This window comes from Cryptomeria japonica, chromosome 3 (genome assembly GCF_030272615.1).
Source record: "Cryptomeria japonica chromosome 3, Sugi_1.0, whole genome shotgun sequence".
NCBI classification, from domain to species: Eukaryota; Viridiplantae; Streptophyta; class Pinopsida; order Cupressales; family Cupressaceae; genus Cryptomeria; species Cryptomeria japonica.
Genome location: NC_081407.1, coordinates 790,670,775 through 790,742,863, shown reverse-complemented (window position 1 = coordinate 790,742,863; position 72,089 = coordinate 790,670,775).

Here is a 72,089-nt window from a genome sequence, read left to right as displayed (position 1 = left end):
GGCACACGTCTCAAACAAAATCCATTATTGGGACTTGTAAAGGGGAAAAATTATGGTTTCCACCCAAAGGAGGATGAAAACCACTAATTTTGTGATTGAAGACATTTACATTCAAAAGAGGGTTAGAATCCACTAGTTCCACTCACAAATGAGATAAGGACTGAATACTAAGTGGATTGGGTTGATTTGGTTAATTTGTTTCCCTCTTTTGTGAGTTGAAGTGCTAATTTAGTGTAAAATGTTGATAATTGAAGACAAAACTAAGAAAATAGTGAGCTACGAATATGGGATTTCATCGTGCACCTTGAATTTAGCAGTATAAGCTGATTCAGACCCGCCCTTCGAAAATGCCCCCAAAAAGTAGGGACTGTGACATGACAACATGGTCCTTCGAATATTTCGCACACCAAAAGGGTTGTTGCATCTCTATGTTTGAAGCTTAATTTGAGAAGTACAACTGCCCACCTATTTCCTGCACACAAAAAGAAAGGGAAATAGGTTGGGAATAGGGGTTTTCCTAAGTCAAACCCCGGTTGAGGAATCAACTGTGAAAGAAATATTGCAAATACTAAAATAAATAATGGAAATGTATACCTCAGATCTGCAATGATTGATGATGATGCTTTGTTTCTTGAAAGTGATCACATATGTCGTATCAAATGGCATGAACATAATAAAACCCTAATCACACACACATGCTTGCAAATGAAAGATGCAATGTTGCTCCACAATGGATAGATGAAGAATATGTAGCCTTGAAGACTTCTAGGAATTCTTGATGATGAATGTACCAATGCTTGAATGTTTGATTTCTCGACTATAGTTCTCCTTTCCTTATGATTGTATTCACCCTTATCATCACCTTATGCCTAAATGAGAGGGAAAGACCTCCTTATATACTTGCCAGTCGCTAAACATATTAATTTTCTAACATAGGCCGACATGGAGGAAGTTTTCCCGTCCAAATTTTGGATAGGACCAAGGGTCCAAATTAGGCCCCAATTAGGGAGAACCATGGCATGGTTCCATGGTCCCAGTGAGGACCAAGGCACCACACCTTGGTCCTACCCCAAATTGGGCCAGGGTTAAGGGGTCCTAACAAGTTACAAGATGAAAATATGATATTTATTACATGACATAGGCATAAATAGGTCCACATCAAGCATGAGGATGAAAACAGTAAGGCGAGGGCCCCAAATGCAGTCAAAATTGCTAAGGGTGCAATTTTAGGATGTTATAGGACTCAAATTTGTGTGCCCTTTTTTGATTGATTCATTTCCCTTTATATGCCCATTTTCATAATCCCCCATTGACATCCAATCTAAGATAGTTCATAAGGGTCACCTTATCTAAATGTGCCTTTCATTGTGTGTTCCTCTCTCTTTTCCTTAGTTAATTCCTCAAAACTAAAAAATTAGCGAAGTTTTGGGTTTAAGCCTTCTATATTATAAAATGACCAAATGGGTATCCATGTTTCAAATTTATAGAATTTCAGACTTAAATCAAGAAATTTATTATTAGTGAGAGGTTTTCCTAATTCTAAGATACTCCATTGATGCCAATAGCAATCTCACGAACCTCTAGAACTGTTGACAATTTACTTGTTCCCTCTCTACCATTAATTGTTTATTTCCTCCTTGATATTTGGGGAAGTTTGATTTGTCAAAGCTTTCACATGGTTTTGGTGCTGACAATAGTAATTATGCGTTGTCATTGATGTCAACATTGTGCTCCGGTTGGATATGGTTCTTTCCTGGTTGGTTGTTGTTGTCCCGGTTGGACTTGGTTTTGGCCCGATTTTGATCCAGTATGATCAAATTGGTTGTTTTGGTTTTGGATGGTTATTCAGGATGGTTATATGCTTGTCATATTCAGTTGGTTCATGATTTGGTGCTCTAGAAGCTCTCGCTTATGTTCTGGATTACCAATTGATATTTCTTGGTACCGGCTGGCTTTACTAGTTGGTGATATTCGATGAAATGGTTAAGTGATTTTGATTTGACTTATAGAAATGGTTCCTGATGTGCCAAAGGTGTTCTTGATTTTGTCATAATTGTTTGGTGGCTTCGCATTGGCTGGCGTGATGATTTGGTGATCCTATTTGGATCCGGTTGGTTATTTTGTGTTATTTGTACTGAGGGTTTCTACCGGTTGGTGAAACGTGTTGATATTGGTCTTAGTGGAATTTTTGGTAGATATAATTGTTTAGGAATTTGTATTTGGTCCATGCTATGTAATGTAAATCATAATATTGGTCCAGTGGTATCGTGTGATGTAATTTTTGTAATTATGCTTTATGGATTTAGGGTTTAGTCAGCCTTGTTATCAAGGTTGATGATCTGTATTTATAGGCAACTTATTCATGTAATTTGGTATGGTATGGAAGGTATGGTTATGTATGCATTAGCAGAGAGAGGTAATTGTGTGAACAATGATATATCATTCTATGAAGGGTTGTGAAGGATTTAGAGTTATAGGGCAGACATTTGTGCTTAACCGGAACTGTATCAAGCATTAGGAGATGCTATCTTCACAGTTCATTTTCTCCGGATTGTAGTCCGATGTTTATGTAAGTTAGTGAGACTTCCTTTTGTGATGAGAAGTGAGCTCTAGGCGGTTGGTCTGATTGTAAGTGCAATCCCCATTGTAATTATTTCACATACTACTATAGAAGTATTATCTAACTGTGGCTACGGTTTCCCACCATGGTTTTTCCTTTTACCAGGTTTTCCACATCAAAAATATTGGTGTTGTGTGTTTTTTACTTTCATGCTTTATCTTTCACTATGTTGTTTATATTGTGCTCTGGTAAATGGTTTATAATCTACATTAATTGTTTAACTTGTGGAAAATTGATTCACCCCCCCTCTCAGTTTTCCTCCGGTTCATTATTGGTATCGAATATTATAATAATTGGTATCAGAGAAAGGTCCTCTCTATAGAATCTTAACCGCTTGAGGAGATTTGATGGCATCAACTTCTACATTTAATCCCTACCGGAAGGAGAGTCCCAGATTTGATGGTACAAATTACAATATATGGAAGGAGCGAATGAAGATTCATCTGAGATGTCTTGGAGCTGAAGTTTGGGAGATAAAAGAGAAAGGGTATACACCTCATGATCCTAATTCTGGGACACTGACACCTCTTGATGAGTAGAAGAAAGCTGATAATGATGTCAGAGCGAAAGAAGCATTGTTAATTGCCCTATCGGATGAGAAGTTGTTGAATGTCATAGAGCTGGAAAATGCATAGCAGACCTGATAGAAGCTTGAAACTCTTTATGAAGGTGACCAAGTAGTAAATATTGAAAAACTTGAAGGTTACCATGTAAGATATGAAACTTTGAAGATGGAAGAAGATGAGAAGATAAGTTCTTTCATGGATAGCGTGAATGATGGGTTCACCTAGCTTGCTCACACTTCACCTAGTTGGTGTTGCTCAATTCCGCCAACTCTCTAGGCCTATCTATGATCTAAGACCTCCAAAGACTTCTCAATCTCTTCTAGGGCTTGATTCTTGTCAATTTCAAGGTGTTTTCTTCAAGTGTTTAACCAAGAACCCTACCAATTTACAATGTTTCCCATGTGCTCATTATGGCTGTCTTGTCTTCAACTTGTCAATTTGACCTCCTACTGTTGTGAGTTGAAGCAGAAGTATGGAGGTGGATTCTAACATGAATTGAATACCTTTTGGGTCCATTTGAGGTTTTCATTCATTTTCTTTCTTACCGATTTGAATACCTTTTGGGTCCATTTGAGGTTTTCATTCATTTTCTTTCTTACTGATTTCACCATTTTGCCTAGAAAAGGGCTACAAGGAAATGAGCCCTATTAGGCCTCCAAAATCTGGTTTTCTAGGGCTTGGAAGAAAATGGTCCAAAAGACCCTACAACAAGGCTTGATTTTATTCAATTATACACCTAACCTCAATTTTTTTTAGTGGTTTTGGTTTCCCAACCCACCGTACAATGCCCTAACCCAAAAATGAGGGTTTTGAAGGGTTTCTAGGCCTTCTAATCGACAGTGACTTGCCAAGTTTGTGTTTGGGAATTAAATGGTCTTTTAAAGGCTTCTCCTTGCATTGGAAACTTTGTATGAACTTCATGGACCCCTCCAAAAGGTTAGTTTGTAATCTTGCATCCACCCCTGCACTTTACACTCCAAATTCACCCTGTCTCCTCTAGCCGGGTTGCTCCTGGACTCGCCTAGAACAAGGTGACAGTCATATCAAAATTCATCTCCAGCACTTGTCCCTACATATGTACACTTTACAAGTGGTTTCTTTCCATGTACCAATAGATCATGATGGTAGCACGGAGGGAATTCATGGGGCAACCATTTTACACAAAAGTGCTATTACAAGCCAAAACTGGTTGTTTGCAAACCAAGCAATGAAAACACTAACACAACCTAACTAAAAAGATTGAAATGAAACTAACAACTCTGAAACACACCAAAGAAACTCAATCCATTCCTGGATCAATGGATTCAATCCATTTGTATTCACAATATGAGCAAAATAAGCTAAAATGATGACAAACAATATGAAAATGAGCAGTTTCAGATTGTTGATCTTACAAAAACAAAACTCCAACCTTGGTAACCATGAAAGAGAAGGTTCTAATAGTCTTCCCCATGTTTGGAGGCATTCTATGGCATTGGGCTATCCCTAACTCCATCGCTAAGCATTTTAGGACAAAAGTTGTCATGACAACTTTTTGCAACTTTGCACTTTTTGCACTTTTCAATCTATGAAACCTATTCTAAGTCATTACTCATGAATTTTAAAGCATTTATAAGACTATTTTAACCCTCCCTAATGCTTATACCAAGTTTTGACAATTTTGACCATCAATAAGATTAATCATCTACTTAAACCACTACTTATGCACAAAATGCAAACCTAGGAAGAAACTAACTCTACTAGGCCTACATTTGACTCAAAAAACTCACTTGTGGACCCTCTTGGAGTCCTTATTCAATACCTGACTTGGCTAGGGTCAGTACAAGCCAAAACTGAGAAAAACTAATAGCCTAAGTCTTAGGTGCTCCTACACCATTCCCCTAAATAAAATAAAATTACATCACCTCCTTGGGAATCAGATTCTGATCAATGCCTAGCTTCTTAAACTCCATCTCAAGAACCCACGTAGCTTCAACATCATCCATACCCTACCATTTGATTAGGTGCTCCCAATAGATTTGATGCCTTGTCTTCTTGGTGATCCTTGAACTCAACACCTTCTCGGCCTTTGGATTTGGTCTTGCTGGTAGTTGAAGGTTGTTCACATCATCTGATACCCCTGAGTGACTGCAATCTAAACCTTGAATTGGTCCCTTGTAGGCAACTAAGTATGCTATGCTGAAAATCAGTGACAATCCTATGTCACTAGGTAGGTCCACCTTGTATGCATTTTCTCTATACTTGGCTAGAATGGCACATGTACCCAACCTTCTCATTTGCAACTTGTTAGGTACTCCTTGCTATAGCCTTGCTTTGTTTAGGTGCACCATGACAAGATCTCCCACTTGAAATAGGAGGTTCTTCGTTCTTTCATCAACTTTTTGCTTGATTTTGCTTGTGTTCTCCATCAATGCTTGCTTGACTGATTCATGTACTTCCTTCATTGACTAAGCATGTATATCCACTTCTTGTTGCTGCACTACCCAAGTCTCTCAACTCCAAAATACCCCTTGGGTGAACACCATAGACCACTTCAAAAGGGCTCTTGTCGGTGGTCCTATTTATTGTGTCATTGTATGCATATTCAGCTTATGAAAGCACTTGGTCCCATGTTTGACCATACTCTTTGATAAGGCACCTCAATAATTTCCCTAAGCTCCTATTCACCACTTCAGTCTACCCATCTGTTTGAGGATGGTAGGTGATGCTCTGCGAAATGGGGCAGGGTTAGACTAAAAGCCTGTGGTCGTATAACACACAAAAACACAAGAAACTGTTAGTGTTAATCAACCAAAAACTAATCTAAGCAGGCATATCAAAAAAGACACTAAAAACATGATAAATGATTTAACTATGGAAGTAAATACCACAAGACATCTCCAAATGTCTTTTAACATGCTCTTAGCTCCTTCTCTTTTGTTCCTCTCCTCTCCAAGTTCCAAATTAGTGTAGCTCTCAACAACTTTTTGCACTATGGATGCTTATGGAGGTTCAAGATTGGAATGTTTTAACTATGCTATGCAAGTGTAAAACAAACTTAACTAGACATGGTATGAAAATGAACTAAGATTTATTTTAGTCCAAAATGACAATATATGTGATTTATGCTAAATGCTCTCTAAAATTCACTATAGATTAAATGCATACAAGTTTTTAGGATTATGACTATCAATGCTAAATGCTTGAGGATTTGAAAATGAGAAATGAGAGCTCTATTTATAATGAAAATAGGGCAATGGATGGTTGAGATTGAGTAATCTCAACAAGGGTCAGGATTGAATGATATTCAATCCATGTGATGGCTTTCAACCCGATCCCAGGATGACAAGTGTCAATATGAGATAGGTTGAGAGGAGAGGGAATAAGCATTAAATGTTTGACATGACCTAAGAGTTAACTTAGGAGTTAAGGTCAAGGTTGGGTTGACTGAATAAATTCTTTATTCAAAGCATAAAGCTTTTATCCAATGGATAAACTCTTGTGCAAAGGTAAAAGGGATAACCATGGTCAAAGCAATAAATGCTTGAGGAGACACATGAGTCACATGAGGGTTGAGTTAGGGGTTAACCATAAATGGTCATGTAAGAGCCATTAATGGTTTGGAAGACTTTTAGAGGTTAAATTGTTGAACACACAAAGCATTAAATGTTTTTCAAAGACTTTTTAAGTCTTTGAGAAGTGACTCCAAGTTGCTTAGGAATGCGACAATAATTAGGGGATGGATTAGGTTAATCGATTAGGATTAGATAGGTTCTAGAAGAATTTAGGAAGGGTAAGTGGGAGATGTAGGAAAATGCAAGTGGGGGGAATAAATGATTTAAATAAATGTTTTATTTAATTTATTTAAAAGAGGAAAGAGGATTAAATTGAATAAATATAATTTATTCATTTAATTGATTGTGATTTTGGTTTAATGAATTAATTAAAATAAATTGAATAATTTATTTAATTCATAGGAGAATGATTTGAAGATGAATTAATTAAATATTTAATTTAATTAACTCATGGCTAGTCTTTTTTAATCAAATAAATAGCAAATATTCATTAATTAAACTGGACAGATTTATGTGACTATAGTAGGATGATCCAAAAGAGAGGTTGGTGCCAAGCTTTTGCCAAAGTGTCTTCCAAAAATGACTCATGAACTTTGAGTCCTTATCTGCAACAATGCTCATGGGTAAACCATGTATCCTTACTACTTCTTTGAAGAACAAATGAGCTATTTGGCATGCATCATGAGTAGTCTTGCAAGGCACAAAGTGGGCCATCTTACTAAATCTGTCCATAATTACATAAATACTGTCAAATACCTACTTTGTCCTTGGTAAACCTACTACAAAGCCCATACTAATGCACTCCCAAGGTCTATTTGGTATGGGAAGAGGTTGGTATAAACCGACATTTGAAGAAGTACCCTTGGCCTTTTGGCAAACTATACAAGTCTCCACATACTTTTTCACATCTTGATTCATCCTTGGCCAATAGTAATACCTCTGAACCAACTCTTGAGTCTTATTGACTCCAAAATGACCACTAAGGCTGCCATTATGCTTTTCTTGTATGATATTTTCTCTCATTGACCCTATAGGCACACAAAGTTGTCCACCTCTAAACAATAGTCCATCTTGCAAAGTAAATTCAGAATACTCACTATGGAAATTATTTTGATACTCCTTACACACCTTGTAGGCATTTGAGAAGTCTTCATCCTCTGGGTATAGGTCTCTAAAGTTGTCAACTCCTATGCTCCTCAATTGGATTTCTTGGACTATCAAAAGTCTCCTACTTAATACATCAACAACTCGGTTTAACTGTCCTTTCTTATGCTTGATTGTGAATGTGTAGGCTTGCATGTACTCCACCCATTTCATGTGTTTATGACTGAGTTTGTCTTGTGAGTTGAGAAAGATCAATGCCTGGTTGTCCGTATAGACTAAAAATTCCTTAGGAAGGAGATAGTGTCTCCACTTCCTCAAAGCCTGCACTAAAGCATATAACTCCAAGTCATAAGAGGAGTATTTCCTCTTTGCATCACTTAGATTCTCACTATGAAAATCTACTGGTCTTTCTTCTTGGCTTAGGACAACACCTACTACAACATTGCTTGCATCACATTCCACTATGAAAAGTTTCTCAAAACTAGGCAATACCAACATCGGTTGAGTAGCTATCTTCTCCTTCAAGGTTTCAAAACCTCTATTTGCTTGTTCACTCCACTAAAAGTTTTCCTTCATTCCACCTCTAATGGTGTCTAACATTGGTGCACATATTGCACTGAATTGCCTAATGAACTTCCTATAGTACTGAGCTAGTCCATGGAAGCTTCTCACCTCTATTACTGACTTAGGAGTAGGCTAATTTACTATGGCTTCAACCTTTTTGGGATCCATCTTGAGGTTTCCTTGAAACAACACAAACCCAAGATAAACCAACTCCTTCTTAACAAATTCACACTTGTCCAAATTCATGGTTAGCTTTTCATCATACAATCTTTGTAGTACATCTTGCAAATGATTAATATGATCTGCTCTATCCTTACTGAAAATGAGAATATCATCTAGGTATACCACCACAAATTTACCTATGAAGTCCTTCATCACCTCATTCATGAGTCTCATGAAGGTGCTTGGAGCATTGGATAAGCCAAATGTCATTACAAGCCATTCATAAAGATCCTCTGTAGTCTTAAATGTAGTTTTCCACTCATCACCCTCCTTAATCCTAATTTGTTGGTATCCACTTTTAAGGTCAATCTTGGTAAAGTACTTGGCTTCCCCTAAACAATCCATTAGGTCTTCTATTCTAGGAATTGGAAACCTATATCTGACGGTGATCCTATTTATAGCTCTAGAATCAGTACACAATCTCCAATTACCACCTTTCTTTGGGGCTAACACGGTGGGGACAACACAAGGGCTAATGCTTTTCCTAATTAGGCCTTGGTCTAAGAGCTCTTGGATTCGCTTGGCAATCTCAACATTTTGTTGGGGAGTCATTTTATAAGCTACCTTGTTAGGTAAGGATGCTCTGGGAATGAAATCTATTTGATGGCTTATGGTTCTTTTAGGAGGTAAGGTGGCTGGTTGTCCATCACTCACTATACCTTTGAACTTCTTCAATAGGTCTTGAACCTCTATTGGCAAATCTGGCTACTCTTTCTTGCCTTCCTCTTTAGGTTTCATTACTAATACAAACCCTAAACCTTCACCTTCCTCTAGTGTCTTCAAGAAATGTTTTTTATTCACCAAAATAACATTAGGACGTGCTGCCCTCTTTTCACTTTCCTCAAGGATACACTGAATCTTGAATGTGACTCCATCTTTCTTGAATGAGTATGCATTCTTGGCTCCATCATGAATAGCTTGTCTATCAAATTTCCATGGTCTTCCCAATAGAAGATGGCATGCATTCATGGGTAGGACATCACATAACATCTTGTCCTTATACCTCCCAATGGTAAAATCCACCCATGCTTTCTCATTTACTAGGACATGTTCGCCTTTGTTCAACCAAGTGACTCTATATGGGTTATTGTGAGGTATCCTTTGCAATTTGATCTTACTCACTGCCTCTTCTGACACAATGTTGTTTGTTGACCCTGAATCAATTATCACTTTGCAAACTTTGTCCATAATCTTGCATTTGATCCTAAATAAGGACCTTCTTTGGCTTGGCTCTTCTCTATCCGGTTCTTTGATCAAAGTTCTCCTTATCATCAAGTTGTCACCTACCTCTGATTCTAAGGAAACCTCTGAAATCTTGCTGCTTGAAGACTCTTCTTGAAGATAGTTCACTCTCCTTTCACCACCTTGTGATGACGATCCCTTCTTTGGACACCTATATGTTGGGTGACCAAGTTGGTTGCAATGGTAACACTTCATTGTTGTAAAATATGAGGAACCTCTACCTTGTCCACTAGATCTTCCTCTAAATCCACTGTTTGATCCCCTTCCTCTATTGAATCCTCCTTTATTAGTGCCACTCTCTTGTTTCTCAGTGAGTTTAGACTCTCCTTGTGTCCTTTGTTCATAGCTTCTTCCTCCAAAGCCTCCCCTATGGCCTCTATTGCCTTTTCCTCTACCTCTGCCCCTATTGCTACTTGAGTCATGTCTTCTTTTCAATTTTTCTTCCACTTTAAGGGCAAGTTGATAGGTTTGATGAACTATCTTTGGGGTCATTAGACTAATTTCTTCTTGGATGTTCTACCGTAGACCATTTAGGTATCTAGCAACCTTGAGACTCTCTTCTTCCACCGCATGAGATCTAAGGCTAAGTTTATGAAACTACTCTATATAACTATTGACATCAAGGTATTTTTGTCTTATGTTTTGTCTTTTCCTATGAATTTTCACTTCATGGTCATCAGGGAGATAGACTTCTTTGATTTTGACTAACATCCCTTTCCAAGAAGAGATGGGTGCTTTGCCCATTTTCTTCCTCTCATCTTGCACAAAATTCCACCATGTGAGAGCAGCTCCTCTCATCCTTGACTTGTCTAATTTGACTCTTTGGGCTTCAGTTATGCCTTCACATTCAAAATGGTTCTCCATGCCTTCTATCCATTCTAGGACCACTTCTGCCTCCATCTTACCAATGAACAATGGAAATCCTTCTAGTGATTTACCACTTAAGGCCTTCAATGCCTTGAGGAAAGGTTCTTGTTCTAGGACAGGGTCAAGTTTAGGTAATTTTTCAATCTCTGACACTTCTTTACCCTTCCCTTTTTCTCCTTCAACCTTTACCAACACTTCATCTACCTTGGTTTCAATCTCACCAAGCTTACTCTTCAATTCAAGCAATTTCTCCTTCAGGAGTCTATTTTCTTCCTTCTGATTATCCACTTTCTTTTCCAACTCTGCATTGGTCACCATTCTATTGTATCCTACAGATTCCACTGAGGACATCTACTCACCTAGCCAAAATCTTATAGGCTTTGATACCAATTTGATGGGGTTCACCTAGCTTGCTCACATTTCACCTAGTTGGTGTTGCTCAATTCCACCAACTCTCCAGGCCTAGCTATGCTCTAAGACCTCCAATTCCTTCTCAATCTCTTCTAGGGATTTCTTCTTTTCAATTTCAAGGTGTTTTCTTCAAGTGTTTAACCATGACCCCTACCAATTTACAATGTTTCCCAAGTGCTCATTATGGTTGTCTTGTCTTCAACTTGTCAATTTGACCTCCTACTATTGTGAGTTGATGCAAAGGTATGGAGGTGACTTCTAACATGAATTTAATACCTTTTGGGTCCATTTGACATTTGCAGTCATTTTCTTTCGTACCGATTTCACTGTTTCGCCTAGAAAAGGGCTATAAGGAAATGAACCCTATTAGGCCTCCAAAATCCAGTTTTCTAGGGCTTGGAAGAAAATGGTCCAAAAGACCCTACGACAAGGCTTGATTTTCTTCAATTATACACCTAACCTCAAGTTATTTTAGTGGTTTTGGTTTCCCAACCCACCGTACAATGCCCTAACCCAAAAATGAGGGTTTTGAAGGGTTTCTAGGCCTTCTAACCGACAGTGACTAGTCAAGTTTGTGTTTGGGCATCAAATGGTCTTGTCAAGGATTCTCCTTGCATTGATAACTCTGTATGAACTTGATGGACCCCTCCAAAAGGTTATTTTGTTATCTTGCATCCACCCCTGCACTTTACACTCTAAATTCAACCTGTCTCCTCTAGCCGAGTTGCTCCTGGACTTGCCTAGAACAAGGTGACAGTGATATCAAACTTCATCTCTAGCACTTGTCCCTGCATATGTACACTGTATAAGTGGTTGCCTTACATAACCAATAGGCCATGATGGTAGCATGAAGGGAATTCATGGGGCAACCATTTTACACAAAAGTGCCATTATAAGCCAAAACTAGTTGTTTGCAAACTAAGCAATGAAAACACTAACACAAAGCAAGAGATGATAGTAATCAAGAAAGATTTATGAGGAATTATAAACCTAATCCAGAATATCAGAGCAGACCTAGATTTAGAAGAAATAAGGATAAATAATTTTACTATGTTGGTGATGATGATTTTGGTATTACTGATGATGAACATGTGAGTGGATCCGGTAATGGAAGCTCCGACAAGGTGATGTAGGAGCATCCCCAGTTCATAGAAATCCTTCATCAACCAAAAATTTAATTAATTTATTTTGCTTTCTATTTTCAATTTCAACTTTTCTTTTTGTGTGTCCCAGTTTTGGCTCACCAGATCCTGTGGAGTTGGATTCTACGTGAAGACTTGATCACATTTCTTGTTTCCAGACCGCATCGTATCTGGATCATTTTCCGACAAGATATCACTATCGGTTTCCTTGACAGTTTGTTGTTATCGGTTGATAGTTCTTGTTACCGGTTGCCTGAATCTATTTTGGTGATCTACTGGAACCCCTTCTGAAGCTTGCAGATCCTTGGGCATTGATTTCGATTTACCTTGGTGTGTGGTCGACCTTTTCCCGTTATCTTCGTTTCCTCCTTTGGATTTTTTGGAGGAATCTCTTGGTGGCAGCTGACCTTGTTTATTTTACATGTTAGGTCTTGTTCTTTGGGTTTTGACCCCTTTTTGGGGCCAACTGGATCCTTTGGATCGATATATATAAATGTAATTGCGCATTAGAATGAATCAATAGACAATAAAGTAGCTAGCTTATGCGTAGAAGATAGATCTTAAGATTTAAGGTCTCGATTGTGACCTATTCTGTATGTTCTACCAGGCCCGTGAGCCGGTATGCTGTAATCCAGTTGCTACCGGTTGGATGTAATCAATTTTCATGGAATAAAATAATTTGTTCTGCATTGCCTCCATCATATATTTGTGTTTACTCTTGCTAACCGGTCCAAATTGATCTCTTTGAGGTCCCTCCTCACCGGTGACTACTTCAAGTGGTATCAGAGTGAAGTTTCATTCCAGAGGTTGCGTGTCCTAAAATTTTTGTTGTAGGGTGGCAGATTGCAGAGGATCGACATGAACAATGGCGCAAAGAGGAGCTAGGAATGGTGGAGTGTGTGGGAATGCAGACCTTGCTGTGATGGAGATGTTGTGAGGTATAGAAGCCCAGTTGAAAGTCGTGGAGACAACCCAGATAAGAGGCCGACATATTGAAGATGTGAGTGAAGATGAAGGAGACGAAACCATGTCAGAACAAGCAAACCTACCAGCAGTTGATCCAGATGAGGAAAGTTTTTTGAGGGTTTTGAGTAGGGTGAATACTAAACCTTATTTTACCCCTGCAAAATATGATGGAAAGTTAGATTCAGATGAATTGATGGATTGGATCTTGGAGATGGAGAATGATTTCAATTTTGAAAGCACTGCAGAAGAAAGGAAGGTGAAATATGCCTGTACTCGGTTGAAAGGTCATGCATCTCTTTGGTGGGAGCATTTGCAAGTTGATAGACATAGAAGAGCGAAATAGAAGATTAAGACATGGGATTGGATAATTGCTAAGTTGAAGTCAAAGTTTATGCCAGCTGATTATCAAGTAAATCTATTCCGGAAGTTGTAGAATTTGAGATAGAAGGAATCTAGTGTGAAGGAGTACACCAAAGCATTTTACAAGTTGAATATCAGATCCAGACATGTTGATGAAGAAGTTGAACAAGTTTCAAGATATTTGAATAGATTGCGGATGTCTATACAAGATGAACTTAGTTTGATCAAATTGGAGAGTGTTGAAGAGGCTTACCAATATGCCCTAAAGGCAAAAGAGAAGTTAAATAAAAGACATGAGCAGAGGCAAAGAGGCAGAGGTGGAAGGCTTACTAGAGGAATATTTCAAGGAGGAAGAGGATATACCGGAGGAAGAGGAACCGATACATATCAGAACAAGGACAAGGAAGTGAACAAAGAAGGTAATTCATACCAGAAGGATGATAGAAATTTCTACAGGAGGAGAGAACCAGATGGTTATCAGAATGAGATTTTTGGAAGACAAGACAAGAGAACATTTTGAGGAACTTGCTTTAAGTGTGGAGGAGAAGGGCATTATGCATTCGAGTGTAAGAAGATAGAGAATACTGGAAGAGCAACAATGATGGAAGAAAATGATGGTATGATGAAAGAATAAGTATCCGGCCAACTACTAAGAGTGGGGGTGAATCAGTAGATAGAAAAACTGATAATAAACTTCACTAATCTCAAAAATCAATCTCTCAAAGTAAACTTAGAATAATAATTCTGTCAAGATAAAAACTCATAAGATAAACCGGTTGACTGTTACAACAAAGTAACAGTAAACAACTTCTTCATATCTTAATGCTTCCGATTATTATGACTTATCAAAAATAGTTAAGTAAATCAACTATGAAAACATAACCACAATAATATTCACCACTTGACAAAAATATTTTTGACGTGGAAACAAAAATAGGTAAAAATGACGGTGAGATGAGACTCACAAGATAACTATCTGAACTCTTTTGAAGTTCACCCTGTTAGGAGCCTAGCCTGTTAAAGCTTTACAAAAAGTCCTGTTAAGAACTGATCTTGTTAAGAATCACTCAGTTAAGGGATTGACTATAAATGCCTTGTTAGAAGCAATACCTTGTAAGGAGTAACCTCGGTAGAGGATTTGAAAATCCAATGTAATGGACCACCAGAGGATTTGAATAACACCAAGCTTGTTAGATCTTACCCGGTTAGGGGATTTCAATTCTGTTGTAACTGTTAGAAAACAATAGGAGTTTGTTGATCTGTCCGAATAGCACTACACTTGCTTGATCAGATCCATTTCATGCTCCTATCTGCCTTTACTCAAACTGCAGATACATCATCTAGTTTGACAACCACACACTCAACTGAACTGTGTCTATCTCTTTTGCCAACTCTATAAAATTAAACAAATTCATCAAACTTAAATACAAATCGGTTCAAGTCTAACCATTGGATTACATAGCAATCTCTACACATCAATCAAGAAAACTTTGATCGCTCCTTGATCACCGCTTCATCGAACTTAGCAACTCATCATGCGATTTGCATTAGATGCAATACATTTGCTCATTCCCTAGACAAAAGCTGTTACAACAACTCACCGAAATCTCTTGGAATTGTCTTCATACAATAATCATGCATGTCATAATCATTACCCCTCATCATCAGGTCATAAACCAATATAACAAATTCACCAAACTTAATCGATTAGGGTTTATAAAAAACAACAGGTAGGGTTTACCGGTTACATCAATAGATAAGGTTTACACCATTTACTGGTTCACTCCACAATTTTTTCCTATCGGTTACAGTAACAATATTACAACAATATCAACAATATCATTACTAGTTTAATTAACATCAATGACAACATAACATATCATTAAAGAAATCTTCATGCAAATGCCAACAATCTCCCCCTTTGGCATTGATGGCAATACAAATATCAACACCATTGATTGCTACGTGATTGTGAATAGGAATCTTGGTTTACATTACCAAGTATTCACCATGCTCTCCATGTCTTCAGCTTATTGCTGGTTCTCCTTCCCATAATCACATAATTCTTCTCCCCCTTTGAAAACAATGCCAAATTGAAAGTAAAAAATGTAATGTCAAATTTCACTGTGCATCATCAACATTCAACAACTTGATGCTCCCCCAATGGAATAAATCCACTTCTACACCAATCCTTCTGTAAAATTCTGCAAGTAGCTCCGGGATTGATGTAATCTACATCATACTTAACAGACTTCATGAAGAGGGACAACCTCTAACTAACTTCTAAGATACTCAAAAGTAGTCTTAGGCAAAGGTTTAGTAAAAATATCTACAAGCTCCTCTTTGGTAGAAACATGCTCCAAGATCACATCTTTACTCTGAACTTTTTCCCTTAAGAAATGATACTTCAATTCAATATGCTTGGTTTGTGCGTGCAAAATAGGGTTCTTGGAAATATTTATTGCACTTGTATTATCACATTAAATCTTTATAGGTTCTAAAATCTTCATCTTAAAACCTTCCAAAATGTGCCTCATCCATATAACCTGTGTGCAATTCATGTAAGCTACAACATACTCAACTTTAGTAGTATATTGTGAAGTACAACTTTGCTTCTTACTACTCCATGAAACAAGTCTTCCTCCAAGAAAAAATGCTCCACCGGTTGTTCTTTTCCGGTCATCAACATTTCCTGCCCAATCTGCATCTGTGTACACCTTCAAGACAAAATTTCCTCCATATGGATACCATAACCCATAATCAACAGTACCTTTCAAGTATCTAAAAAATATTTTGGTTGCTATCAAATGTGTTTCCTTGGGATTCTCCTAGAATCTAGCAACTATGCCAACTGCATGAGCTATGTCTGGTTTGCTGTGAACAACATAGTGCAATTTTCCAATCATTGACCTGTGTTCCTTCTCATCAACAGATTTGGATTCATCTTCCTTAGACAACTTACAACTTGTAACCATAGGTGTCCCAACTGGTTTACAGTCACTCATGCCAAATGTCTTTAAGACCTCTTTCACATACTTAGACTGTGTGACAAAAATGCCATTCTTCATTTGCTGTATTTGAAATCCTATGAAATATTTTATTTCTCCCACTAAAGACATTTCAAACTCATTTTTCATTTCATTTGCAAAATTGTTGCTCATGTCATCATTACCTCCAAATATGATATCATCAACAAATACTTCGCTGACTAGTATTTTATCTCCTTCAGATTTGAGATATATGTTACTATCATCATTGGTTCTTAGAAAGCCTATCTTCATCAGATGTGTATGAAGCCTTTTATACCATGCTCTCAGTGCCTGCTTTAATCCATATAAAGCTTTATGCAATCTGCATACCATGTCTTTCTTATCAGTCAGAGCATAACCATCTGGTTGCTCAATCTATACTTCTTCTTCTAGTATCCCATTCAAAAATGCAAACTTAACATCCATCTGATATACCTTGAATTTCTTGTGTGCTACAAATGCAAGTAAAGTTTTGACACCTTCTAGTCTTTCCACTGGTGCAAAAGTCTCACCATAGTCTTCTCCTTCCTCTTGTGCATAACCTTTTCATACCAACCTAGCTTTGTTGCGAACTACAACACCATCTTCATTCAACTTGTTCTTGAAAACCCACTTAGTACCTATCACATTTTTATGTACCGGTTGGGGTACTAGGGTCCATGTGTTGTTCTTCTCAATTTGATCTAATTCCTCCTCCATAGTTTTAACCCAATGATCATCACCAAATGCTTCCTTAGCAGTTATTGGTTCAATAGTGGAGATCATGCAAGAATTCTCTCTGATTCTTCTTCTGGTTAGTACTCCAACATCCTTATCCCTAATAATTTTTTCTGTATTGTGATTCAATCTCACATATCTTGGAATAACATGATCGTTATCTTCAAGTTCAGCTTCTTCATTGTCATCATCTTCTTCTGAATTTATCTGTTTCAGTTGAACTGGTACACCAATATTTCCTTTGTCGGTTTCAAATTTCACAGTTTCTAGTTCCAAAAATAAAATGCAAGGATCTTCATCCTTTTTTCCTGAAATGGTTTCCTCTAAGACTTCAAGATTTTCATCCACTTGAACATCAACACTCTTAATAATTCTCTGTGTCTAGTTGTTAAAATAATTGTAGGCCTTACTCTTGGTGGAATAGCGAAGAAATATACCTTCATCACTTTTAGCCTCAAATTTGCTAATATAATCACCTCTCTTAATAAAAAATTTGCTTCCAAATATTCTGAAATAACTAACATCAGGTGATCTACAATACCAATATTCATAAGGAGTCTTGTCCTTACCTCTCTTTACCATAATCTGGTTCATAGTGTAGACAGCTGTGCTGATAGCTTCTCTCCAAAAATTTTTCGCTACACCTCCTTTTATCAATATCATCCTAGCAGCTTCAACAACTAACTGGTTGTTTCTCTCTGCGATACCATTCTGCTATGGTGTCCTCGATGCAGAAAGCTACCATTTGATACCATTTTCTTCACAATACCTAGTGAATTCCTTAGAAGTAAATTCACCACCCTGATATGTCCTTAGACACTTTATCTTCTTATCACTCTCTTTCTCAGCTAAGGCCTTGAATGCCTTGAACTTACCAAAAGCTTCAGTCTTATCCTTCAAGAATGTGACCCACATCATCCTTGAGCAATCATCAGTGAAGATCATAAAATATATGTCACCTTGAATACTTTTTGTTCTTATTGGTCCACAAAGATATGTATGAACCAAATCTAACAAATGTTTCACTGAAGAAGATTTTCTCTTGAAAGTTAAGGATGCCATCTTTCCCAACTGACATTCTTTGCATAGAGCATTAACTAGTTTGTCTAACAGAGGAAAACCTCTCACTGTCTTGGACTTACTCACTTTAACAATGTTATCAAAGTTTATATGACAAAAAATATCCTATGCCAAAGCCAACTATCATCTATCTTTGCAATCAAACAGTTGCTGACTTTAGGATTAAGGTGAAACAAGTTACCTTTATTTTGCTTCTCGGTTGCAATCAATTCACCTTTATTGTCATAGATTTTGCACATACCATTTTTAAACTCCAATGGGTATCCTCTATCATTGAGTTGTGCCACACTCAAAAGATTATTCTTTAAACCTTCAACCCAGTAGACATCATCTGCACTACTCTTTCCATTAAGAGAAATAGTTCCCTTACCTTTAACCATGCAGGGTGAGTCATTGCCAAATCTGACAACTCCGCCATCAAATTCCTTCAGAGAAAGAAATTTGCTCTGATCGCCGGTCATGTGATGTGATGAAAGATCCCTGATGGATCTTCTTGCTGATCTGCTGTAGTTTTTAAAATAATAAACTATATTTTCTTGTGTTTCCTTTAATGGTTTTAGAGAATAGACAGAAGTTACAGAAGGTTTGTTTATTTTTGTGTTTTTGATAGTTTTTCAGAAAGTAATAATTGAAGAACAAGTACATGAAAAGAGTACTGGAAATAAATGTTCATACACAGCCAAATCAGAATCGTACCAAGCAGATTTCTGATTATTTAAATCAAATAATTATCCAGATAGTGATTCCAAACAATTCCAAGAAGATTACAATAGCAATGATTCCAACCTGGATAAAGAGTGAATACTGCAATCAAGAATGAAGCTACTGCAAATGTCCAACGCTCTTACATAGCTCCATGTGGGAAGAGAAATGGTTGCAAGGTACAACTGTACAGCTGTTAGGTGATGCCAACCTGGAAACCCCAAACTCCACGCTGAACCCTAACTCTGTCCACTGAATCTTCTAGAAATATGTCGTACCAACTCCAAGGCACTGAAACTGAATGCTAGAACCAATAACCATTGTGTTGGGGGCTACGTCCCAGACAAGCAAGACCCTGGGGTTTTCGTCCCAGATGCTGAATCGCTCTCCAGAGCAAATTCTCCAAATCAAAGATGAAAATATGTAAAAGATACCAAGAATTAGGTCTCAACTTCCTTATAACACCTTCCCACTTAGCTCGAACCCTAAAAGTGACTCAATGTGGCGTTTAGGGTTAAAATGTTATATTTCTCATTTTAAGTTGCCAAGTGCATAGAAAAACGACCCTTTTTCAAATATAAAGAAATTCATTCACCGAAAGGATCTGAGTCAAAAGAGAAATATTTAGAAAAGTCCAAGACCTTTCTAACGAGCTATTACACCAAGGGATATGCATCCAGATGAGGCCAAAAACCCCTTATTATACCAAAATGGCTATAAACATAGCCTTATTTAAATAATAAACGCTAACTTAGGAAATATTAAAAATATAACCCAAATAGTTGCAAAATGCTCAAATGACACCACGAACCCGAAAGTCAACCTGCCACCTGTCTGTGACTAAAGTCAGAAATAAAGGATCCACTGGCAATCTCATCCCTAAAATCTAGGGATACTCCTAGAAACTAGGAAACAAACCCAAATCCTCTGAAATTGAACCCAAGGAATAATCTCCAAGAGACCGAACCCTAGGTATGGTCATAACCTTCTAAATAGTAGGGATATCCTCCATAAACGTAGAAACTACCTCCTAAAAATAAGGAACTGCTCCAAATTGATCAACTACTGCCAGGACACCAAGTCCCAAACACTGTATAACCACATTGAGTCTCTATCCATCATTGTCAGCCTACAAGACCCCATAATAAGCTGACTCACATGTCTCTGCTAGACAGAGCTAAAGAGGGGACATGACAGTCCTCCCCTCTCAGAGATGCTTGCCCACAAGCAACTGTAATGCCGGATGTTGTAAAATGGCCTCACCCTCCCAAGTGGCATCCTCTATGGGAAGATCTCTCCAATGTACCAAATACTCACGAATCACCCTATTTCTCAACCGTCGTTCCCTCACCTCAAGAATCTCCTCAGGAACCAAAGTCAATTTACCTTCCTCATCCATGGGAGGCAAATCGAGTGAAACTGTAATATGCTGTCCAAGGGCCTTTTTTAGGCAAGATACATGAAACACATTATGAATTTTACTGTCTGGTGGTAACTCAACCTAATAAGCAACCTCTCCAACTCGCCTGAGTACCCTAAATGGTCCATAAAAATGTGGTTTGAACTTCTCATCTCCCCCCCCTTTAAGGGTGCTTTGCCGGTATGGCTGTAAGCGCAAGAAAACCATGTCATCCACCTCAAATGCTCTCTCAACCCTATGCTGATCAACGTATATCTTTTGCTGATTCTGTGCATGCTGTAAATTCTCCCTGAGAGATCTCATGATATCCTGGTTCTCTTGTAACCAATCCTGAGCGAAAGGAACTCTACTGTCACTTAGAGCTAAATCAATGAAGGATAATGCCTCATAGCCGTAGAGAGCTCTGAAAGGCATCATACCAATGGACATATGGTGCATAGTATTATAACAATACTCGCCCAAATACAACCTGTATATGGTGAAAATGGATAACAATAAACAACAATATTGAAAGACTAAAATGGATTCAACCACCAAACCCTAGCCTAACAATGAACAAAGATCCACCATAACATATGAAGATAACCTAAGACAATGCAAATAACTCAAAATCACAAAGATTATACCATCACATGTCCACTAGGGTTTTGATCTCCATTCTTCCTATCTCCATTGATCTTGTTTGATATGCTTGCTCTCAGATTTTTGTATGCACAAGAGCTCAATAAAGAACGGAATGTGGTTGCAAGTAGAATTGTAGTGTAGCCAAGTCCTCCAAAATCAGTCATTAGGGTTTGTCAATGAAGAAAGCATCTCCTTAAATAGAAGACACAATAAGAAATAGAGGGTTAAGATTGAGAGGTGTAAAAAGAGAGGTCGGCTAGGATTAGAGGGTAGGTAAAAGAAATACCAAAATAATGAAAGAGGTAGGTAGTGTAGGAAATAAGAGATGAATGACATGTGTCATGTGTAGAAAAAGATAATGAATTAATTTAAATAAATAAAGATTTATTTAATTAATAGAAGAAATAGGATAATTAAATAAATAAGATATTTATTTAATTTAGGAAAGGGATAATTTAAATAAATAAATGTATTTATTTAAATGAGAAATAAGGCTAGAAGAAGATAAATGAATTAATTAAATAAATAAAAATTTATTTAATTAATAGAAGAATTAGGCTTAGATAATTAAATAAATAAAATATTTATTTAATTAGACATGACAATTTTGGGTGTCTACATTTTGCCCCTCTTTGAGACAATGCGGCTTGTCGCGTTGTTTCAAAGAAAATAAGATGAACTGATACAAAGTTGCCCCAAGATGGGAATTATATGCCCCCTCGAGAGATTGGATGAAAATGTCAGAAAAGTTTGCAGACAATCTCTCGATAAGAAAGATGGGAGAGAATGGGTGAGCGAATAGAGTGACAGAGTCACGGGATGAAGAATACTGACTCGGGAAAATGCAGGCGAGGGCTAGGGTAGGCTATAAGATAGGCCACGGGAAAAAGACATCCTCATTGTCATCCACACCCTTAGAAGATCACAGTGCAGAGCGAGAAAAGAGCAGCAGCAGTCAGCAGCGATGGCATTCGTTCATAGATTCGACCGTGTCCGCCGATTCTAGCGACCAGCCAATGCAGGAGAGCCGGTAAGTACCCGAAAACCTCCTCGTACTTTCACGCATTTCGAGTTTTGTCATAAATGCATGTTTAGGAGCAATAAATGCGCTAGGAATAGGATAGTTTAAAAGTGCAAAAACGCACAACCGCGTCTGTGTCAGCACCAGGCGCGTCTGTGTCCAACAGGCGCGTCTGTGTCGGGTCCAGGCGCGTCTGTGCCTGGAACCGCGTTTGTGTTGATTGCGGACGCGTTTGTGAAATGTAGCAGCGTCTGTGCTTTTTAGTAGCGTTTATGTCATGTAGGGACGTCTGTGTTCCCTGGTCGCGTTTGTGTCTGGCATAGGCACGTTTGTGTTCAGAAAACGCGTCTGTGTTTCAGAAGCGCGTTTATGCAGTCTATAAGCGCGTTTGCGTTGTAAAAGTGCGTTTGTGTGTTTAAATGCATGGTTTTAGTCTTATAGGTCAAATCGGCAGTTCTGTGATGAACATACGCTGTCGATTGGATAAGCTGCTGAGAGGATACACTCAAGCAGGTCCTCTAGGAAGATTAGGATAGATTAAGGCACTTTGTGATGAACAGGGAGCACCAGGATAGGCAACACTTTGTGATGAACAGGGAGCACCAGGATAGGCAACACTTTGTGATGAACAGGGAGTGCGAATGTGAGTGACACTTTGTGATGAACAGGGAATGTCACACACGTAGTACTTTGTGATGAACAGGGAGCACTACTAGGATAGATAGCAACACTTTGTGATGAACAGTGAGTGTCACTAGGGTAGATAGCCATATGCATTTAGGTAGCGAGTAGCATTTTGTGATAAACAGTGAATGCCACGATAACTGACATGATTGAGTTGCTTGACTGCAGGAGTATTTGCCGATGTTGGAGTCACGGGATAGATTCCTATCGACTCAGAGACTGCGACCAGAGTTGTCGATTCAGGACATGATTTCCATTGAGGAGATGGGTCTCACACATATGCTCTATGTGCCCGAGTTTCGGGCAAACATGGGGTTGCTGACTGCGTTGGCCGAGAGATGGCACTCAGAGACATGCACGTTTCACCTGCCGATGGGTGAGATGACAGTGACATTAGAGGATGTATATAGGATTCTACATGTTCCTATTGATGGAGAGTTGATCCCCTACGACCGTGACGGTGACAGGGAGGCATTGAGACGGGTTTTTCAGGATCCTGAGTTGGAGATGCGAGCAGGTCATGTAGCCTGGGACACCATGACTGCCACAGGATTAGCATTGCCGGCAGTTGTTGGGGGAGTCATCAGTGGATACTTGTGTCCAGACAGGGCCACACGAGGATTGGCAGTGGGCTGGGGAGGGGCCTTGGAGACGCTGATGGCAGAGCACACTAGGTATGCATGGGGGCCATGTGTCCTAGCACATTTGTATTATGAGCTGCATCAGTTTGTATACCATGGATCAGTGGGTTTGGGCTGCGGTGTGACTCTCTTGCAGGTGTGGGCCTATGAGCACCTTCCCATCACACGGCCGATTCACTTCAGAGGCAGAGGACAGGGACAGAGTTTTGTGCACCTGTATGCCATGATTACATCCCAGCCTCGGATTGGGAGATTGGAGCACTGGAGGAGAGTTATTGATGACATTGACATGGTGATCTGGAGGCCGTACCTGGGGTGCGAGGAGTGGGAGGATGACGCATTGGAGCTGCCATACACCTTCCGGAGCAGGTACCTGATTGGGCGGATGCCCTATATATTAGAGAGACAGCTGGTGGACAGGGTATGCAGGCAGTATGGCAGGATTCAGAGGATGCCACGAGGCTCGGGCATGTATGCCCGTACGGTCAGAGATCAGGTGCAGTTTGGCCCACTGCTATCATATGATCAGGCAGTTATGCAGCTAGCGGAGATGATGCCGATGCCATGGGACATGTGGCCAGAGGTAGATGATGCAGGGATGGACGCAGAGTACTCTGCGTACTGGGTAGAGCATCCATTTCCTAGATTGACAGATCCAGCAGAGCCAGTGGATGGAGAGGGTGGAGGAGAGGATGATGATGGAGGAGGGGATGGAGGTAGGGGCCGGTGGAGGTGGAGGGGAGTGGTGGGAGAGAGACGGGTAGCACCTCGGAGGGAGGGAGGACAGGAGAGAGCAGCTCCAGTGGTGAGAGGACGGGGTGGACTGCCCCTACAGGTGCCAACAGCACAGGGTCCCAGAGAGGGACAGAGACAGGTGCAGCCAGAGGGACAGAGACAGGTACAGCCACAGATACCTATACAGGCACAGGGACAGGTGCAGGCAGAGGCACAGGGACAGGCACCTGTAGAGGAGGAGCCACAGGCAGGGACGGAGAGCGGAGACTCTGAGGAGGATGAGGTGGTGAGACTGCGGGAGATCTGCCAGGGCCAGGCAGATGAGATTGAGTTTTTGGTTTGAGAGAGGAACCACCTCAGGATCAGGGTCCGAGACACAGAGCGGGAGAGGGATCAGGCCATCCAGAGATACACAGAGGTCGAGACAGCTCTGAGGGCAGGTAGGCGGGCAGCAGAGGATGCAGGGGCAGGCTACGCATATGTTTTGCGAGCCGGAGAGGAGATCGCCTACTGGAGGGATCTATACTATGCAGCCGTGCCAGCAGATCAGCGGGCTAGGAGCTTCCACAGATCGTCGCGCACAGCGACGGCTACGGGAGGGAGCCGCAGGAGACAGGCATCCAGCGGTGGGGTTATGGGGCCTCCACCACCACCAGAGAGACAGGGGGATCCAGGGGCGGGTCCATCTATAGCTCAGACTCCGTCGAGGCGAGGCGGCTCCGAGGGAGGGAGTTCCTCATAGCTATAGTGGGCTCCCATTGTATCAGTAGATGTACCATTGTTGTATTGTAGACACCTGTGGGTGATTCTTTTGTAGCCATATGATTCTTTTGACATCATTGTATTATGACACATTTGATTATATATGAGATGATTCATTTTTGCGGCAGCCATATGCATGTGTACCTTATGTGATGAGATGTTCTTATGTGATACCTGTTTTATGATATAGATGCTTATATGATGCAATGCAATATATCTTTGTTCTTTTATGTTGTATATGTGATGCATGATGCAAATGTGAATGTATGTAATGCAAATGAATATGATAATGCAAATGTAAATTGTGCTAACATGTGTTGTATGCAAGATGTGATGCAATTGTGATATCTATATGTATGTATGAAATGCTTATATGTGGTGATGCAGGTGCAACTACGTGAAATGCAAATGTTTTTTGGTGTGTCATTATACTCAGTCATGTGATAGCGGGCTACGCGGACTCGAGAAGGACAATGGAAGTCAATCAAGAAAGGGGGATGGAAGATAGAAGATATGAACATGAAAGAGCTTCTTGTGTGTTATCATCATTGAGCTTTATTATGGCAGAATACGTTATGACAATCGAGGCATTTGTTCGGCCCAGAAAGTCATTGTACCTGTTTACATGGAGATAAGACAGTCACAAACAAGGAATGCCCCAGTTCATACTAGACTCACAGTGTCCTCATATCCTTGGACAAGTCATAGCATTACTAAAAGACAATCCACAGACAGCAAATGCAAATAGGTGACGATACCCCATCCTCGCCTTTCTAGTCAAAGACATCCTGGAGATAGAATCTCTAGTCAAAGACATCCTGGAAAAGCTAAAAGACATGTCACCAAAAAGATAAAATCAAAAGAAAACCAAGACTCGACACCAACATCCACTGTAGTCCTCAAGTTTAGTGTCTCTTGTCACTTGTATAAGTCTTATTTTGATTGTGGTCACAATGTTCACTTTCACAAAAAGGATAGATAGCACTGAACCATAATGTTGTCCGAGTCTGTTGAAAGATTTGATTTTGTTGAAGCTCATTGTCGCTGCTGTGTCTCATCTGAAACTGACTGAATCCATGAAACTGATACTTTATTGTGGAGAAGATGGAACTTTATTGCTGACTTGCGATGCAAATGTTGCTTTATTGCGGATTGTGCGCGGATAGACTGAAGAAAGCTGAAAGAAACTGTACTCCTCGAAACATGTGATGTTCTCAGTTCCACACCCATTACTAGACGTAGGAATTGGCCGTAGTCACAGATAGGATCTGATTTAGTATGGATGGAAAAGGGAGTGAAAGGGGAGGGTTATGGATGGCTAACCAATCTTAGTTAGATCAATAACAAGCCATGATGGGAATGGGCAAGTTTATTGTGAGCGAATAAGTTGTGAGTGTGTGCAAAGTGAAAGGATGAAAGTGAATCCTGAAGGAGGGAGGAGCAAAGTCCCTACGCATGGCGCTAGGAACCCAGTTTTCACCATGGTACTTGCCTAGGGCGCCACCGAAGTGGTTTTCACCGTTGGACGAAATTATTTCTCTTTACTTTTCTCGATTTTTCAATTTTTTTGTTGTCACAAGGCGCCTGTTTGCCAGGTTTTCACCAAGTAACGATTTTTTTGTTTTATATAATTTTTTTGTGTTTTTGAAATTTTTGATTTTTTTTTTTTGTATTTTTGAATTAGGATACTCAAAAAGAGCTTATGTGTAGAACCTGCGAAGGTGCATGCTGTTAATAGGATCCTCTAAGGGTTCACCTTCTGTAGTTGAGAGCTGATATGCCCCAGATCCATATACTGCTGTGATAATGTAAGGACCAAGCCAGTTGGGTTCAAATTTGCCCTTCTTTTCTCTATCTTGCTGATTCTTGGGGTTCTCTCTGAGGACTAAGTCACCTACCTCAAATGTGCGAGGCTTGACCTTGTGATTGTAACTGCGACTCATTCATTGTTGGTAAGCCTTGAGATGATTAAAAGTAGTGTGTCGTCGTTCCTCCAACAGTTCTAGTTCTTGTAAGCGAGAGACCCTGTAGTCTTCATCGTTGATTATGTTTCTCAAGGAGACCCGTAAAGAAGGTAACTCGACCTCAATAGGCAAGATGGCTTCAGCACCGTAGACAAGTGAGTAGGGTGTAGCTCCTGTAGGTGTGCGGACACTGGTACGATAGGCCCAAAGTGCGGGATTGAGTTGGACATGCCAGTTACGGCCAGCGTCGTCGACTGTCTTTTTAAGTATTTTGAGAATTGTTTTGTTAGACGCCTCAGCTTGGCCATTACCTTGGGGGTAATATGGTGTGGAGAAACGATGAGAGATATGGAAGCGCTCACAGAGTTCATGAACATCCTGGTTCTTGAAAGGACGCCCGTTATCGGTGATAATGGAAGTAGGAATCCCGTATCGGCAAATGATGTAGTTCAGGATGAAAGTAGCGATTTGTTTCCCAGTAACTTGTGTGAGAGGCACGGCTTCAATCCACTTTGTGAAATACTCTGTGGCTGTGATAATGAATTTATGTCCGTTGGAAGAAGGAGGGTGAATCTTGCCTATGAGATCGAGTCCCCACTGACAAAAGGGCCAAGGAGATGCAAGTGGCTGTAGTTCCTGCGCTGGTGCATGTATGAGGTCTCCATGAATTTGACACTGCTTACACTTCTTGACAAACTGATATGCATCTTTTTCCATAGTAGGCGAGTAGTATCCAGTCCTGATGAGTTTCTTGGCCAAGGTAGGACCACTAGTATGCGGACCACATATCCCTTCGTGCACTTCTCGTAACGCAATCTGAGCTTCGTCACTCTCTAAACATCTAAGGAGGGTGCCATCTAGACCTCGTCGGTATAGGATATCAGCTAGGATAACGTATCGGGAGGATTGGTGGATGAAAGTGCGGCGTTGGTTGTTCGATAAATTGGGAGGTAAGATGTTGTCGTGAAGGTATGTGAATATGGAACCATATAACTGGGATTCAGGACCAACAACACATATCATTTCCGTAGGAGTGATCTCATATGACGGAATCAGCAGGTTGTCAACCAGGAACTCATAGCGAGTCTCATTTTGCGGTAGATCAATGAGCGAAGCAATTGTAGCCATGGCATCAGCAGCACGATTCTGTTCTCTTGGTATCTGCTCAAACTCTATCTTTGCAAAGTGCTGTTTCAGATTATCTACCAGTTGTTTGTAAGGCATTAGCTTTTCATCTTTTGTTTGATAATCATCAGTTGCTTGATGGATGACAAGTTGAGAATCCCCAAAAACACGAAGTTCTTGGATCTTCCACTGAACTGCAATTCTTAACCCAGTTGTTAATGCCTCGTATTCCGCTATATTGTTGGTACAAGGAAATGATAAGCGGTATGACTTTGGTATAGAATCGCCTTGGGGAGTTATAAAGAGTATACCCGCTCCTGCCCCATGCTGTGTGTATGAGCCATCAAAGTATAGTTGCCATGGCTTTGCAGGTGATATTGTTAGAATGGACTCATCTGGAAATTCTGACTGTAGAGGAACATCATCTATCATGGGAGCATCTGCCAATTGATCTGCAATGGCTTGTCCTTTTATGGCTTTTCTGTCCACGTATTCAATGTCGAATTCACTCAAAATCATTACCCACTTGGCCAGTCGCCCAGTAAGTGTAGCTTTGTTGAGAAGATATTTTAGTGGATCAATTCTGGCAATCAACTTGGTCTTGTGAGTGAGCATATAATGTCATAATTTTTGTGAAGCGAAGACCACAGCGAGACATGCACGCTCAATTGGTGTGTAGTTTAGCTCATATCCCACCAATGTGCGACTGATATAGTAGACTGCTTTTTCCTTGCCATCAGGTATTTGTTGTGCTAGGAGTGCCCCCAGTGCTGTTGGAGTAGCTGATATGTAAAGTAGCAATGGTTGATCTTGAATTGGTGGCATCAAAACTGGTGGGTTCAAAAGATAGTCTTTAAGTGCCTGAAAAGCCTGTTGACAGTTCTCATCCCATTTGAACTTAATGTTTTTGTGTAGCAGGTGCTGGAAAGGATTGCACTTATCTGCAAGTTGTGCTATGAATCTTCGTATAGACTGGAGTCTCCCTTGTAAAGACCGAAGTTGACTGATATTCTTGGGTGGCGGCATGTCCAAGATAGCCTTGACTTTTGCTGGATCCGCTTCTATTCCTCTTTTAGACACAATGAATCCTAGGAGCTTCCCGGAGGTTACTCCAAAGACACATTTCTTTGGATTTAATCTTACCTTGTATTTTTCCAGCCTATCAAAAGTAACTGAAAGTATATCCAAGTGTGTATTTCTGTCTATTGATTTAACCAAAAGGTCGTCAACATAATCTTCCACCGTTACATGCATGAGATCATGGAAGATAGTAGTCATGGCTCGTTGATACGTGGCACCTGCATTTTTTAGCCCAAAGGGCATGACATTCCAGCAGAAGGTTCCCCATGGACAAGTAAATGATGTTTTATGTTGATCTTCAGGTGCAATCCTGATCTGATTATATCCAGAAAATCCGTCCATTAAAGATAACATCTCATGGCCTGCTGTGAGATCAACAATTAAATCAATGTTTGGTAATGGGAAATCGTCCTTCGGACAAGCCTTGTTGATATCCCTAAAGTCTGTACATATTCGGATGCTGCGATCTGGTTTGCTGACAGGTACTAAATTGGAAATCCATTCAGGATAATCAATTGGGCGGATGAATCCGACATCTAATAATTTCTCCAGCTCTGCCTTGACTAGCAATGCCACCTGTGGATGCATTTTCCTTAATTTCTGCTTTACTGGTTTTGCCCCCGGTTTGACTGTTAAATGATGCATTACTAAGTCGGGGTCTAGTCCAGGCATATCAGCATAAGACCATGCGAAGTTGACTTGTCGTTCCTTAAAGAAGCTTATGAACCTTGCTTTCTCGGCCTCTGTCAATGATTGAGCCAAAAATATGTTGTGTGGAACCTCTGCTGTACCAATGTTTGTCTTTATAGTCTCCTCTACCAACATGGATGATTTTTCCTCGTATGATGCTGGGAGAATGTCAAGCCTTCCATCTTCGGGCACCTCAGAGAGGTTTTCACCTTCAGATACGTCCTTTCTTTTTACTTTTTTAGAGTCAGAGAGCGCCACAGTGTGGTTTTCGCCATAAGACCCTTGTTTTGTTTTTATTTTCACATTTTTGCGACTAGAAGGCCCGACACCCTCACCAAAGTATGCCATGTTATTTAGCTCTATGGTGTATCCTGCTTTATGGTCTCCAAGAGGAAGATCTTCGCGAATGCCAAGATAATCAACAATAGCTTCGTCATTTTGAAATGTATCAAACTGTGGTGGTCCATCCTGATCCTAGTCAATGAGTTGGGGGTGAACGAAGGGAAGGTCTTTAGTGTTTTTAGAGTCCGCAAGGCTAATAGTGAAGATGTGGTTATATTCAGGTATGTCAAGGTAGTCATCGAGGTCGTCAATGGCACTCTCCTCATCAGTGTCGATCGTGAGTGAGTCCAAATTATCATCACTAGTATCACCCTCAGGGACAGGTGTCCTCATCCTATGTGATCCTGACCTAGGGCCTTGAAACGAAGCTTGTGCGGGATCCTTATGGGTCGGTTCTTGACCAACTCTGAATTTCTTGTAAAACTCCTCCTCCTCTGTAGGTTCATCTGGCTCTCTAAATGTCTCATTGAGTTCATAGTCGCTGGAGGATTTGTCTGAACCCCATTCCCACTCATTGGAGTCTGTGGAATAATTATCCTCTTGTTGAACTTCAGCCACTTTGACTCGCCATATCTGTTTTGTTCTCTTGTTTTGAATCTTGGGATTTAGAAAACCAAGCCCCTTAGAGCGTTCCCTTCTTGTAGTTAGCTCAGGTTGTAGAGGCTCCATGACACCTTCTTTGCGTAGTCCGAGAGGGCTTTTTCCATCATACCCGAATCTTTGCAGAATTTTGAAACCTTTATCATAGTTTTCACAGGGTATTATAATTTGATCATGTGTATCATCTTCAGCGTCCTTATATAGCATTTTATATAAATTTTCTTCCTCTAGTTAGCCCCATTTTTGAAAGACGGTAGGATCCCATTTGAGTAGCATGATGGAGATTTGCTTATTAGGATGTGGCCTCCCATATTCCTTGGGGGAGTTCATGACTTGTCGTAAGAACATTGTTTGATTCAGAGTGTATTCTCCCATGCCTTTGTCTTGAAACTTGGCTCTAAGTTCACCTTGTTTGGATGTCGAGGGCTTTAATGACTCAGGATCAATATATGCTGAAGAAGGAGTAGCCTCACGATTGCTAGGAATGATAGTCTCAGTATGTGATCTCAAGTTATTGCAATATATGAATGGATTTGGATCACCATTGACCGTTACCTCGACTCCATTATGAGGAAATTTTATGCACTGATGGTACGTTGATGGGACTGCCCTCATTTCATGAATCCATGGACGTCCTAGCAATATGTTATACGTGAGGTCTAGATCCAGGACTTGACAAATCACGTCCTTTGTGACTGGCCCTATTCTTAGTGGTAAGATGACCGTGCCCTTGGACGAACGCTCTTCATCATCATAAGCCTTAATAGTGATTTGGTTCATAGAATTCACAGCTTTGTCAGAATATCCCAATTGTCTGATGGTGCTCAATGTACAAATATTAAGACCTGCTCCTCCATCTATCAGGACTCGTTTTATTCGGTGTTTATGTATGAAGGCTTCAATATGTAGAGGTGCATTATGAGGCTGACTTATGGAGGCGTCATCGGCTTCTGTGAATGTGAGGGAGTGTGGAACGGATAGGTATCCCACCATGGCTTGAAACTGATCCACGTTCAGATCAGTAGGGACATCAGTATCTCTCAAGGTTTTATCAAGGATAGCTTTATGTGCAGGAGATATACGTAAGAGCTCAAGAATAGAGATGAGTGCGGGTGTTTTCCCTAATTGCTCTACAAGGTCGTACTCAGGCTTAGTTGACGGAAGATTGGTATTCTTAGTAGAGGTACCTGGCAATGTGATCTTACCTCGACGGGTTGTAACATGACATTCAGAGGTAGATGTGGATGAAGATCCCACACCTTTTAGGACAATTTTGGGTCGCTGAGGAGGATTCTCAGGATTTTTATTTTTGATAGTAATGGTAGAAATATGATTGTCCATTGAGATGTGATTAATAGTGGAATCATAATTGTAAGATGTTCTGGTGTAATTGGCTTGATCATCTGTGACTTTGCCTTTTCCCTTGTCATGTTTTGGGAATGGTTCCTTAAACACCTCATGCTCTTGGTTAGATGAATGTCCCTCAATCTCAATATCTCCTCTGTCAATGAGATCTTGTACAATGTTTTTCAATCGATGGCAATTACTTGTCTTGTGACCCTTGCTCTTATGAAATTCGCAATATTCATCATCATTCCACCAATTCGGTTTTACCTTTGGTTCATATGGAGGAAAATCTGGGACCGTGATCACCTTGTTTGCTACAAGCTTTTTGAATACTGATTCAAGTGGTTCTCCCAATGGAGTGTACTTCCTTCGTGGTTTAGCAGCCGTTTGATTGTTCACTTGATTGTTGGTAGAACTTGATCCAGAAAAGACGAACTTTGGTCTCACTGTGTTGGCATCAACAACACCATCATTAACTGTGTTCTTGTTCTTGTTCCAAAATTTTGGTTTGTCCTTTCCTTTGAAGTCCTCTTTGTTTTCTTTGAATAATTTGATAACTCCTTGTTCAATTAAGACCTTTTCTGTTGCTAGGCCCTTTTCAATGACATCCTTAAATGTAGACAAACAAGCTTTTCTGAGATCATAGCCAATAGCCTTGTTAACATTTTGTGTGAACATCTCCACCATTTGTTTCTGCGGGATTTCACAAGAGCATCTGCTAGCTAAGTTTCTCCATCTTTGTAAAAATGACGCAAAAGATTCTCCTTCTTTTTGTTTCGTATTACACAAGGTAGTAACTGAGACATCTGTTTCAATGTTGTAAGAAAAATGCTGAATGAATGCTTCTGCTAAGTCGCCCCATGACTTAATACCAGGAGGTAATTGAGAAAACCATTCCATCGCTTGATCTCCTAAGCTCTGTGGGAACAACCTCATTAAGTATGTTTCTTCTGCGGCTACCTCAATGCAAGCTGTGAAGAATTGTCTTATATGTGCCTTGGGGTCTCCTCTCCCTCTATATTTGTCAAATTTCGGCGTTGCAAAGTGCGGAGGAAACGGAGGCATTGGAATGCTCTTATCAAAGGGATAAGGGCATATATCTCTCATAGTATATGTGGGTTTTGATGTGCCCATGTCTTCCACTTTCTTTTGTAGATCTCTAATTTGTTGCTCCAAATTATTTTTGGGAGGAGATGGATTTCTTGTAGCATGTCCCATGTTTGAAACACCCATTTGAGGAGGAGCTTGTTGCATTTATGGATGATACTGATCGTAGACATGTCCATATGGAGGTCTATATTGTTGCGACATATATGGAGCACTTGGCATAATTTCTTGTTGGGGAACCCCATATCTGTTTTGTGTATATAAACCATATTCAATGGGCCTTTCATTTTCCATTGTGTTGCCCCCAATTTTGGCATGAGGTCTCCTTGTGTCAAAATTTTGAGGAAGTCCTTGAGTATCCATTTGTCTTGGTTGACCCATATCTTGAGCATGTGTTTGAACATAAGGCCTCCATGATGGTCTTTGAGTGTAAGTATCATGCATTTGAGCTTGTGCATGTGGGATTGCTGGTTTCTGAAGCAAAACTGATGGTGACCCCGGCATCATATTATTTGGTCCTCCACTATTAGGTTGAGTTTGTTGTGAAGGTCTACTTTCCATAAGTTGAGATAAGTCAAAATCATGTGGTATTTTAGCTCCACTTTGTGCCATCATGTTTAGGAAATATTGACGATCTCTCCTCATTATCTCTTCAACCAATCTATTGAATTGAGGATCCATTATAGATTCTTGTATGTCTGCTGATAGTATTGAAGAATTGTCCACATTATCATTGTGTGTAGCGTTGTGTATAGCGTTTGCGCTTTCCACATTTGGATTGTGTCTATAAACATTCATGTCTGGTAATGTAGTGTGCTCAGGATTGTAGAAGACATCATTGTCATACTCATAAGAACTCATGTTTACGGACCCTTGAGCTTCTTTAGCTTTTCTCCTAGATTTTTGAAGACGGGTTTCAACCATGAACTAGGTGTTTAGCAATATGTGAGAGACTAGACGAAAATGACAAGAGTATGTAAGACCAAGAGTTGTATGGAATGTAAATGAATCTGAAGTTTACTTGCAATGTCCAAAGTGTAAGACCAAGTATGTATGTAGTAGAGTAGGTGTGACTTCCAAAGAGAGGATAGTTTCTCTTGATGAGGTAAGCTGACCTTGACTCTAAGTAAGACCAAATGAGACCCAAAGGTAAGAAACCTTGATGAGGGACCACTTAGCAAAGTGTTGTAGTATGTAGTGTGTTGACAAAGTATAGTGAGGACAAGCAAGTGACCTTTTGACTCAAGTTTAGACAAGTATGAATGTAAAATGAGGTATGAAGCAATGATGGACTGTGTAAGACCTTAGAACAGGCTGAATGCTAGATGAAATCTGAAGAGACAACCTAGGAAGCTCAAGTATGCCGAAACTGATTTCTTTGTTTGCTTGACTGTTAAACTTTTCAAATCCTGACACAGACGCCTCTGTATATTTCACAGACGCGGTTTTAAGACACAGACGCTATTCTGTTTGACGCAGACGTGATTTTGAGATTTTCCTGTTGATGTTTGCTGGGACTGTAACAGTTTTTTGCAATTGTGGACACAGACGCGCCTGTATACTTCACAGACACGATTTCCAGACACAGACATGTCTCTGTTCGACACAAACGCTGATAAAAATACAGATGCTATTCTGTACTTCACAGACGCGTTTATCAGACACAGACGCGGTTTTAACAGACACAGACGCATTTCTGTAACCTTAGTGCAATCTTTCCTATCTGTGAATTTGTTTTGCTGTGACCAAATCTGATTTTTCGACTGTTTTTCGTGACAAGAGGACACAGTGTTGATGACCCAATGTTTGCAGACTGTTTAGACTCCAAAAAGTGTGTTGTTTGATGTAAAAAGTTTTTGCATACACTTGAAGACACAAAAGACACAATGTTTTGCTGTTTTGTCTTGATTGTTTGAATGTTTATCATAAGTCAAGCACAATTCTTATGGCTGGCCAGGACAATAATTGTTGATCCCACATGGGGTTTTACCCCCGAGGCTACGCTATTCAGAGCGGATACTTAGATGCTTGACCTCACTGGCTCCACCCTCGGCACTCACTTCTCGGGTCAGCCAAGCATCAGTCCCCATGAAAACTCCCCATGGCAAACTTTGTATCTCTACTAAGAACCGTATGTGTGTGGGCCGCTACCAGAGGTCCGACCTCCTGCCTCAACAACTAGAAGGATTTGGGCATCTAAAACAATGAGGTGCTAGTAAGGGCATCCGCTCGTGTGGCCATACATGCGGCACTTTTAGCTCTGTAAATACAGAAGGCTCCCAGCCGGTAGGGGTTACGCCCTACAAATGATCAAATAAATTTGATCAAACGGGTTTATGGGGAGACATAGTGTCGGTATGAACTAATCAGCACACGTTATTCATAGTTTTCACCATGAATACATTTGATTATAGTGGTTTGGATGAGGTGGGTTTTCCTCGCTACCACTTGGGTCGTTCTCTTCTCACTAGTAGTCCTAATGACCACACGGGAAGACAGGCCCTCTAAAGAGTAAACAAAAAGAGCCTATTGCTCAAGACACAAAAGACAATGATTCAATTTTAGTGCACCAATTGAAGTGTTTGCTAAGCTATGAAACAAGGCACACAATAAAAATTACAAAACCCTAGCCAAGGCCCTGCAACAAAATTGTTAGTTGTTTGGGTTGTTTCAAATGATAACCCCTTCCTGCAAGCACACAAGTTAGGTAAATTTTAGAAAACCAAAAAAAAAAAGACTTTGTGAAAAGGGGCCTTCAACAAAAACGTATTTGCCTCCAAAGGAAGCTGCACAAATCAGGTTAGCTAGATCTGCAAAGGTTAGCCAAAAATAAACCAGATCTGAAACCCTAAGTACAAAATCCGAAAACCCGAATCGAAAAACTTGAAAAATTTGCAAAACAGAATGCACAGACGCTGTTATACCAGACACAGACGCGTCTGTCGGACACAGACGCGGTTCTGTGATTCGCAGACGCGATCTAAGAACACAGACGCCTCTTTCTTCTACAGACGCGATCAGATGGTGCACAGACGCGATTCGGGATCACATACGCGACTTTCGGAAACCTGCAAAAATAGAAATGACAGAAACACAGACGCGATCCAAGATATCACAGACGCCTCTGAAATACAAAAACGCGATCCGAACACTCGCAGACGCGGAAAAAAAACCTAAAATGTCGTCGAAATCGTCCGATCTGCAACTTCAAAAATGCAAAATCTGTAACAAAATGTTAAATGCAAAGGGACAAGAGTCCCACCGGGCGTGCCAAAATGTATATGGTGAAAATGGATAACAATAAACAACAATATTGAAAGACTAAAATGGATTCAACCACCAAACCCTAGCCTAACAATGAACAAAGATCCACCATAACATATGAAGATAACCTAAGACAATGCAAATAACTCAAAATCACAAAGATTATACCATCACATGTCCACTAGGGTTTTGATCTCCATTCTTCCTATCTCCATTGATCTTGTTTGATATGCTTGCTCTCAGATTTTTGTATGCACAAGAGCTCAATAAAGAATGGAATGTGGTTGCAAGTAGAATTGTAGTGTAGCCAAGTCCTCCAAAATCAGTCATTAGGGTTTGTCAATGAAGAAAGCATCTCCTTAAATAGAAGACACAATAAGAAATGGAGGGTTAAGATTGAGAGGTGTAAAAAGAGAGGTCGGCTAGGATTAGAGGGTAGGTAAAAGAAATACCAAAATAATGAAAGAGGTAGGTAGTGTAGGAAATAAGAGATGAATGACATGTGTCATGTGTAGAAAAAGATAATGAATTAATTTAAATAAATAAAGATTTATTTAATTAATAGAAGAAATAGGACAATTAAATAAATAAGATATTTATTTAATTTAGGAAAGGGATAATTTAAATAAATAAATGTATTTATTTTAAATGAGAAATAAGGCTAGAAGAAGATAAATGAATTAATTAAATAAATAAAAATTTATTTAATTAATAGAAGAATTAGGCTTAGATAATTAAATAAATAAAATATTTATTTAATTAGACATGACAATTTTGGGTGTCTACACAACCAATGTACCCATTCCTTCTGCTGCCCTAACACATAATTATGCAAATATCCCTCAACCCACTTATTGACTATTTCAGTCTGCCCATCTATTTGAGGGTGGTAACTAGTACTAGGTGTCAACTCAGTGTTTGCTAGCCTGAAAAGTTCTTGCCAAAAGGAACTCATGAATCTGCTATCCCTGTCACTCACTATGGTCTTGGGAAGACCATGGAGTCTAAACACCTCTGTCAAAAATAGCTCAGCCACTTGAGATGCTATAAAATCAACTGCAATGGGAAAGAAGTGGGCATATTTTGTTAGCCTATCCACGACCACATAGATACAATCCTTCCCTTGCACCCGAGGAAGACCTGTAATGAAGTCCATAGAAATCCCAATCCACTTTTGTTCCGGTATAGGCAAGGACTGTAACAACCCAACAGGATAAGTATGCTCCGACTTGTTCTGCTGACAAGTCATATACTCACGGACATGCCGCACAACATCATCTTTGAGACCCTTCCAAGAGAATCTCTCTCGAACCGCTTTGTAAGTCTTCACATACCCTGGATGTCCTGCCGTAGGAGTATCATGGAAAGCATGCAAAATTTGTTCCTTCAACTGTGAAATCAGAACAAGATAAACCCTACCCTTGTAATAGATAATATCATCTACCACACCATATCTGTCATCCACTATCAAACCATCCATGACCTCACAAGCATGCTGATTTTTGGAATACTCAACCAAAAGTTGAGCCTTCCAATCTGCTGAAATCTCGCTCAATGAACATAGGGAAGCAAGTGAGGGTTTCCTAGAGAGTGCATCAGCCACAGTATTATTCTTCCCCTTTATGAATTCGATATCGAAATCATAAGCCTGAATCTTGCTCACCCATTTTCGTTGTCGATCATTGAGCTCTGTCTGATCTAGGAAATATTTCAAACTGTTGTGGTTGGTTCTTACCACAAATTTGCTACCAACAAGATACTATTTGAATTTGGCTAAAGCATGCATAATAGCCAACATTTCCTTATCATAGGTAGAGTACAACCTCTCATTATCTCACAGCTTTCAACTCTCATAGGCAATGGGATGTCTGTTCTGCATCAACACAGGTCCTATGCCCAGACCTAAAGCATCACACTCTAGGACAAATGGTTGCGAGAAATCAGGTAATGCCAAAACTGGACAAGTGCTCATAACCTCCTTGAGTCTATCAAAGACTCCATGTGCCTGTTCTATCCATCTGAACACCCCTTTCTTTGTGAGGTCTATCAAAGGTGCTGCCAACTAAGAGAAACCTCTCACAAATCTTCTGTAATAAGCACATAAACCAAGGAACCCACGTAACTCAGTAATGTTCTAAGGGCGGGGCCAATCCCGAATCACCTGAATCTTCTCCTCATGCACCTTCACCCCATCAACACTGATCACATGGCCCAAATATAAAACTTCCCTAAGTCCAAACTCACATTTGGATAACTTAGCAAATAGAGACTGGCTCTCCATAATGCTAAGCACCTCCTCAACATGTCTGAGATGGTCCTCCCAAGTATGACTGTAAATCAATACGTCGTTAAAGAACACTAGAACCGACTTCCTCAACTACTTGTTGAAGATATGATTCATACAGGACTGGAAAGTGGCCGGTGCATTGGTAAGGCCAAAAGGCATTACCAGAAACTCATAGTGCCCATAGTGACAATGGAAGGCAGTCTTGTGTACATCCTCTGCTCGTACACGTATCTGATGGTAACCTGAATGAAGATCAATCTTAGAGAAGTAGATAGCTCCATGAAGCTCACCCAACAACTCATCAATGCATAGAATAGGGTATCTATTCTTGATTGTCTTCTTGTTCAAGGCTCTGTAATCTATACACATTCGTAGAGTCCCATCCTTCTTCTTAACAAGCACTACAGAAGAAGAAAAGGGGCTAGAACTAGGCCGAATGAAACCCATATCCAACAACTCATGAATAGTCTTCTCAATTTCATCCTTATAGGCTCTAGGATGATGATATGGGGTGGTAATCACTGGCTTCGCTCCATCCTCCATCTCTATACCATGCTCAAAACCTCTATCTGGAGGCACTCCAGAAGGTATGTCACCAAATACTCTCCGATGACGGTCCATCACTGATTGAATATCAACATGAAATACTCTGCCATCCTGAGGTGTAGGTGTTTTGGACTTCACCAAACAGTGTGTAGCCCAAATCACATCATTATGTCTAATAATAGTCTCCATCCCGTGAGAAGACACCTCCTTAGGTCCACCATTTGAAGCTGCCCTCAAGATAGTCTTCTTCCCTCCAGAAAGGAACTCTAATTGCATAGGGTAGTGATCAATAATGTAATGCCCAATACCTTGTAACCACTGCATGCCCAAGACCACATCATAATCCTCTAATGGAAGCACATAAAAATCATTGGTCAGAGTATAATCCCCCATCTGAATACTAAGCTAAGGAATCCGTTTAGTACAACCCAAAACTGCACCATCTGCCACCTTCACTCCAAAACCACCAAACTCCTCATACTATAATCCATGCCTCTCCACTAACTTCTAATCAATAAAGTTATGAGTGGCACCTGTGTCTACCAAGCTCATGACCCACTTGCCCTTTAGTGTACCTTTCAACCGAAAGGCATGAAATTTAGGATAACTGGAGAGGGTAGCCATAGTTACTTTAGCTGTCACCAAGGGCTCAGGGGTATCTAACTCCAACTGTGTCTGCACTTGCTCAACATCTTCCATGCTATCCTCAGTGTCAGTGTCGGGTACCTCCTCATCCCCTAACTCAGATGTCCCCTCAATCAAATGAACCTTCCCTTTACCCATACAATGGTGTCCTGGTTCCCAAGGTTCCTTGCAGGAAAAGCATAATTTTTTTCTTCTCAATTCGTTCCTTATCTCCTGATTCATCCAAGGGGGTCTAGATGATGACCCTCCTTTATTCTATGAAGTATTGGCCTTCTGTGCAAGCCGAGAGTCCCTAACTGGCTTCTTATCTGCCTGATAAGAAGTGGGAACGGTATCCAGTCTCAATATCACATCAATGGCCTCCTTAAGAGTGGTCGGCTGGAAAGCACGTACCAATCCCTTAAGTCTATCCTGCAATCCCTCAATAAATAACATCACACTCCACCTCTGGGGCATATCAGGTACCATAACCGCAATACACTGGAACTCATTAATATAAGCTTCTGCATGCCCAATCTATCTAAGATGTGCCAACTCTCTATAGTAGAGCTCTGTATCCTTACGATCAAACCGTGTAATGAGTTGTTCAGTGAACTCGACATAGGAACGTACCAAGGCATGATCTTGGGTGACCAATCCATGGTGCCACCAATCATAGGCAATCCCGTCTAAATGCAACTCAACAAACTAAATAGCCTCATGCTCAGGCATGGGCCTCAAGGATAGATATATGTCTAGCTTGTGCACCCAAGCTCATGCACTCATATCACTAGAGCCATCACATGTAGCCAATGTGATCTTCCCAGTAGCTCTATTGAGGTCATATTTCTGCTGTTGTGGTGGTCTATAACCACGATCTCCTCTGAACCTAGCTGTATCTCTACGCTGTGCACAATATTGGGGAAGAGGGAAAACATCCCTAACCTTGGGGGTAGGGCTCTCCACTTAGGTGTGGCTGCCAAAACTGACTCCTGGAACCCAACCTTTGGTGGATCTACCTATGCTGGTTGTTCACCTAGTACAAACTGAGGAAGCAAAGGTCTATCCATAGCAGGTGTACGATGGTGTTCCTACCTAGAGGAATGAAGGGAGCTCCCAACTGATGAATGGGACTGATGGCTATGCTAACTGCCTGCCACTAAAACTGATCTGCTCCGCCCATGTCTGCCCCTATGTCTATCCAACTCCATTCGTGCCAAGGTTTCCTGTAATATGTCAAGTGTCTGGACTATCCTGGGCTGTGTAGTGATGAGAGTTCTCATCATATCCCGTTCTTCATCCTCAGTCCGGTTCTATCTAGCACCCCCTTGTTCATCCGCCATACAGGGTACCTGTTCAATTCCACTCTCACGCTCCTGTTGAGCTACCCTGCGTGAATAATACCTGTGTATCTCCTCTCTACCCAAATGCATAGAATAAAATGTAACCCTAGTGTGAAAATTCCACACAAACCCCATAGGCTGGCAGGATGATAGCTCTGATACCACTGAAAGATCCCTGATGGATCTTCTTGCTGATATGATGTAGTTTTTAAAATAATAAACTATATTTTCATGTGTTTCCTTTAATGGTTTTAGAGAATAGACAAAAGTTGCAGAAGGTTTGTTTATTTTTGTGTTTTTGATAGTTTTTCAGCAAGTAATAATTGAAGAACAAGTACATGAAAAGAGTATTGGAAATAAATGTTCATACACAGCCAAATCAGAATCGTACCAAGCAGATTTCTGATTATTTAAATCAAATAATTATCCAGATAGTGATTCCAAATAATTCCAAGAAGATTACAATAACAATGATTCCAACCTAGATAAAGAGTGAATACTACAATCAAGAATGAAGCTGCTGCAAATGTCCAATGCTCTTACATAGCTCCACATGGGAAGAGAAATGGTTGCAAGGTACAGCCGTACGACTGTTAGGTGATGCCAAGCTGGAAACCCCAACCTCCACGCTGAACCCTTACTCTGTCCACTGAATCCTCCAGAAATATGTCATACCAACTCCAAGGCACTAAAATGAATGCTAGAACCAATAACCACTGTGCTGGGGGCTACGTCCCAGATAGGCAAAACCTTGAGGTTTTCATCCCAGATGTTGAATCGCTCTCCAGAGAAAATTCTCCAAATCAAAGATGAAAATGTGTAAAAGATACCAAGAATTAGGTCTCAACTTCCTTATAACACCTTCCCACTTAGCTCGAACCCTAAAAGTGACTCAATGTGGCGTTTATGGTTAAAATGTTATATTTCTCATTTTAAGTTGCCGAGTGCATAGAAAAATGACCCTTTTTCAAATATAAAAAAATCCGTTCACCGAAAGGATCTGAGTCAAAAGAGAAATATTTAGAAAAGTCCAAGACCTTTCCAACGAGCTATTACACCAAGGGATACACATCCAGATGAGGCCAAAAACCCCTTATTATACCAAAATGGCTATAAACATGGCCTTATTTAAATAATAAACGCGAACTTAGGAAATATTAAAAATATAACCCAAATAGCTGCAAAATGCTCAAATGACACCACAAACCTAAAAGTCAACCTGCCACTTGTCTGTGACTGAAGTCGGAAATCAAAGATCCACTGGCAATCTCATCCCTAAAATCTAGGGATGCTCCTAGAAACTAGGAAACAAACCCAAATCCTCTGAAACTAAACCCAAGGAATAATCTCCAGGAGACCCAACCCTGGGTATGGTCATAACCTCCTAAATAGTAGGGATATCCTCCATAAACATAGGAACTGCCTCCTAAAAATAAGGAACTACTCCAAATTGATCAACTACTGCCAGAACACCAAGTCCTAAACACTGTATAACCACACTGAGTCTCTATCCATCACTATCAGCCTACAAGACCCCATAATAAGCTGACTCAGATGTCTCTGCTAGACAGAGCTAAAGAGGGGACATGACATGTGAACAACCACTATCAATGATCCAATCATTAGAGTTATCCATCCTGGATACTAATGCCTTCTAGTCTGACATCTCTTCTTTAATGGCTACAAACACAATGTCTTCATTAGCATCACCATCAAATTCCTCATCAGTGATAGCACCATTAACAACAATAAGACAATATCTTTTGCCTTTACCCTTGTACTTCTTGAATTTCTCTCGTTTGTGCTCATTATCACCATTAGGACAGTTAGTAGCAATGTGTCCAATCTTGTTGCATGCAAAACATTTCAAAAGTAATTTACCTCTATATTTACCTATACCTCTAGGCAACCGCTTGGCCAACAATGCTTCAAGCTCAACTAAACTTTCTTCATCATCAACTTCTCTGCTAGATCTGGATTCATAATTGTGACTGGCATCTCTACTTTTCCTCATAGATGGGTTAGAAACAGAAGCTCTAAATGCAGACTCAGATCTATGTACACTACCATCATAACCATTTAATTCAAAAGCAGTAAGCTTGCCAATGATGGAGTCAAGAGTTACCTTAGTTTTGTCAATGGACTTCAGCTCTTGAATAGCTGCAACTCGGATAGCGTAGACCGGTAGCAGGGTTCTTAGTACCTTACTGATCACTATGGAATCTTCCACTTTACCTCATGCACTCTTAATTTCATCGACTATCTCTTTTATCATTTGACCATACTGTTGGATATTCTCACCTTCAACCATCCACATGTCATCAAATTTTCCTCCTAGACTCTCTTCTTTAGCAATCTTAACATGTTCATCACCGCTATTAATCTCTTCAAGTTTTTTCCATACCTTATATGCAATTTCATGAAGACCATGAACATCTACATACTCTGCATCAAACAAAGAACTGATAATAGCCTCCAATGCTTGATGATTTTCTTTTTTCTCTTTCTTCTGATCATCAGTCAACATCCTAGTAGGTGCAACATACTTAGTATCGACATGTTCCCAATACTGATTACCTAGACTCTTGATATAAATTTTCATTCTATCACTCCATATCCTGTAGTTCTCTCTATTAAACTTTGAACCTTCCTTCTTCATCATGATCAACAGATCTTTACCTCAAGCTGTTAGGCTTAGACCTTAGAGGACCTGATATGCTCTGATACCAATTGATGGTAATATGAGCCCTTGTATAGTACCAACAACATTAACACCTAAGAAGAATGGAGAGTGGAGAATGTGTACCTATTCCAGAGCAATAAACAAGATCACAATGAAATACTGGTTTCCTTTGCCTAGGATGGATGACATAATGGACTGTTTGAATGGAGCAAAATACTTTACAAAGATAGATTTGAAGAGTGGATATCATCAGATCAAGATCAAAGAAGGTGATGAGTGGAAGACAACATTTAAGACAAATGAAGGACTGTATGAATGGTTGGTGATGCCTTTTGGATTGACTAATGCACCAAGTATTTTCATGAGGCTGATGAATGAGGTATTGAAGAAATTCTTGGGTAAGTTTGTTATTGTGTATTTGGATGACATTTTGATTTTCAATAAGATAAAAGAGGAGCATTTGTTGCAGTTAAGACAAGTTTTGCAGAGATTGAGAGAAGCGGGGTTGCTGATCAACATTAAGAAGTGTACTTTCATGAAGGATGAGTTAGTCTATTTGGGATTTTTGATATCTGAGGATTGTTTGAAGATGGACCCTGAGAAAGTGAAAGCAATTGTTGAGTGGCCTACACTGGAAAGTACTAGAGAGGTAAGATCATTTCATGGATTGGCTAGTTTTTATGAAAAGTTTATCATAAATTTCAGTTTAGTATGTAACCCTATGACTGAGACCATGAGAGGAGATTGCATGGAATTCAAGTGGACCACTGGAGCAAACAAAAGTTTTGAACTGTTGAAGCAGAAAGTGACTGAGCAACCTATGTTGGCTTTACTGGATTTTAATAAAGTATTTCAAGTGGATTGTGATGCAAGTGGAACAACAATAGGAGTAGCCTTGAGTTAGGAAGGGAGAGCAGTAGCTTATTTTAGTGAGAAATTGAATGATGCCTAGAGGAGATATTCAGTGTATGAATAGGAGTTTTATGCCGTAGTTCAAGCCTTGAAGAAGTGGATACATTACTTGTTGCCTAAGGAGTTTGTGTTGTATACAGATCATCAAGCTTTGTAGTATTTGAACAGTCAGAGTAAATTAAATCAGAGACATATGAGATGGGTAGAATTCTTGTAGAGTTACACCTTTGTGTTGGAGCATAGAAGTGGGAAATATAACAAAGTTTCTAGTAGGAGAAATAATTTGCTGAGAGAGATGAGAGTGACAATATTAGGATTTGAAGACCTTGTATGATGATGACCCAGATTTCACAGAACCTTGGAAAGCACGTAGAGAACTGGTTATGGTAGATAGCAGCAAGTTGTTGGATTACTTCATTTAGGATGGGATGCTATTCAGAGGAGTTCAGTTGTGCATACCTAAGAGTTTTGTGAGGGAGAATCTGATAAAGGAGAAACACAGTGAAGGACTAGCTGGACATTTTGGTATTGACAAAATAGTAGCAATGGTGAGTGAACAATACTTTTGGCCCCAGATTCATAAGGATGTTAAGAGATATGTGCAAAGTTGTAGAGTTTGTCAAGTTGCAAAGGGTAGTAGTCTGAATGTGGGATTGTATAAACCTCTAACAGTACCGGTAAGACCTTGGGAGGATATAAGCATGGATTTTGTACTTGGATTGCCTAAGACATCGAGAGGGAATTGTTGACGGGTGTGTGGACACACTCACCAATAGTCAAGTAGTTTATGTGAACACTCGCCACCTCTCCTGAAAAGCAATAAGTTTTGGGAAACTAACTACTTCAAGGTCTCTATAGTCAGGTCTCGACGGTGATGGGTAGCTCAATGGTTGATGCGGTTGTACCTGTCAAGGGGCCTACTGGTTGAAACAAATTTCAATAACTTCCAATAATTTAACTTTTTTTTTGTATTTTATGATTTAGATTCTCTTTCGAAATAAACTACAAAAGATAGTTCAAGGAAACAAGAAAATAACGATGAAACCAATAGAATAATAACTCAATGAACTACGCAATTAGCACCATGCAATAAAAAAATCATCAATATCATTTAAACCAACATTCAATAACGAACCTCCAATAAACATGCAAAGTCATGCAACCTCACAAATTCATGGAAATAATACCACCACAATATCATTCTATCACATTAATTCTCATACACCACTTACATGCGCAATATGATTCATCAAGCAATGAAACATAAGACCAAAATAAGTAGCTGATTTCAAACAATAGACATTACCAAATTGCAAAGAACAAAGCACATATGCATAGATTAGGCAATCTATAAGCTGCTTCTCATATTAACTCCAAAGAATGTATCACAAAACTACTCAAATTCATAACAATAATCGAAAATCTCTAAGTGGGCCTCAAATCATCAATTTGTGGACCCTTACAATGAATCAAAATTTCTAATTTATAGAGTTTCTTTCCCTAATTTCTAGGAAATAAATCTATTTAAATTAAGCACTAAAAATCAAGGAGTCCTAGTTGACACGCAAGTCTCTACCTTGAACTCCAGTTAACTATTACAAAACTGCAACTAGGTGAGCATTACAAAAATAATGTTGCATAAGCCAACACTTCATAATCATGCAAAAATACAAGTCTCTACCTTGAACTCTAGTTAACTACTACAAAATTGCGACTGGGTGAGCATTACGAAAATAGTGTTGCATGAGCCAACACTTCGTAATTATGGAAAAATGCAAGTCTCTGCCTTGAACTCCAGTTAACTACTACAAAACTACGACTAAGTAAGCATTACAAAAACAGTGCTGCATGAGCCAACACTTTGTAATCATGCAAAAATGCAAGTCGCTACCTGTGAAATCCACTTGATTGTTATGAAATTATGATTGGGGTGAGCATTACGAAAACAATGCTGCATGAACCAACACTTCGTAATCATGCAAAAATTGCTCAATAATCAAGGTACGTGCTAGAGCAGCAGTTGAAGTCCTAGTGTAGTGGTGGTGATGGTAATCCAATATGCAAAACTAGCATTACAAAATGATGGGAGACACAATCGACATGCAAGTTGCTACCTGTGAACTCCACTTAACTATTACAAAATTGTGATTGGGTGAGCATTACGAAAACAACGCTGCATGAACCAACAATTCATAATCATGCAAAACTAATGCCCAAAAAGCAAGTGTGACATCTAGTATCAGTTGAAGCTATAGTGGTTGTGATGGTGGCACTTCTCCAACATGCATTTCGCTTTTTCTAACTGCATGTTTGGCCTTCATTCCTCTTGTAGTTCTGGTAGTTGTTGATGAAACATTCTATGGAAGTGGTTGGTGGGTCAGCAATATACTCTATTTTCAATTAAAAAACTCTGAGCACCTCCTCTGTACTCTCTAGTCTTCTTTCAGGATGAGGTGGAAGGTTCCATAAGTCTAATTCATCTGTTACAAAACTAGTGCTCATTGCCCACTTCCATAACGGTACTCCAAAGGTAGGTATTTCATAACATGCAAAACAAGATACATAATCAACTTCATCATATTAGCAAAATCATAAGGGACTCTGAAATTTCAGGATTTTGGGGTTTCAGAGTTCTACTTAACTGTTACGAAACTAGCGCTCACCGCTCACTTCCGTGACAATGCTCCAGAGGCAAGCATTTCGTAATTTTAGGATTCTGGGGTTTTGGGGTTCATTATTGATAATTTTGAGATTTTAGGGTTTCGGGTCCATTATTGAGGATTTCGGGGTTCCGGGGTTCTACTTATCTGTTACAAAACTAGCGCTCACCGCTCACTTCCATGATAATGCTCTAGGGGCATGCATTTCATAATTTAAGGATTCTGGGGTTTCGGGTTCATTTTTGAGGATTTCTGGAATCTGAGAAACAAGGCCAACAAGCTACAGATCGACAAAAGTTGATTTTATTGAACACATGAAATCTAACTCTAAACCCTAAACTATGAAAATAGGAAACACGAAAAAAAAAAGAGAAAACAAGGACAAGGAAATGAAAGATCAACCTGGAAAAGGAAGGACGAAAGAAACACGAACAAGAAATGACAAGACGACAACAACGACCAAGGAGAAGACACACAATGAAGATGAAGATGCACAAGCAACAAGCTCAGAACCTCAAGGATCCAAGTTTCCAAAAAACAGACAGAAAAACAACCCGGGAGTTCAGGAATTTGAACTTTTGTGGTGAAAACCAAAAGATGAACAAACACTTTGGGACTCCAAGAACCCGAAGTTTTGAAGTGATGCTCTGAAATGACAGAAAGAAAACTGGGGAGTTCGGGAACTTGAACTTCCGAAAAAGAAAACATAAACACAACCGAGAACTTCAAAAACCCAAACTTTCGAGGCTACACAAACAAACAAACAAGACAACAATGAACTCGGGAACCCAGGGACCCGGATTCCAGGACAAAGAAACAAAAACAAGCAAACAACCCACCTCAAGAACTTGGGAACCTGGGTTTTGAGGTGAACAAAACAAAAGCTAAAAAGCAAAGGAAAAACTAAAAAAAAAGAAAAAGAGGGGACCTGTATTTTCATAAAAATGAAAATGATGGGACTAGATATGTAGGGAATAACAAGAATGATTATATATTTGTGGTAGTGGATAGATTATAGAAGATGGCTCATTTCATACCTTGTAAGAAGACATCAGATGCATTACATGTAGCATACCTATTTTTTAAGGAAGTGGTGAGATTGCATGGATTACCTACGAGCATAGTTTCAAACATAGACACTAAGTTTGTTGGCTATTTTTGGAGAACACTTTGGAAGAGGATGAAGATGGATTTGAAGTTCAGTTCTACTTTTGATCCACAGACTGATGAACAGATAGAAGTTGTTAACCAGAGTTTGGGAAATTTGTTGAGATGTTTAGTGGGAGATAAAACCGGAAGTTGGGATTTGATCCTTGCACAAGAAGATTTTGCCTACAATAATACAGTAAATGGAAGTATCAGAAGAAAACCTTTTGAGATTGTTACCAGAGTGCATCGTAGAGGTATATTAGAATTGAGAGACAGTAGCAGTGAAGACCAGAGAAGTTCAGAAGCAGAATATTTTGCAGATCACATGGCAGCCTTGCATATTCAGGTTAAACAACATTTGGAAGACATGAACAACAAGTATAAGGATAAGGTAGATGAGAAGAGGAGACATAAGGAATTTAAAGTTGGCAATGAAGTGATGGTATATCTGAGAAAAGAGAAATTCCTCGTTGGAACTTATAACAAGTTGCAGATGAAGAAGTTTGGACCTTATAGGATTTTGAGGAAGTTTAGTTCTCGAAATGCATATGAAGTGGAGTTACTGGATAGTCTGAGTATTTCACCCATGTTGAACTTTGCAGATATTCATGAGTATCATGAACCAGAATTTAGTGAGAATAATATTGTAGACTTGGAGAAATAGTTGCCTCGGAAGGAACCAGATCAGATTGAAGAGATTTTGGACAATAGGATTGGGTGTTAAGGAGTGTCTTGTGAAGTGGAAGGACAAACCAGTTGAAGATTCATCTTGGATTTCTCAAGCAGAGGTACACCACCTTAGTTTTTCTTTGTCTTTGTCAAAGTGAGAGGCTCACTTTTTCAATAACCTCGGATGTCTGATGCAGAAGCATCCTTGGTTCATAGCAATCTTGCATCAACCAAAAACATTTTCTTTCTGTTTTGTTTTCTATTCGTAGTTTCAACTTTTCTTTCTGTGTGTCCTAGTTTTGGCTTACTGGATCTTGTGGAGTTTGATTCTACTTGAAGACTTGATCACCTTTATTGTTTCTAGACTGCATTGCATTTAGATCATTTTCCAGCAAGATATCGCTATCCGTTTCCTTGACAGTTTCCTGTTACCGGTTGATAGTTCTTGTTACCGGTTGCCTGGACCTATTTTGGTGATCTATCGGAACCTCTTCCAAAGCTTGCATATCCTTGGGCATGGATTCTGATGTTCCTTGGTGTGCGATCGACCTTTTCCTATAATCTTTGTTTCATCTTTTGGATTTTTTAGAGGATTCTCTTAGCGGATGTCGACCTTGTTTATTTTACACGTTAGGTCTTGTTCTTCAGGTTTTGATCCCTTTTTGGGCTGATTGGACCCTTTGGATTGATATATATAATTTTAATTGCACATTGGAATGAATCAATAGAGAATCAAGTAGCTAGACTGTGCGTAGAAGATAGATCTTAAGATTCAAGGTCCTGGTTGTGACCTATTCTGTATGTTCTACTAGGTCTGTGAGTCAGTATGTTGTAATCCGGTTCCTACCAATTGGATTTAATCAATTTTCATGGAATGAAACAATCTGTTCAACATTGCCTCCATCATATCTTTTTGTTTCTGTTATGTTTACTCTTGCTGACTGGTCCAGATTGATCTCTTTGAGGTCCCTCCTCGCCGATGACTGCTTCACAAGGATTGGGTCTTTATTGCTATCAAGGATGATTCTATGGAACCTATCATTGATGTAAATCATACCAAGGAGAAGGATCTAGCTACTAAAATTGAAGAGAAGGATGAATGGGTTATAGATAGTGGTTTCTCACGTCATGAATGATGACAAGAAGAAATTTCTGACTTTGCAAGAATTTGATGGCAGACTAGTCAGATTTGGAGACAACAAGGCATGCAGGATCAAAGGCAAAGGAACAATATCCTTGGATAGTAAGATTAATACTAACAATATTTATTATGTTAAAGGTTTGAATCATAATCTTTTGAGTGTAGGTCAGATGGTGGATAAAGGCTTTCATTTACAATTCAAAGATGGAAAGTGCAAGATTATCAATAGATCTAGATGGGAAATTGCATCTGGAACTCAGACCAAAGGAAACATCTTTCATTTGAACTCTGGTGAGAAGGCCTGCTTGATTGCTCAGATTGATGAAAGTTGGCTATGGATTAAGAGGACGTGTGATGTGAATTTTGATTGCATAGTGAAGATCAGTTCAACATAGGTTGTCAGAGCTTTTCCCAAGATTATCAAACCTCATAATCTCGTATGTAGAGAATGTCAAATGGGTAAGCAAGTTAGAACTTCTTTCAAAAGCATACATGATAGATCTAATGAAATTTTTTATCTTATTCATACTGATCTATGTGGACCGGCAAGGACTAAAAGTGTTCAAGGTGATAGATACTATATGTTGCTTATTGATGATTATTCGAGAATGATGTGGGTTGCATTTTTGAAAGAAAAATCAGAAGCTCTTGAGAAATTCAAAATTTTCAAAGCTATGGTTGAGACAGAAACATGATTGAAGATAAAATGTTTAAGATGAGATCAAGGTGGTGAATTTAAATCTGGTGAGTTCAAGAACTTTTGTGAGAAGCATGGAATTAAAAGACAATTTTGTGCACCTAGGACTTCACAACAAAATGTAATAGCGGAAAGGAAGAACATAACTATCTTAGATGCTGCAAGGTCGATGATGATGGAATCCAAATTGCCTTATATCTATTGGAGAGAAGTTGTCAATATTGCGGTATACACTTTAAACATAGTACACATAAAAGGTGATACCGGTAAGACTCCTTATGAATTATGGTTCAATCATACTCCTACTGTCAGATATTTTAGAATTTTTGGAAGTAAATGCTATATTAGAAGAGATAATGCATTAGGGAAATTTGACCTAGATGTGATGAAGGAATATTTTTGGGTTATTCTACTAAGAGTAAAGCATATAGATGTTATAACAAAAGATTGAATAGGATAATGGAAAGCATAAATGTCAAAGTGGATGATCAAGGTAATAATTGGATCAGATCATATGACTATGGACCAGAAGATGAAATTGTCAGATGAAAACTAATAGTGCAAGAATCACTTCAAAGCATTGATCATGTTGCTCTGGTAACATCAAAAAATTCCACTGTGACTGTGGATGAGCAGAAAGAGTCAGAAAGTCAAGATAATCCTAAGACTCCTAGGTATGTAAAGCTGAATCATTTTGAAGATCAGATCATTGGAGATAAGAGGAAAGGTGTGATGACAAGAAGAAGGTTAGTTACTAAAGAGGTATGTTTAATTTATCAAATTGAATCAGAATCATTTATTGAAGCAAGTAAAGATGAAAAATGGATGAGAGCTATGGAAGAAGAATTGAATCAGATAGAAAATAATAAAACATGGGAATTGGTTCCTAGGCCTAAAGATAAAAATGTTACTGGAACTAAATGGGTTTTTAGGAATAAATTAAATGAGGAAGGCCAAGTTGTAATAAATAAGGTTAGATTGGTTTGCAAAGGATATTGACATGAAGAAGGAGTTGATTATGATGAAACTTATACTCTGGTTGCTAGGATTGAAGCAGTAAGACTATTTCTTGCCTATGTTGCACACAAGAACTACAAGGTATATTAGATGGATGTTAAATGTGTATTTCTAAATGGAGATCTTGAGGAGGAAGTATACATTTAGCAACCTGATGAATTTTCATTATCATAGGACATGGACATGGTTTGCAGATTAAAGAAAGCTTTATATGGATTGAAAAAAACCCCTAGAGCATGGTATGCTAGATTATATAAATATCTTTCAAAGCTTGGTTTTAGCAAAGGTAATACTGATAGTAACTTATATTATTAAATTGAGCATGATGATTTACTGATCATTGAAGTCTTTGTTGATGATATCATTTTTCTAGGAGAAGAAAGTTTATGCATGAAATTTTCTGATGATATGAAGAATAAATTTGAAATGTCTATGATTGGAGAGATGAAATTTTTATTAGGTTTGCAGATTACTCAGACTGATAAAGGTATTTTCATTTGTAAAACTAAGTATGTGAAGGAATTTCTTAAGAAATTTGGTCTTTAAAACTCAAAACTTGTTGGTACTCCTATGATAACCGGTTGCAAATTGCCTAAGGAAGATGAATCTCCTAGAGTGAACCCATATAGATACAAATAAATGATTGGTGGATTGTTGTACTTAACTTAGACCAGACCAGATATAATGAACGTTGTCTATATTGCTTCTATATTTCAGTTTGATCTAAGAGGAAGTCATGATATTGCTGTTAAAAGGATATTCAGATATTTGGCAGGAACATCAAACTATGGGTTATGGTATCCAAAGGATGATGATTTTAGATGATGTGCCTATACATACTCAGATTGGGCAGGAGATGTTGATTACCGGAAGAGAACTACAGGTGGTGCATTCTTTCTTGGAAAGAAGTTGGCTTCATGGCTTAGCAAGAGACAATCATGCACTTCATTATCTACTGCTGAAGTTGAATATGTAGCCGCTGCAACAAATTGCACGAAGATCTTATGGATGAAGCAAATGTTGAAGGATATAAGGGTAGGTTATGATAAGCCTACTGTTATTCACTATGATAATATTGCTACTATTGATATGTCAAAGAATCCGGTATCTCATTCCAAATCAAAACACATTTCTATAAGGTATGATTTCTTGAAGGAAAAGGTTGAAGCAACGAAAGTTAGATTGGTTTATGTGCCTACTAAGGAATAGATTGTAGATATTATAACAAAAGCATTGCCTAAAATACTTTTGAATATCGTAGAGATCAGTTGGGGGTCACCACCCCTCCAACATAAACTTAGAGATGCAAGGATGCGTCAATCCGGTGAGCTTATCAGAAACATTTTTTGATCCGGGTTGATGGGATGATGTTGTTGCTTAGGGGGAGTAATTAGCTATTTGGTTTGACATCAACCCTTTGTCATTGATGTCAAAGGGGGAGATAGTGTTCATGGCAAAAATAGAAAATCTTAGGGGGAGAGATATTTTGTTGGTTCTTGATTGTTTGGGGAGATTGTTGGCATTCCTTGGCACTTGGATATTTTTCACATTTAGTGTTGCCATCAATGCCAAAGGGGGAGATTGTTGGAAATAGTGATTATGTGTTGTCATTGATGTCAACATTGTGCTCCGATTGGATATGGTTCTTTCCTAGTCGGTTACTGCTATCCTGGTTGGACCTGTCCCAGTTGGACTTGGTTTTGGCCTGATTTTGATCTAGTATGATCAGATTGGTTGTTTTGATTTTGGATGGTTATTCAAGATGGTTATATGCTTGTCATATTCAGTTGGTTCATGATTTGGTGCTCTGGAAGCTATCGCTTATGTTCTGGATTACTGGTTGATATTTCTCGGTACCAATTGGCTTTACTGGTTGGTGATATTCGATGAAATGGTTAAGTGATTTTGGTATGGATTATAGAAATGGTTCCTAACATGCTGAAGGTGTTCTTGATCATGTCCTAATTGTTTGGTGGCTTTGTATTGGCTGGCATGATGATTTGGTGATCCTATTTGGATCCGGTTGGTTATTCTGTGTTATTTGCTCTAAGAGTTTCTACCGGTTGGTGAAACTTGGTGATATTGGTCTTACCTAAATTTATGGCGGATATAATTGTTTGGGAGTTTGCATTAGGTCCATGCTATGTAATGTAAATCATAATATTGGTTCGGTGGTATCATGTGATATAATATTTGCAATTATGGTTTATGGGTTTAGGGTTTAGCCAACCTTGTTATCAAGGTTGATGATCTGTATTTATAGGCAACTTATTCATGTAATTTAGTATGGTGTGGAAGGTATGGCTATTTTTGCATTATCAAAGATAGGTAATTGTGCAAACAATGATATATCATTCAATAAAGGGTTGTGAAGGATTTAGAGTTGCATGGCAGACATTTGTGTTTAACCGAAACTGTATCAAGCATTAGGAGATGCTATCTTCATAGTTCAGTTTCTCCAGATTGTAGTATTATGTTTATGTAAGTAAGTGAGACTTCCTTTTGTGATGAGCAGTGAGCTCTAGATGGTTGGCCTGATTGCAATTGCAATCCCCATTGTGATTATTTCACATACTGCTGTAGAAGTGTTATCTGATTGTGGGTAGGGTTTCCCACCATGAATTTTCCCTTTACTAGGTTTTCCACATCAAAAGTATTGGTGTTGTGTGTTATGTGCTTTCATGCTTTATCTTTCACTGTGCTGTTTAAATTATGCTCCGATAAATGGTTTATAATTTACATTAATTGTTTAACTTGTGGAAAACTGATTCACCCCCCCTCTTAGTTTTCCTTTGGTTCATTATTGGTATAAGAGATTCTAACACTTGGAACCTTCGAAAGAGGCTCCTCAAACTCTTTCTAGCACTAATTTTGTTCCTAATGGGGCAAGAACTATTGACGGGTGAAATGGGAAAGGTATGAATAATTTCTAAGGTTTATCATGAAGAAGAGCTTAATGGGTATCTCCATTTCCATTTTGGCAAGTTTTTGGATATTTTTGCTTAAGTTATGATGAGTTGAATCATTCAGTGTATCCAAATACTATTGGAACCTCTAACTTGGTACTTGGTTCCACCTTAGGTGTTAATGATGTGTAAAATGAGGACCAAGGTGGCACATGAAGGAAGGAAGAAGGTAAATAGATAAAATAAAGAAGAAAAATGCAAAAGATGTCATAGAGTCTAGTGCTTCATAGAACCACTAGAATTGTCGGCCAAGTTCCTAGTTCTTAGTAAGCCATTGACCGCCAATAAGGAAGTGTAAACTCATCTAAGAATTTGTCTTTGGGTATCTTCTCTGATTCTTTTATGGTAAGAGTTATTCTTTTAGCTCGAGGCTTTTGGCCTAATGCAATACTATGTCATTAGTTTTGTGACATTTTTATATTCTTTTTTCTTGTTGGTATGTGGTTCAAAAGATGATCGAAGGTCAATTCTTGATTAGCGATGTACCTTGATAGGATTCATGATTTTACTTGCCTTGTTTTCAAGCCCATTATGAAAATTGATACATTGCAGGCCATAGCCCAATCCTTGATGACATGTTATTCCTTTGTTGAGGGTCAGTGATACTTAATGCCAAACTTATTTTTAGGGCTAATAAAGTGTAGTTCAAGTTTTTGATGTGGTTTTTGGGCCTAATAGTGTGCTCTCTATGTTTTCCTACTTCACCAGCACATAGTAGAGGAGAGGGACCAATAGGTGTGTGAGTCCCAATACATGATATGGTACTTGGACAAAGTGAGACCAATAGTGGTGCACTAAAAATGTCATGTCAATGCTTATCCCAAAAAAAGTACCTCTAAAATTTAAAAATTAACCAATCATGTGATGCCATATCATCGTATAAGTAAACATGACTAAGTGCACACCTATAAGGTCTTATCACAATTTGGGACCATTTTTGACACCTTCACAAAAATGCATGTTGATGTGATGCAGTCAAGGTAGGGAGATCCAATGAAGGACAACCCTGCCTTGTAGCCTATAACACAAACACCATGAAAGATATTTGTAACCGGTTCACGCAACACGAGATATAATTGGGAAAATAGAAAGAGCAATCCTTATAATAGTTTAATGAATTACGTAGGCCCTCAGGATTTACACATGTTGGACCAATCGGTAAGAACACACCAACACCAGACCAATTAAGAAAGGGATCTCCAAATGCTAAATCCAAATCCACAATGCTAAATTCTCAAAGATGAAGAAACACAACAATCTCCAAGCAAATCCACTGCTACCTGCTCCAACTAGATGAACTACTTCGGTGCTCCTACATCAGACTCTTGGAGATAATTAAAAAGTGAGTCCCATCACTTGATCTAATTTGGTGGTATGTTAGTGGGTACTTGCAACTACCTTAGGGGTTTGGCGGTATGACTACAGGTTTCGATTGCCTCTCCTTGGCGATCTACCAGACCACGTTATTGCCTGCTTCAATTCGGTGATCTATTCAAGTCTCCACCTACCAAATACCTCAAGCTCAAGCTCCTAGGTTTGGTGATCTGCTTGCAAGCCTTGTATTGCCTCAATTCTCAGTGAACTGAACAAGTCTTCAATTTTCCTCAAGTTCTTTTCAACCAAACGGTTCATAGCCATCTTTGATACCACCTGATGCAATCAAGGTAGGGAGATCCAATGAAGGACAACCCCACCTTGTAGCTCATAACAAACACCATGAAAGATATCAGTAACCGGTTTACAAAACACAAGATATAACCGGGAAAACAGGAAGAGAAATCCTTATAACAGTTTAATGAATTACATAGGCACTCAGGTTTTACACATGCTGGACCAACCGGTAAGAACACACCAACATCAAACCAATACTGGAATTGATATCTCACCGGAATCAAATCCAAATGCCATGAATCTTGAATATGATTAAGACAACAATCTTCGGATGCTAAATCCAAATCCACAACGCTAAATTCTCAAACATGAAGAAACACAACAATCTCCAAGAAACTCCATTGGTAACTACTCCAACTAGATGAACTACTCCAGTGCTCCTGCATCATGATGTGGCATCATATTTGACCATGTGGACTTGAAACAAAAAAATTAAGTAGGGGACTTGACAAGTAAGTTGTATAAAATTGAGAAAATTTTGAAATGTTCGCATAATATTTTGAGAATCATGAAGTTAGGTGCACATGTATAGGGCCCTCTCCCCTAATGGCATCAACCTTTGTAGCTACTAGATTTTAATGTAGATGATCTTCCTTCAATTTGAAGTGCCTACTTTTGGCATGATTAGTTTTCTCATTTTGAGGAGGTTGGTTTGGTGGATATTATTTAGATGCTAAGGATTTTGGTGATTAAATTTATTGAGAGATTATAGACCTTTGGAATAGAAGATGACTAGTGTTGTAATGAGATTTTTTTTGTAGATACTGCCTATGTATTCAAGATGGTTTCTAGTCATTAATAGGGATTTCCTTTACCACATTTGCTAGTATGATGTATTGTTGAGTTTATTGAGTTTAAGTTTGGATGAGTATATAATTGGATTGATTGGATTCAATATTCTCTAATTCATTTGATTGGATTTGCATAAATATTTTACCCACTTTTGAGTTCTTGACTTTGTTTACAAATGGAGTGAGCACCTGATGCAACAAAGGGTGGAAACTAGCTTTATCTCACCAATCACCTATCCTTCTCATAAGGTCTTCTATCTAATAGACAATAGTAAACTTCCTAACCTAGCACATGAAGATGCTAGGTTCAGTTCTGAAGAGTGACAAACCCCTCTCCAACCTCTGCTGTAGAACCTAGTTCTACCATTAAAACTACCCTAACATTACCCATTCCACTTGGTCTTATATTACAGCAAGGTGTAATGGTAATCATTTACATCTTAGACTCCCAACCTCTCAGACCACTATGGTTCAAATACTTCCTATCGCAGAAATGACAAGAGCTTCCATCTTCCTTACTACTCGAACTTCAGACAAATGTAAGAACAAATCAATTCATAACATCACAAATAGAAGATGAAATACTCCTACTGAACGAGACCCTATAGGTCGTTCAAACAAGAGAATATAGAAAATTTAGTAAACACCCGAAATGAGCAGCAAAAATTGAAAAGACTATTCCTTCTTCCTTCAATCTTTCAACAACAATGTAACGATCAACAATAACCCCACGTCATAGTTTTTTGAGGCACATATAACATCATAAATCTGGACACCAACAATCATAGTATGACCGTTGGTGTTCCAGTAACCACCGTTTAAGCATCTTTCTCATTTTATTATCTTTTTACACAAAACCGACCCTACAAGAAGCATATAATTAGGAAGTACAAATGGTCACAATGGACCTTTATTCAAACCAAAATAAATCAAGACTCTAAAACTCCTATGACACACTCAAAGAAAAATGATGTCAAATTGGTGCTCCTACACCATACACCCAGAGAAGAAAATATTTCATCCTCTTGATGAAATGAGGTCTTCAACTTTTACTCCATGCTGATTAATGTCTTCTTCAGACATCCAAGTTGCATCCTCATTTGGTAAACCAAACTATTTAACCAATTAATTTTTATATTCCTTCCTTCTTGTCCTCGTCACCGCCTTGGAATCTAAGATAGCTTCAAGCTGCATCGATTAATTAGGTGGAAGATCTCTAATCCAATCCACATCAACATCCTTAAGTTCACCTACTTCTTGACCTGCGACAATAGATCCCTTAAAAGGATATAAATCAGCCACATTAAAAATTGGTGAGATGGAAACCTCTTGTGGGAGTTCAATCTCATATGCATTCTTACCGAACTTGTGTACTATTTTGCAAGGACCCATCTTTTTCATCATTAATTTGCTGTATTTGCCTCTGGGAAGCCTCTCTTTTTTGAGATAAGCAAACACCATATCCCTAACCTTGTATTGGACATCTTTCTTTCTCAAATCTGCACTTTCCTTATACTTTCCCACATTCTTCTTTAAAGTTTCTCTGACCTGTTCATGGATATCTTTCATGGTTATAGAATAATCTTCAGCTTGTGAACTTATTTTATTCAATCCACTTATGTCTCTCAGCTCATAGACTCCCCTTGGATGCATTCCATAAACAACCTCAAATTAACTTTTACCAATACTATGGTTGAACGAGTCATTATAGGCATATTCAACCTGTGATAAAATCAAATCCCAAGCTTCCTTATGTTCTTTTGTCAGACATCTCAATAAATTACCCAAAGATCTGTTCACAACCTCAGTTTGCCCATTTGTTTGATGATGGTAGGAAAAACTGAAGGTTAAATTTGTCCCTAGCTTTCTCCACAAGGTTCTCCAAAAATGACCAATGAACTTGGGATCTTTGTATGATACTATAGACAATGGCAAACCATAAATTCTTACTATCTCTCTAAAGAACAAATGTGTAACATGAGAGACATCATTAGTTGTCTTACATGCAATGAAATGTGCCATCTTACTAATTTTGTCCACTACTACATAAACACTATTAAACCCCCTTGAAGTCCTTGGTAAACCCAACACAAAATCCATACTTATTGACTCCCATGGTCTGCTTGGTATGGGTAAAGGTTGATACAAAATGACATTGGAGCTTGAAACCTTATCTCTTTGACATATCATACAACTATCAATAAACTTCTTCACTTCCAAGTGCATCTTTGGCCAATAGTAAAACCTCTTGACCTGTTCCAAAGTTTAATCACAGCCAAAATGTCCTCCTAAAGTACCACAATGATTTTCCTTCACCAAATTCTCCCTCATTGAGCATTTAGGAACACACAACTGGGCTCCCTTGAAGAGTAGCCCATCTTGTATCACAAAATCCTCATAGTCCTTATGGAATGAACCTTGAAATTATTGGCATACATTAAAAGGATCACTGAAATTTGCATCCGTAGCATACATACCTCTTAAATTGTCTATTCCCACACTTTGGAGCTACACTTCTTGTACTAGTCCTGCTCTCCTACTCAATGCATCAAATCCTTTGTTGGCTTGTCCTTTCTTATGTGTGATGGTGAATGTATAAGCTTGAAGATATTCTACCCATTTCATGTGTCGGTGACTTAATTTCTTGACTATTAAAAAAACTCAAAGCATGATTATCAGTGAATACTACAAACTCCTTAGGTAAAAGATAATGTCTCCACTTTTTAAGTGCTTGGACCATGGCATAAAGCTCCAAATCATGTGATGAATATCTCTTTTTAGCTTCATTTAATTTTTCACTAAAGAATGCAATTGGTTTTCCTTCCTGACTTAATACTGCACCTATTGCAAACCCACTAGCATCACACTCAACAGTAAATACTTTACCAAAATGAGGAAGAGTAAGGATTGGCTATTGTGATACCTTTTTATTCAAGAATTCATAACTCTGATCTGATTCCTTTGTCCATTGAAACTTGATCTTTTTCTCCTGCTTAATGGTGTCAATCATTGGTGCAACAATGTGACTGAAATTTCTGCGGTAAAAACTTGCCAAACCATGAAAACCCCTAACTTCTCCAACTGTCTTAGGTGTAGGCCAACTGATTATTACTTCCAATTTGGTGGGATCCATTTTCAAAGTTCCTTGAGAGATCAAAAATCCTAAATAGACAAGTTCCTCCTTCATCCACACACACTTCTTGAGGTTGATCATTAGCCTTTCCTCATTCAATTTCCTCAACACCTTGTCCAAGTGTTCAAAATATTCTTCTTTTGTCTTGTTGTAGACTAAAATGTCATCCAGGTATACTACTACAAAATTATTGATAAAATCTCTCAAGACCTCATTCATGAGTCTTATGAATGTACTAGGGGCATTAGATAACCCAAAGGGCATCACTAACCATTCATAGAGGCCTCATTGGTTTTGAATGTTGTTTTCCATTCATCACCTTCTCTTACCCTTATCTAATGATAACCACTCCTTAAATGTATCTTTGAAAAGTACCTTGCACTTGCTAGGCTGTCCATGATGTCTTCTATCCGAGGTATAGGAAATTTGTACCTAATTGTGATTTTGTTTATTGCCTCGGAGTCCATGCAAAGTCTCCACTGCCCATCTTTTTGGGGTTTTAATACAGTTGGCACAACACATGGACTTAGGCTCTTTCTTACTAAACATTTATCTAGCAACTCCTACACCTAATTTTTGATCTCCTCATTTTGTTGAGGTCTCAACTTATATGTTGCTTTATTGGGTAGACTTGCACTAGATATTAAGTCAATGTGATGACTTACATCTCGGATTGGAGGCAAAGCATTTGGAAACTCCTCCACTACTATATTCTCATACTTGTCAAGTAGACCCTGCACTATATTTGGGACTTCTTCCTTGTCACTAGTTGCAGTATTGTAGATTGGCTTAGCTATAATGGCATATCCACATCCTTCCTCCTCAAGATCCTTAAAAAACTCCTTCTCCTTCGCTATCATGACACTATGTCCCTCATGAGTTGTACCCATATCTTTATGCCCATCATGTTGGGCTCTCCTGTCAAATTTCCACATCCTTCCAAGAAGAAGGTGGCACACATCCATTGGAATAATATCACAAAGAACTTTATGCTTGTAAGGACCCATATTTAACTCTACCCTTGCCTGCTCATTCACAAGTACCTACTGTCCCTTATTAAGCCATGATATCTTATAAGGATTTTGATGAGTGATATCTGATAACCATTTCTAAAGACACTATATTATCTATTGAACTTGAGTAAACTATAACTTTGCATACCTTGCCTTGAGATTTGCAGGTTGTTCGAAATAAAGCTTTTCTTTGGGGAGGCTCTCATTGGTTGGTACTTTTATTAGAGTCCTTTTAATCATTAGAGATTCTCCTATCTCCAAAGTGACATCAACAAAAGGAGAGTTCACACTTCCTTCATCCTCCTCCCGCACTAATTGATTCCTCTTCTCTCCATTAAAAGAACTTGTACCAGCTTTATCAGGACACTTCCGTGCTGGATGTCCAACTTGGTTGCAGTTATAGCACTTTCTTGAGAAATTATTAGAACCCCTTCTTGGTCCATTGAATCTTCCTTTGCCTCCCACTCTCCTCCCTCTAAAACTTTCTCTTGAATCACCATTAGACTCTTGGTTTGTATTCTGCTCACCTGGGTCCTTTTGTGGTCCTCTTCCACTATGACTTCCTCTGCCTCTACCTCTTCCTTGTTGTTCCTGCTTTCTCTTAATCTTTTCTTCAGCCTTACAAGCATGTTGATAACATTATTCCATAGTCCTTGGGGTGGCCAAGCTCAATTCATCCTATATGTTGAATTTCAACCCATTTAGATACCTTGCAATCTTTTCCACCTCATCTTCATGGTGTCCGGATCTCAAAGTCAGTTTGTGGAATCCTTCAGTATAGGACATGACATCCATATCCTTCTGCTTCAAATTTTGAAGTTTCCTAAATGTCTACACAACATAATCAATTGGTAGGAACTGAGCCTTGAGTTTTGAGACCATCCTATCCCATGACACTATCTTATTTTTACCTCCTTTCAACCTCTCTTCTTGAACAAAATTCCACCAAGTGAGTGTTGGACCTTTCAGCTTTGTTTTGGAATACCTTACCTTCTTGGTATCCTCTAGCTCCTCAAATTCAAAGAAATTATCAAGTGCATCTAGCCATGCTAGGAGCTCTTCACTATCTGTTTTTTCTCCATACATGGGCACTTCAACCTTCACCATGGAAACACTATCCCCTTTCACAAACTTGAGCATCCTTACCATTTTCAACTCTTCAGGGTCCATTGGTGGTTCTGGCACTTGCTGAAATGCATTAGGAGGGTTGTTACCATCACCCCCTTTCTCCTCATCACTTTGGTCTCCACTGACCATTCCTCTTCTCTGATTCTTTTCTAAAGCTGTTAACTGGGCCAAGGTTTCTTCTTGAGATTCTTTGAAAAGTTTTTCCTTCGAAAGCAGCTGATCTTTCAACTCCCAATTCTCCCTTACTACAAAACTACCTTTTGGAGGCATCTTGGACTTCAACTTACTAGCACCTAGTTTCATCCACTTATTCCTCTTGATCTATAACCATGTTCTGATACCACTTGATGCAACAGAGGGTGGAAACTAACTTTCTCTCACCAATCATCTGTCCTTCTCATAGGGTCTTCTATTTAATAGACAGTAGTAAAATTCCTAACCTAGCACATGGAGATGCTAGGTTCAGTTATGAAGAGTGACAAACCCCTCATCGACCTCTACTGCAAAACCTAGTTCTACCATTAAAACTACCCTAACATTACCCATTCCACCTGGTCTTATCTTACAACAAGGTGGAATGGTAATCATTTACATCATAGACTCCCAACCTCTTAGACCACTCAGGTTCAAATACTTCCTGTCGCAGAAATGACATGAGCTTCTGTCTTCCTTACTACCTGAACTTCAGACAAATGTAAGAATAGATCAATTCATAGCATCACTAACAGAAGATGAAAAACACCTACTGAATGAGACCCTACAAGTCAAGCAAACAAGAGTAGAAAGCGAATTCAGTAAACACCTGAAATGAGAAACAAAAATTGAAAAGACTTTATTCCTTCTTCCTTCAATCTTTCAACAACAAAGTAATGATCAACAACAACCCTGCCTCATAGTTTGTTGAGGCATATATAACATCATAAATCTGGACACCAATAGTCATACTATGACTGTTGGTGTTCCATTAACCACTGTTCAAGCATCTTTCTCATTTTATTATCTTTTTACACAAAACTGACCCTACAAGAAGCATATAATTAGGAAATACAAATGGTCACCATGGATCTTTATTCAAACCAAAATAAATCAAGACCCTAAAACTCCTACGATAGACTGAAACCAAAATGATGTCAAGTCAACGCTCCTGCACCAACACCATTCATAAATAGTTGATTGATTGTGCATTATATTAAAAATCATCCTTAATTATATGTACATTATTGTAATTTATATTCTACCAATTTGCATAAGCTAATTGATACTTACCTTTGCAACATATTTTGAAAGATTATAATTAGTTTGTCTATCATTAAGGAGTTATACATTTTTGGTTTTCATATTTTATATGAAGTAAGGAGTCATAAATAACTTTATATTTAAGGACATTGTTGACATTTAGTGTTACCCTTAAGCTATAGGCCATAAATGATCTGACACATCTTCAATGGCTCACCCCAAGTCTCTATAGATTAATCAATCTGAGAACCCTAAGGCTTAAACCCTAAACCCTTGAGCTTCATGCCTTGGTCTTTTCAGCCTTTGTCTAATTCCATGTTGACTTGCCTGATCTGTCATCTCGCTTAGGGTCATTGGTGGGAGGGTCCCTTAATCATCTCCAAAATTGGCCTCTATTTACCCATTATCAGGCTACCTTCAACTATTTGTCAAACTATCAGAGATCAGTGAGCCTAAGATTTCGTCTCTCTGACACATAGATGTCTCTTTGATAAAGTCTTCAGAGCCACATTCATTGGCATCATCGAGACCTTAAATGTGTCTCCCTGAACTGCATATGTCTCCTCAATGAATCTAACCCACCAGGCTCCGTGATATGCTCTTTTGGTATCGATGAGATTATAGGTCTTGTCTCCTTGAGGTGCCAAAGTCTCCCCGATGAAGCCTAACTTCCAAATCAAGCATCACCTTATTGAAGATCAAAGAGACCAAAAAGCAGTCTCCACAATGCTAGGGCATTTCCCTTATGAAGTCTACAAGCTATATGTTCTATTCTATCAAAGATAATAGAGACCAAAAAGTGGTCTCTGCGATGCCAAAGTATCTCTTTCATAATCCAACTTATAGAGTGGTGGGTCCAGTGACAACAAAGCACTGGTAGAGGCCATCATGGAGTCGTTTCATTGGCCCCAATAATCTTTTCAGGTGCTGACATAGATGACAGGTGCATTCATAGACCATCGAAGAGACTCTTTTTAAGTCTCTTGGATCCATAGTGGTGATATGTTATGTGGTAATATGGGACCCCAAGGATGCATCGAGACCATTCATTTTCACACGAGGGCAGATCCAGTTGCCAACATTCAAACCTAAAGGAGGTGTTATTTAAATCCAAACATCTAGTGAGGTTAGTTGCTAACAATAGGTTGACATTTATTTTTGACCTTGTCGACAACCTAAATTGATTTGATTTTTGCTCTAATTGCTTCCAATTGGCGTAGGACGAGTTCAAATACTACTATAGATACTCTCTAGGACTATCCATGCCTATTTATTGTTCATGGAAGGCTTCCTATCCTATCAGACAACATTTAGATGCCCTCCTTGTGACAAAGCCACTCAAATTTCAGGAGTCTCCTATCCTTGTTGAATGGAATGATGCCTCCCTCTCTCCTTCTCTAATTAAATGAATTAGATCTAGCACACAAGCAATCAGATTTTTCATTTGATTCATTATCCTTGTAACCTAACTTTGATTGGTTAGGGTTTTTTAACTTAATGTGACTCTGAGTTATGCCTGAGCTATGAAGATAAATTTTGTAGTCTTGCAAGGGGTTCTTCTCCCTTTTTATTTTACAAAAATATCTTTTGTAACTGTAATTCAGCCTTGCCTTCATACCAATAAAGTTATCCATTTTACCTTATCTCTACTTTTAAGTAAGTTGTGTGTAATCTCACCTTTTACTTATGGTATCTCTTTCTCTGTTTCTAGATTGTAGGTTATGTTGAATGCTCTTAAATGTGTTGTTTGTGGATATCTTCCAATCCCTCCCAGCATTACATTAAGTTCTGACTTCTTGTCTTCCTTAGAGATGGATTATATATAGATATTTGTGCATATTTGGGTATCCTTATTTGGTGTCTTGTGAAATCATAGGCATGGGGAAGGTTAATCTCAATCTTGGTGCATCACCTCTATTTACCTTTTTGTACTCCTCCCTTTTCCTTTGCAGAATCAATAGAATAGGTTTTAAAATAAGTTTTGCGAGTGTTGGGTTGGTTCAACACTACACCCTGATTGGAAAGGAAGTCAAATTTCTTTGAAGATTCAACCTCACCTTTTCAAGGTCCCACACTTGGAGGTTGTTTCCATGTTTCACAAGGTTGCTTGAGTTAATAGCTCAAGCAAGGGTGCAAACTTTTGTGACAACAGTTTCTGGCATGCTTAGTGCGACCACTCAAAATTAAAGTTCTTCATCAACCCGCTAGATAGATGGTGCTAGATTCATGCTAAGGATCCAATGCTAGTCTTAGCATACTGACCTAGAAGAGGTTCATTTTCAAGCACTTGGAGACTCTCTGTTTTTATCTTGGTTCTCAAACTAGACCTACCATTTTCATGCCAAACATCCAAATGAGTTCATCTTCTAGAGGTATTTTTTAATACTCAAAACTCTCATTTTTGAACTCTAGAAGAAGGAGAAGTAGATCTTCCTTATCACGAGTTAGGGGTATTCAAGATGAAGTTAATCACTCCCCTAGATCTCATTTTAATCCACCTATTAGGCCATCACAGTCTAGCATTCCAACCATTCAATTGAATAGGCCATTATTCCATATGGCTCATCTGAGGAATTAGGTTTTTTCTACCTTTAATGGAGGAAGCCCTCTTACTCTGTCTCAAAAGCGTGATGTTCCAATAGATTCCCTAAAAAGTATACATAATTTCACTGGAGAAACCTCCATTACTCCAATTAAACACATTCAAGAGATTGCAAATATCTACGATGTTCATGACATAATAGAGGATGATGTAGCTGTTAGATTACTAGCCTCGTCATTGAAAGGAAAGGCCTTGCAATGATACAAAGGTTTACCCCATAACTCAATTCATAATTGGGATGAATTTGGTGAGAAATTATGCAAGCATTTTGAAGATAAAAGTGATCACCTATCACTTGTAGAATAGCTAACTGCCATTAAAAGAGCACCTCACGAGCTTATAGATGACTTCAATTTCAGATTTCAATTTGAATTACATTTATTTCAATTTTATGATTAATTTCAAAACCAGGGTTTGACCTAAGGAAAGCCCCTATTCCCAACCTATTTTCCTTTTTTTTGTGTGTGCAGGAAACAAGTACAGAGTTGTACTCTTTAGAATAAGCTTCATTCATAGAGATGAATAAACCCTTTTCAATGCATGAAAAGTTTGAAGGAGTGTGGTGCCGCATCCTGGTCCTGAATTTTTAGGAGGTTTTTTGAGGGTTAGATCCAACTCATCTTATACTGCCCAATTCTAGGTGCCCAGTTGGATCTCGCATTTCTAGCTCACTGTTTTATGAGTTTTACCTTCATTTTTCAACACTTTACCCTAATTAAACATTTCAACTTACAAAAGAGAGGGAAAACCCAACAACAATTAATCAATCCATTCAATATTCACTCCTTAATCTGATTTGTGACTGAATCTAGTGGATTCCCTTCCCTCTTTTAAATGTAAAGTATTTTTAAGCAAAATTGATTCGACGATTTCTCCCTTCTATGTTGTAAATTGCCAAATCAAAATTTCCCCTCTACATTTTGGTGAACCCGACATGTCCTATGCTTACTTCTGATTTTTTTTTCATATTTGAGTGTGTATACAATTTAAAATTTAAATTTTCATTTACAAGTTTAATTTCCTTGCAAATTTGAAAAAATTAGAGGTTAATTTCATTAAAACCCTAATTTTTATTTTCAAAATTGAGCTTGGGAATTGCATAATTTTGATTAATTGTTTCAAATTTGAGTATCATTCAATTTCAAAATTCAATTGCAAGTCAAATTTCACATTTAAATTTTAAAATTAAGTGGTTAATTGCAAAAACCCTAATTTTCAAAAAATTTAAAATTGAACTTGTGGGTTGTTTAAATTATGAATTTATCATTTCAGAGTGGCTTCAAATTCAAATTTGTAATCTTGGATCAAATTTCAAATTTTAAAATTAAGTGGTTAACTAAAAAAGTCCTAATTTTTAATTTTAAATTAATCTTGTGCATTACCCAATTTTGGATTCATCATTTCAATTTCAACCTTGAATCTATTTTTAAATTTAAAATTAAGAGGTTCTTTCTACAAGACCCCAATTTAAAATTTTTTGTGGACAATTTCAAATTTAAAATTTAAAATTAAGTGGTTAATTAAAAGAGCCCTAATTTTTATATTTAAATTGATTATTTCAATTTCCAAATTCCAACAACACTTTTTAAATTTAAATTTCAAAATTAAGAGGTTCTTTTTGCAAGGCCCTAATTTTAAATTTTTAATTCCTTTTCAATTTAAATTTTTAAAAATTAAGAGTTTATTTTTTGTTCTATTTTTAAATTTAAATTTCTATCTCCTAGTGGGTAATTTTAATTTTAAATTAAGAGGTTATTTTAGCAAAGCCCTAATTTAAAATTTCAATTTCTTAGGGGATTGCATATTTTTTCACAATTATTTAAAATCTCAAATTTCCCTCCCTTAGTGCATGAGTTTTACTACTATTAGTCCAACCTATAATATCCCCATGAGAAGAAGTTGTAGAATTAAGGCTTCCCAAGGTTTAATTACCGAGGAGATGAAGCCTAATTTGGACAAATTATTCCATGAGGATGTTGGGGGTTCTTCCAATCCTACAAATGTCCTCATTTACCCTCATTCTTTAGATAATTATCATGATATGGAGGAATCACTAAGTAGGGATTCCATTGACCAATTGGAGAAGATTGACAATCAATTTGAAAATCTTCAACAATGGATGAGTCAACAATACTCGGAAAGTGAAGCTCTCCCATTGATTGAAGGATTGAAAAGAATGGTTCAAAGTGATAAATTTGGTGTTGATATCTTGCATGGTATTTCTCATATTGTTGATTCTAATATTATGCCTATGAAAAGTTGTGCTGGAGTCCTTGGTTATACACAACCTCCTAGTCAAGTTAATCACTCCATTTCCCTTGACTACCCCTATGACTAGTGTTCCTACATTTACATCCAACATCATGGCTACCTCTACTCAAAATGTCATACCTACAAGTTTTAGTCAAGGGGGAAAATCCTATAATCATAATTCTTTCATCCCTCCTCAAGCGAGTCTTCCATTCGTTACCCAATCATCTCCCATATCTACCTACAATAGTGTTCCACTTCCTTATTCTCAACCCTCGACTTCATATAACAACATCCCTTATTATTCTCAACCCCTTCCTTCATTCAACAATGTTACTCCTCCTTCTCAATCCAACATGTCCAATTTCAATCCTTCTAGCGAAGCTACCATCAATAGTCCTTCTTAAGCAATGTCTTCCTTACAACAACAAATAACTTCTATGAATCATTCTAAGTAAAATGTGCCCACATTTGATGTAGCGAGCCAATTATCTGATGACATTGTCTGAGTTGTCCCTCCTAAACATGTGGAAGTCCCTCAATTGGAGCTTTATAATGGAAAAGGTGAACCCTTGACTCATGTTAAAATATTCCAAACTTTGTGTAGTGACTTTGCTCATGAACAAACATTGTTGGCTAATTATTTTATTCAACAATTGGCTAATACTTTTATTCAACAATTTCACAATAATATTGGTCCTAAAATCACTTTGACTAATTTGATGCATTGTAAGCAAGGTGTTAAAGAAAAAGTGATGGATTTTATTGGTAGATATAAGCATTTATATTCTCAAATTTCTTTTCCTGTGCCTGATCAACGCATTCAAATAATTTTTATTTATAATTTACAAAAAGACATTAGGGATAAACTTCTCTTTTCTAAGTTTACTTCCTTTATGTAGTTGTGTGCAATACTTCATAATTATCAGCTTATAATGAGTCAATTGGAACAATCATCTGCAATGGCTTTGAGTGATAAAAGTGAAAGTTCTCATCAACCTTTTTCAAAGTTCAAACTTAATAAGGGATTCATCAAATTCAATGACAACAACAACACTCAAGTAGCATCTACAACAGGTGTGCCTCTTTTGTCCAAATCCTTTAGAAAAGAATTCACTCCTTTTAATGAATCTTTGCATAATATTATGTCACAATTGTTACAAAGGAATGTGTTGAAACTTATCCCTATCAAACCAATTGATGCAACTAAGCCTTTACCACCTGTCTTTGATTCCAAATCCTTTTGCCAATACCATATTCAACCTAGTCATGGCACTGAAAAGTGTTATTCCTTAAGGAGTAAGATTCAAGACTTGATTGATAATAATACCATATTTGTGGCTGGTGTGAATGATAAAGGAAACAAATCAGTAGCTCCTCTTAATCAAAACCTTCAAATTTTCATTGATCCTTTACCTTCCCATTCCACTAATGTGATTAAGACTAATCATCTTGCCTTCTCTCCCGATGATGCTGGCCTTGAATCTAATAATGTGTTGAACCTTGTAGATCAAATTGAACCTCCTAAGGACTTATGCATTACATTTGATCCTAGTGAGACTACTGAAGCACTTGATGGCCCATTATATGTATTTTCAAAAATCAAAGACATACCTTCTCGAGGGGTGCTTATTGATCCAACTTGCATGGTTAATGTGATAACTGAAGAATTTCTTTATACTTTGTAATTGCAGAAAGTGATATATGACGACATTGATGTGATAGTTAGAGTTTTTTATGGCTTATCTTATCCTGCTATTGGTTCTATCACACTTCCTATTGATGTTGGCACTAAATTCTTAGATGTTGTCTTTTCTATCATTCCTACATCTAATCAATTTCATGTGAAGTTGGGACATCCTTGGCTCTCTTCCATGAAAGTGATTGCTTCTATTGTTCATAAGTGTTTGAAATTTCCTCATGATGGTAAAATCATAACTATTAATCATAGCATTTATCAACATATGGTGATGCATGTAGACGTTTGTCTTGACTATTTTTGGTCCAAACAATTCCAACCTCTTCAACCTAGAAGTGATGCTCTCTTTAAATCATATCAAGAATGAAAAAATGAGATGATTTTATCCTTGAGTAAACCTAGAAATCCAACACTTAATATTCCTCCTGATGATCATATACCTCTTCTTGAGGACAATATTAATCTTCCTCCTAAGGAAATAAATAATCTTCTCCCCAAAGAGGAATCTATTTATTCTCCTAAAGATAAGACTATCCTTCCTCCTAAGGAAAGTGACATTATTTTTTCTAAGGAAGAATCCATTCCTTCTCCTAAGGATGAGTCTATTCTTCCTCCCAAAGGTAGAAAATCTCTTCTTCCTAAGCATCAAGATAAGGATAAACATATCATACCTCCTAAGGATATACCTATTCCTCCTCATGATGGACCTAGTCCCCTTCCTACATCTCCTATTCCTCCTCTATATGGTGAAATTATGCCTTCTACATCTTACAAAGGGGAAGTGACTGACCTCTCCTATTGTTCAACCTAAAAGACCTTCTCCTATGCATCCTTCATTAAAAGAAGAAAATAAGCCTATACCTAATGAACCTAAACGTTCACAACCTTTGGCTAAAACTAAATGAAACCATTCTGTGAGAGAACGTTGACGAAGACATTGTGCAAAAGCTCGTGAACTTGCTTCTCAAACCACTTCTTGTCCAAAGACACCAATTGTTAACATAATTTCATCTATTTAACCTCCTCCTAATGAATAAGTTCAACATAAATCTCCAAGATGCAAAAATGCTTAAGACAAATAATGGTTCAAGTTCTACTCCTATTAGAGATCCTATTTTTGTTAATCTTGATGAAGAAATAGGTGAGAATGTTGTTAATGATGAAAATGTTAATCCTAATATTTTTTATGAGGAATATGAATATGTTGATGTTGACAATGATTTATCTAAACAATTTTCAAAAGCATTAATTATAGCTCCTAGTAACAAACAACGTGACTCATCATTAGACAATGGTCCTTGTTTGGAACTTGTGATAGCT